Consider the following 68,103-nt stretch of genomic DNA (forward strand, 5'->3'; position numbering starts at 1 on the left):
AGTCAAATTCCAACTAGGTTGTGAAATTCATCTTTTTCTTTGTTTAGAACTGACCGTGTTACCTTAAAGTGGACGCCGCCCACAACCGGTCTACTAAAACAAAGACTTAGACTTTGTTAAGTTAACTTATACATTTAAACATGCATTAACATCCATTAAATGTAAAACATAACAACATTATGACAAAAATAATTTGTTTTATTCATCGGAAAATAAAATAAGAGTTTTACAGTATTCAATCACTCGAAACGTGATTTCTAGTATACAAACTCTAACATTGAGATGGACGCAAACTATGAGGAGGCAACAGCAGCCATCCTAAAGCTGGAGAACCTGAATTCCGATTTGAAGCACACTATCCAGATCAACCAGCACACGATTTCAGAGAATGAAGAACACATCAAGAATTTGAGGGCAGGGTGTTTGTGAGGGCCCAGGAAGAACTTGATTTAATTGCATTTGAGGTACAAAATTTCCATTTCAAATGTCTAATTGTGATCTCAAAAATGTCTAGTTGTGATCTCAAATGTCTAGTTGTGATCTCAAATGAGCATTTGTTTAATCAAGCAACGGCAATGAATTTGAATTGTGAAAGGGCAAAGAGAGAAGATAGAAATTAGGCTCGGTGCTTGGAGTCAGAGTCAGATTCTTGTATTTTTTCTAGTGTTGATATGTCATAGTCTATTTTCATTAATATTTTCAAACACAACTCCAAACACCATATTCCTCCCTTTTCTTCGGTGAATGCAAGGATTCAACTAATTCCATTAGAAACCAACTTAAAGAATGAACATGGAATGTGTTAGATCAAAAATATCGGTACGAACGAATTTCATACTGTTATCATATCGAAAGTTTTGTATGGATAATGTTACTACCGTTAATTTATCGTATTGGTATATCATACCGAATTTCGATATATCGAACTGTACAGTATACCAAACTTCGGTACAATGTACCATTAATGTGGAATGGTTAATGCAGCGTATCCATCCCCCATTAATCCTCATCGGCCTCCTTCTTCTTGTACTTCTCCTCCTTCTTTTGATGATACTTCTTGGTCAGCAACTCGTGGGATCTGATTGGTTCCAGACCATCCTTCCATGGGCACCGCTCCATGTACTTGCAAGGAAAGCCACTAAGTCTGTAGTTGCCGCAGTTCTTGCAGAAGTCACTCGGCCTATTGCTTGTGACACCGTGCACTTCCCTCCAGTGTCTGGTTATGGGAAGTCGGTTGTCCCTTCGGAATCTCGGACAATCTATGTGATTGCAAGGGAAATTCCCTTGCTTCACTTTTTTCTTCATCGGTTTCTCCTTTGCCGAAACCACCGAAAAGCCAGCATTTGGAGCACCTAGCAAACCTACAAAAAAACAAGAAGAACAGTTAGATTTCTAATTTTCGTAAACAAAATAAAGAAATAAGAGGCGTTTCTTCTACCCAGGCACAACATCTTAACTTGAGAAATAAAAAAAAATGCTACAACATTCATTTATACTACATCAAAAAGTAATTTCTTACTCAAAATATACCATGCAGATAAAAAAAAATAAGAAAAGGTATACGTTTTTTAAGGAAATTTGAGAGCGAGTTGGGGAAGAAGATACAGGTGAGAGGGGAGAGAGGGGAGAGAGGAGAGAGGTGAGGGGGAAGCACGCCGCATTTATATTATGCAGAAGCATGCGCCTGTATTTATGCATTTGGATAGTACTAGTATTTAATTAGTTGGGTAGAGGATCGCTGTGGAATGAATTCGACGCATTTGAATAGTACTAGTATTTAATTAGTTGGGTAGAGGATCGCTGTGGAATGGATTCGACCTAGTTTTAGGGAGCAAATTAATAAGGATTTTAGTATTTCAATTTTTTTATTTTTTTATTTTTTCTTTCTTTCATTATTCTTGCGATTTTCTTATCAATAAGGGTACTACTATCTTCTTATTTTTCTTATCAATAAAGGTGATTAAATATAACTCATTATTATTGTATAAGCTCATATATAAATTAGTTGGATTTGTTCGATTTGCAAGTTGTATCGTTGGATTAAATATAAAGTGTATTTGGTCTATAAGATTGAATATCATAACCCAATCCTAAAAGGATAATCATGTGATAATTAGTCACACTCAACCCACTTCAATTAAAATAATGTACCGTTAATCCTAAAGTTTTGTATGGATAATGTTACTACCGTTAATTTATCGTATTGGTATATCATACCGAATTTCGATATATCGAACTGTACAGTATACCAAACTTCGGTACAATGTACCACTATACCGTACCATTTTGTATACCTTTATACTGTGGTATATCGATTATCGGTATACATCATATTTTCGGTATACCATTGGCCTACTGCGGTATAAGAAAATTTATATCGTTACCGTATCGAAAACTTCTAGTACGATATCGTACCGTATTAAAAATTACGATATACCGAAAATTCAATATTTTTTAATACAATACGATCGATATACCTTTTTTTTATCCGTTTTACCCGCCCCTAATTAAAATACACTTACCAATAAGGGCCATGCTTTTATACACAATGATTGCATATAATTTCCTACAAATCAAATCACTTCTCTTAGTTATTTGTCGCGATAAATTAAAGGCCCACAAAATTTCCCACCAATATTACTATTACTATATCATATTATATCATAGCTAGCCGATAAAAAATCATTATTGGATTCAGAGCATTTTAATAATAATAGACAAAATAAGAAAGAAAAATTATACCACTTCTAAAAGTTTTGTGGCGGGAAGTTTGTGTATAAAAACTAAAAAGTTAAGATTTCATATCGTACAAAATACAAATATAATTAAATATAACGTGACATTCAACAAGAGAATAGAATATTTCATTCTAATCATATTATTGTAAGTATGCATGTCCCTCCCCTAAAATAATATCCATGTCCCCAACTTCATGCAATTATGACCTTGTACATATTTTATTAATTAACAATCAAATTGAATTAAATATGAATTGGGAGCTTTGCTTGGGATTCAATAGTTTTCGTTTAATGCGATTATGTTACACTCCCATTTATTGTAAATTTATCATGAAAAATGAGAGAGATAAAAAAAAATTCACTTTAATATTTTACGCCTCGTTCAAATAAATTTATAATCGAATGTATTATACCCTACTGGTTTTGAATTTGAACTGGGATTATATTTATAACAAATAAAATAATGAAGCTTCTTCCGTTTCAGAATATGAAATAAATAAAAAACTATTATGAGAAAATTGTAAAATAGTAATGGATTAGTGGATAACATGCAGTAGTATAGGACTATGACAGAACGTGTATGAGTCGTCACTTTAAAATTTATATTTACCTATAAATTATAAACCATCGTCATGAAAATATAATACTAATAAGAAAGTGTTTTGTTTATAATTTACTCGTGTTTTTAGGTGACAGAAGTCCAAGTTGTTAACATTATTAGGTGTGAGATATAAAAAAATGTCCTACATATTTCAACAATATATTACTATCAATTTAGTGCCATGCTTATCTTTATGATTTATTTAATTATTTTGTTACAATTTGATTTGATTTTGATTATTTGGATGTAACTGTGTTTTATGATACTTAATAGAACATTAATCACATTTAAACATTAACAATATCTTTTCTTGCCAAATTTTATTATCACGTGTTAAATGCAAGCATTTTATTATGGATTTTTGATTGATAAATGGTGATTACCCACCTAATCCAGTGTCGAATTTTTATTTTATTGCAATAAACTGTGGGTAATGTGATTCTTGCATTTCTAACTTCTAGGTATGTATAGTATTAATGGTAAGCACAATTATATAATTTTAAATCCAAGTTACAAATTAGTGCCTCAACAGTCAACACTCAAGCAAAGAATTAGTGGAGTACTCATTTTGCATTCCCTCTTAAAGGTCTATGTTATTATTTCCGTTTATCTTCTATTAAAAATCTTATTTAATTTCAATCATAAATATTAAGTAGATTCTAATTCTATATTCGATTAATTTATTTCACTCAAATTTTATAATTTTATTAGCGGAAGAGGGAATAATCCTAAAATCACGCCACAAATAAAATAAAATAAAGTGAAAAAAACATACATAGCCGCAAACTTCACATGTCATTCAACTGTCATTTTCACCTTTTTCTCTTTTCTCATCTTCTAAAATAAAACGAGATCCTGCCGTGTGAAAGTGAAACTACTCCACCCAACCTAATGCAGTATTTATTATTTTTATTTTTATATTATTATTCTTATATTTATTTTTAATTTTTATTTCTTATTTCATACACATGAACATGGGTACTGAAAATAGTTCATAAATATATCAAATGAATGTGAAATTATATTTACTACTATTGTACATAATCGAACTTTTTTAACTTTTTACATTGAAAATCGATTTATAAACATTAATTGATTTAAAATAAATTTCATACTAATCGATTTATAAATATTAATTAATTTAGTATTCGTATACTTTTTTTACTAAATATATATAATTAATTCAAATGAAGCTCAAAATCATATTACAATTTGATTATAAAATTTCTATATCACTTCTTTCTTATTGTATACAACATAATAAAACTAATTTTTAATTAAATTTACTTAAATTTAAATTTTGACAATATTATGTACATGTAAAATTTATGTGCATTTATCTTCTCTCCAATCTTAATTAGATAAGTAAAATTTCTTAAATAAATTTCATAAAAAAGCAAATAGTTAATCAGACAAAGTTGACTCCCTTAAAAATCACCGAATAAAGCAAGAATGTGGATAACTTTATCTTTAAAAGTCACGGAATAAAGTAAGAGTATAGATAACGTTGACTCCCACATCTTTAAAAATAACGGAATAAAGTAAAAGTATAGATAACGTTGAGTCTCACATCTTAAAATATAATGGAATAAAGCAAGATTATCGATATCGTTGACTCTCACTTTTTAAAAATCACAGAAAAAGTAGGTTTATCGATAACGTTGACTTTCACATCTTCATCGTTATCTTATTATCTCATCACTTAATACTGAAAAAAATTTAACCAATAGATTAGATACGTATATACTCCCTCCGTCCCACAATAAAAATCACATTTTACCATTTCGGTCCGTCCCGTAATAAGAGTCATATTTTTCTGTAGTCCTCATATTGCACTAACTTTTTTCAATTCACTATTCTTTATATTTCTTAAAACCAGTGCCACAATATGACTCCTATTGTGGGACGAAGGAAGTAAAATTTTTACTACTATTTCACAGTGCGTTACTAAATTTTAATATTCATAAATAATTTTCCAAATAATTAATATCTTGAGATTTGCTTTTCATGAAAAAGATAATAGGAGTAAATAAAATTGCCTATCTGGAAAAAGGTGAGTATTGAAATAGACATGTGAGGAAAGGTCGATCGCTTCATTGTGTGAGATTAAAGAAAACAAAAACTCAATTACCTTCCACTGCACGCCTCTACTGCTCCATTTCCATTTCCATTCCCATTTCTCTCACACACAAACACGCACTCGAATCAGATCATCAATCATGTCTTCGGATCGCGAATTGAGTCTGCCGATGATCAAGACGAGCAATTCGACCGATGAAATCGGCGGAAATGACGACGAATTTTGCAGGAGCGAAGATTGCCAGACGCCGAGATCTCCGCGGCACATGATCCCCGCCGTCCTCCGCTGCCCGCCGGCGCCGAAGAAGCGGCGCCAGGCCGCCGCATGCAAGAGGAAGCTCTGCGAGCTGGAATTCTTCGCCGGAGAGGAGATCGAGTCGCTTTTCAGAATTGTGGAGGTAAACAACAGCTGCGATGGCTATGGCTCCGCAAAGAGGAATTGTTTCATCTGAAATACTCCTATATTTTTCATTTTTTCGTTTTTTTTTTTTTTGTTTCTGTGTGTAAAATTGGTATATTCATGTATGTAGTTTTACACGAGTTTCATTTCTGAATTGTTTGGGGTTGATCAGATCTTATGATCTGAATTATACGAGTTCTCAATAAATTGATTTGTTTTTTTTTTTTTTTTTCTGATTTTGGTTGCGTTGCATCTAAATTTTCTTCTTCTTTTTTTATCTGAGGTGCTTACAGTAGTTAAATTAAAGCTGGAAATAACTTGAAATCATGACTTCATAGAAGATCACCAATAACTTGAATGCCAATTAATCTCTCAAACTAAAATCGATCATCTTAATTCTTTACATGTTTATTTGTAAAAAATTTTAGTCAAACAATCTCATACTAGAGAGATCGCCTCAAGTCATCAACCAACACAAATTAACAAAGGAAAAGAATTTCTGAAAAAGTGTGATATCAATGGAGACATTGAAAGTGTAGTTCGTGCAAAGTGCAAGTATGCGCGTACTCAACACCCTTGAGCATGGCTCTGCGGAACCATGAATATTGGGTACTCACATGAACGCGTGTATGAGCACGTTGACAAGTCAACGATCGACACTGTGTATTTTTTAAATTAAAAAAATTGGAATAACCCAACGACACATTTTGTTTTTTTATTTAATTTTAATTCTAAAATTTTAATATATAAATACCTTAAAATTTTAATATATAAATACCTTACTTTCCTTTAAATTAGCTTAATATATTCAATTATATTTATTTCTACATTCAGTTACATTTTTTTTTCAAGTAATACTAGTATCTTTTAAAATCTTATAGTAAGTATTTTTTAAAATTGTGTACTACTAGTATTGTGAAACTATAATTTTTTATTTATTTGGAACAATCTAATAAATTGATTAAATATGATATAAACAATTACTAAATAAACAACTATCTGTAGTATACTAGCAATTAGAAATATAATTGATGCAGTTGGAGAAGAAGCAATCGTGAGTCGTGACTTTAGAACCCTAATCTCTCAAAACTCCAAAATCTGCACCTTTTTCTAATTGTAAGTTTGTAACCAATAAGAATCACTTAAACATCTAATTTGAAATCAACTAAACTATATCGGAATATACTGCGAATGCAAACTGTAAATTTAAGTTCTACTAATAACAGATTTTGAACGCATCACAAAATATAAAAGAAGTTTTAGGAAAAGTTTGCACCTTGATTACTAATTTGTGTATATACATAGCGATTAAGCTAGTGTATGAGAGATTAACACAAACACCCAAGAAATGAAAATGTAGGAGAATATATAATTCGCCTTGAGAATCATGTGGAGAAAGAAAAGTTTGAGAATGATGAAGAAAAAGAAAAGAGAAAAACCGCTGAAGAAGAAAAAAAAAACGGTAGCTCTAATCCTAGGGAAAAAGAATACCTAGGTTATTGAGAGGAAAAAGAATCCAGGATTTTAAGTTAAATTTCCTTGATATTAGGAATGTGATTATTTTCCCTATTTTTTTTAAAATTCAAACCAAACATAGAAATTTAAAAACTAGGAATCATGTTACTTTCTTGATTTTTTATAATCCATCCAAACACAGGAATTTAACAATTAGGAATCAAATTACTTTCCCATTGCACAATCCGTGCCAAACAAACACGGCCTTATATTAAAGTCTTAATAACTCCAAACACGTTTAAAGTTAAAAATAAAAATAAAAAAAACTGAAGCAGCGCATTCCAGCCGCCGCCGCCCAGCACCGTCTCACGCCGCCATTCGCCGATTGACCTGCCTCCTCTCTCTATCTCATCACGCAGGTACCAAATCCCGATCACCTTTTCTTCTGGTTGCTCTCCGGTCAAACAGAATTGTGAAATTGCTGGATTTTTTCCAATTTGTATGCTTTTACTAGACAGATGAAATTGAGCAATGATTCTTCAACAATAAGCTGAATGCAATTGGAACGAATGCTATTGTTGTTCCCAGACACAGTTACTGTTTTTGTGCTCTTGTAATTTGCTAGGTTTTTATTTAACCTAACTTCGGTATTGACATGTGCAGCCCTGCAATACATGATTCGGAATTCAAGCTGAAATTTTTATTTTGATCCGCCCAAAAGTGAAAAAAACATTAGATGTTGATGTCAAGGCCCTTCAAAAAGTGCTGTTGAACCTAATTTATCCTATCTCTGTGAGCTGCTGAAGTATCCAGCTTGTTGAATGCTAATGTCTACTTCAATTAGTCAGGTACAACTATTTCATATCTTAAACTACCAGGATGGATGATCATCTACTGGTGCAACTCTTCCTAGTTGATTATATCTTAGTTTCTTACTGATGATATTGGCGATTTGTCATTGCAGACATGCATAAGCGAAGGCAGGGGCTATTATTTCCCTCCATGCCACATTTTGGATATTTCTGGTGTTTCGGTTTTAATTGATTGCCCTATGGACCTTTCATCTTTAACAATCTTTTCTCCTCTCCCAGTGGATTCTCATGATATAAACATTGATGAAGAGAAGAGGGGGAATGGTTTAATTTATGCTGAGCCGCGTTATAGAACTGTCACGAAGTTACTTTCTTGGAATATTTCATTCATTGATGTAGTTTTAATAACCAGTCCAATTGGAATGTTGGGCCTACCGTTTCTCACTCGGAAGAAAGGTTTTACAGCTAAGGTAAATGAGGTTATGTTTTAAGTGGGCCATTTCAATCATTTTCGCTTACCAACTGAAATGGTATGTATATGACATACGTATATTATATTTGGTGGTTCAGGTGTATGCAACTAAGGCTGCCTCTAGAATTGGGAAACTAATGATGGAAGATCTTGTCTATATGCATAAGGAATTTAGGCAGTCCTATGGACCCGAGTCTGATGAGCCTATCTGGATGAAGTGGGACAGACTTGAAATGCTACCCTTGGAGATGAAGAAGACAGTTTTTGGGTCAGATGAGACTGACTTTGGTTGTTGGATGCCTTTATACAGGTAATAGTGCAAACTATACCCGTTTGATGTATATTGTAGCTAGAGCAAGAGAAATTCATTCAACGGTTATCTTTAAATTATTTACTATTTCTAGAACTACTGGTGTTGGAAACTAAACTGTTATACGAGTACAAGTGATGTTTGATGGTCTAGAATGTGGCATGGAAGATACAGATAATTGGTGCTATAAATTTAAGTATCTATGCATCTGCTCAGATGATCATGACAAGTTTTAGTTGTACTTTTGATCCAACTAATAGTTAGTCTTTTAACTTTTTTAGATTGTATTGTGTTATTCCACCTAGTGCTGATATCCATCAACATCTTCAAGCATCAGGATTTTAAAAAAAATAACTAAAAATTAAAGAACCAGATAGGAAATTAATTATTTTCAATATAATGATATTCAAAATAGTAACACTCTCTCACACCCAGTGGCGGACCGACATAGGGGTTTGGGGGACCCATGGAACCCCCAACAATTTCAATTATTAGTATATATTTTATATTCATATGAATAATATAGTAACTCAGCACAGGTGGTAAGATCTCTCGCCTAGCGTCTTCTCAGCCTGTGTTCGAATCTCATGAAGCTTATTTGGGCGTTTTATCATTCTCAATTGTATTTTTACTATATTTGATGTTTTTTAATATTTCTTGAATCAGTTATACACAAAAAAATTCTATGTTTTTATGTACTTCATTGATTAATTTATTAAATATTGATCATTTCAATTTTTCTTTTAGCTAGTATATTTTTGTGATTTTTTTAAATTTTTCTACAACTATTATACACAACAATTTTCATGTTATTACTTAACTTATTTCAAAAATTTATTCATAATTAATAATATTAAATATATACATATATCTAGTTTCTATATCAGTTAGTTAAATCTATCTCATTATTCATTTCCTTCGCATCGTAATAATGTCGCAACTTTCGGCTACGGCGACAAAAAAATACCTTACAATTGTTACGGAATTGGACCCCCCAACTTCAAAATCCCGCGACCGCCATTGCTCACACCATTTAATTTTTTTTTCAATATGGAAATTAGAAGTCTGAAACATCTTGGGAACGTGTTTCCTGCATATTCTTTTTCTCCCCTTTATTTAATCATAATTTATCTCCCTATACCTACACATATTTTGATCCTTAATAAAACATGCTTCTCAGTGCAGCTGATGTGAAGGCTTGCATGCTGAAGGTCGAGTCTCTTAATTATGCTGAGGAAATTTGCTACAATGGCATACTGATTGTAAAACCATTAGCTTCTGGTTTGGAAATAGGCTCGTGCAATTGGAGAATAAATGGTCCTCGGGGAAGCATTGCATATATTTCAAGTTCTGTTTTCAGATCTGCTATAGCAAAGAATTTTGATTACGAGGCCCTTCAGGCTAGTGATGTGGTTGTATATTCAGATTTCTCTTCCCTCAATGCTCTAGAGCAAGTTGGCAATGATGAGGATTTCTCTGCCCTGGCTAACTACTTCTCAAATTCAAGGTGGCCATGCTTTCAATTCCTGTAGACTTTGCATTGTATCCTTATTAATCCTTTCTTTTACAATTGTTCCTATGGTTCCACCTACTTTCATGTGATTCATTCAGGAGGTTCCTATATATATGTGTCATATTTCTTACTGCAATAGTTAAACTGATTGAATCTTAAAAATTAATGCAGTAGTGCTGATGTTACTTCAGAGGCAAGATCTGCTCTCCTTAGCACTGATGACTATTTAGAGGAAATCGACAAGTTAGATTTCATATGCTCCTGTTCCATGGACTCTATCAAAGCTGGGGGTTCGATTCTAATTCCTACTGGGCGTCTTGGGATCATTTTGCAGCTGTTGGAGCGTTTCGAACTTCACTTGACTTCAGAAAATATGAAGGTACATTTATGACTGTGGTATATGTATATATCAATATACGAGATACTTTTTGAAGATGTAACACGTGAATAATTATTTGTGTTTTTTAGCTTAAAACGTGAGTTATTAACTTGATTCTAGTTTCAAAAGGTTATCATTTTCATGGCTTCTTTTTTGTTGTAAATTACTACTGCAATTCAATATTTGGTTGTGCCAGTTGCTAAATGCCAGTTGCTTATTAGATTTGTAATGCAGAGCTAATGGATTACAGATCTGGTTGATCTTTTTGTTAGTTACCTTTCATTGTTACTCCAATGATGTAGTTGAAAACCAAAGTTCTGTGATGCAGGTTCCCATTTTCGTCATTTCTTCTGTTGCAGAAGAGCTTATGAAATTTACAAGTATCATTCCAGAATGGTTAGGCGAGCAATGCGAAGATCGCGTATGTTAAATTTAAGATATCACCTATTTGTAACTTAGAGGCTTTCCTTGAAAGCAAGCTGATATAAAATCCTCTAGTGCAGTTCTACTCTGAAAAACCCTCCTTGTTCACTCATACGGAGATGCTGAAAGATGGAAGGCTTCACTTGTGTCCTGCCATTCATTCGGATGAACTATTGTAAGAAACTTGTATCCTTTGCACGGAATAATTCTTTCACTCTTAGCCCTCTATTCTTTTCGTGGAAACTTGCATAATTGCATCTAAGAACCATCCTTTGATGTAGTAATTTTCATTTCATATTACAGTATTTTATAAGTGATCCTTATTCTAATAAATCATCTACGCTTATTGGATTCTACAATTTCTCTAAAACGTTGGTTGGGAAATCATGATCATGTTAGAATATAGAGATTTCAAGGTCGGCTGATATATTTATTGCATTATTAGGCTCTTTTGTAAGTAGACTGATTACTGATATTCTGTGGGATAGAAAAATTTGGCAGGAACCTTGCATTGTATTTTGTCCGCACTGGAGTCTTCGACTTGGACCGGTCACCCACTTGCTCCGCCGATGGCGTGGGGATCAAAATTCACTACTTGTCATTGAGGTGCTGCCACGATAATTATCTCTCTTTCTGGCTCCTACGTTTTGCATTTCTTCTGCAAATTGAGCTCTTCGGACAATGACATTATAACATTATTTTATCATGCTTCACTCATCGTCCTTGTGTTTCTATTCCGTACAGGAAGGAGTCGATTCCAATTTGGTTCTCTTACCTTTCAAGCCCATCGCGATGAAAGTCCTCCAATGTTCCTTTCTTTCTGGAATGCAGTAAGTTGTGTTTCGCTTATCTTTTGAAGTGATCGTAGCTTATGTTGAGCTGGCCTAGTCTGCGTGGTGCTTTTTGTCGCAAATAGTGAATATATAGTTCGACTTGTGTTATTTGCATAACTAGACTAGTTAAGACCTCTCATTTTCTCCTATTTCTCAGGCTGCATAAATCTCTCCTTTTAATGAAGATATTACAACCTAAGCATGTTCTGGTGAGTATACTCCTCAAACATAAGCTTTATCTTGTCCTTTCATTTAAATAAGATAAATCTGATATCTACCTCTAAGCAGTTTCCCGAGCTATTCAGGCAGCGTGTTGACACTCTCAAGGCCTCATTTTCGTTGAGCTTCTATCAGGAAAATGAAATGCTGCACATCCCCTACACGGAGGATAACTCGCGTTTGCACATCGACATGGATTTGGCCAAAAAGCTCAAGTATACAAAATTGGAAGAACAGAATGTGGATATTTCAAGGCTGAAGGGAAAGCTGATGGTTGAAAATGGGCGATATAAGCTGTGTGTTGAGCACGAACACCCCTAGATGAGACCAGTGCAGCATTTTGGGAAAATCGAGTTAGATTCTTGTGTTGGAACTGCAGAAGACGGGTATGGATGAAACAGTAGAAGTGAAAGGTGATGGTGGATCTCACAATGCTTCTGTGATACGTGTGCTGAGTTCTAGCACGGCCATTGTGGAAATCACAAAAGCGCAGACATCGATCATTGCTGCAGACGAAGAGGTAGCTCGTTGATTTCTCAAGCTGCGCGTAGCAACTTGCACTGCCTCTAATCAAACACACATCGTCAGTAGTGTGTGTTTTTAACATTGAGTGAGAGATATTGAAACTTTGTAATGGTGTTTTGAGTATAATATATTCCAGTTTCTGGCTTTACAGTTAGTTTTTTTTTTTTAATGATGAATAATTCTGGTGCGGAACATTGGCTACAAGATTGACGCTTTGTTTAAATCATACTCCGATTATATTGCTTTCAATCGACTTAGATTATAAACTCTATAGAAGGACAACTAATGCATAGTATAACAAAAATGGATAATAATGATTTAAATCACAAAATTTGCACAAATTTTAGTCAATTTTTAAAATGGAATATATAAAACACGAACAACTGTGAATTGCATATGGTGATGCTCAAAACACATGCCATAATTGAGAAAAAAAAAAGAGCATGATGTACTTATTTTTCTACAATTGCTCTCGTTTTACGTAGACAAGAAGATGAAAGCATGGCAATATAGCTATTTTCCCCGTAAAAGAATTGATATTTTATTTATAAATGAATGAGGATCAAATTAATGGCGTTTTTAGCTCCGACTTTACAATGTAAAAATCTGCTCTTATAATCAGCAAAACGTGTGGCAATCAATTTTACAGATAAAGACTCAGAGAACGTAGCTCCAATGTATCGTTGCGCACGTCTTGTTGCATTCGTCTCGTTATCTGTTTACAGTATGGAGTAAGCTCTAACCACCTCAACGATGGGTGCTCGACACAACGGACATTTTCCTCCTCCCCGGACCAACTCGTTCGCACATTTAGAGCACGTGCACATGTGTCCACATCTGTGCAGATAGGAAGATGAAGGTTCAGTCAATGATACGAAAAAGGAAGAGGAAATGACATGGCTCGTTTCGAATACTTTACCTGTACAACAAGGAATCGATATGGCTATCGCAGCACACACAGCAGGTGCCTTTTCTAACATGGCACCATTTAGATCCATCATCTGATGTTTCAGTACTCACTGCAATCACAGATCCAGATCAGTAATTAAACTTGATTGCAACGCAACGATAGCAACACTAGTACTATCAAACATCGCATTCAGACCTTGTCCACCAGAGGATCGATTAAGAGCAGCTGAGACCTCTTGTCGTACTGCACGTTGAAGCTCCAGTTGCATGTCCATGCAAGCTTCTAACATCCTTTGCATGTGGTTCATACCTTGCTGAAGTTTTGCCACGTCTGTCCTCAGATCGTTAACCATCTCCCAATCCTGCTTACATCGGAAATATTAGTGTGAAACTAAAATAGCACAGCTTGATACTAAATAATTGTGCATTTGGGAGAGAGAGTAAACTAACAAGTTCAGCCCGATGGACATTGTGACGGGACCAACCAGAGCGGTGTAAATCCTGATGCCAAAGGGGTTGTGCTGGTGGCACGGGAGGAGTTGGTAATATTGGTGAAGGTCTACCAATAGCAACATGTTGGTCCTCATTCTGCTCATTGTTCAGTTGGTTTTGATCCGATCTCTGCAGATCCCAATCTATAGGAGCTCTGCCCTGCCTCTCTACATATGACTGAATCAATTGATCTAAGCTCGCACGAAAACCACTATGAAGAAGGTTCGAGACACTCCTCCTGAAAAAAAAAAGCATTTTATCTAATAAGACGAGAATTTAAAAAAAAACATAGAACACTGCTTGTATGACACAATGGTATACCTGCTCATGAGTTCCCTTAGCTCCATGCTATACTCACTGTCATCATCGGGTGGGGGGAACCGAGCGTCCCTTGATGTAACTGAACGAAGTAATCTTGGAGGGACTGCAGCACCTTCGGACCAATTATCTACAGCATCCCCAGAGCTAACACCACCCCAAGCCTCAGGAACTTCTTGCAAATGATTCTCCCCTTGATTTTCAGGGGCAGATGCTTCTGTGGGCCAGGCAGGTACTGCGGTCTCCTGCCAATTCGAATCTGTGTCTTCATTAGATCTTATATCAGCAGATTGTTGGTGGTTTTCTCTCTCAACTTCTGTAACATGTCTCTGCCAATCACTTATAAGATCAGAAGAAACTTGTTGGTTTTGGACAGCTATAGGGCCTTCCATATTCATGTCATGCTCAGGTAATAGTTGACTATCAGCTTCTTCATCATCATGTTGAAACTCCTGTGAAGCACTGGTTCCATTATTAGATGTGGTTTCAGGATGATTGCTGACTTGGTCACGCACGATATTCTCCAATCTGAAGCGGAACCCTTCCCTGAATGACATTAATTGTATTGCATAAACAACAAGAACAACATATAACTCACTCAATATCACAGCTCTAGAATGTAGAACAAAAGCATTTAAAAACTTATGTACAGAATTCTAGCCCTTTGCTTCAAAGGATTGACATTATTGAAAACAAAAGGAGCTAGAATAGCTAAACTTGAGACAAATTATCAAACATCAGTGTATTTTTGTGAGCTTGATTTATGTTTTCTAACACTCGGAAATATTGGTTTCGATTGACTACATTTCTCACCATTGGCTTCTGACAAGGAAGAGAAATAGCACTAGTAGCGCCGAATCAAAATTCAGAATTTAAGGTATAAGACCTTGAATATAAGTGAAAATATTCAAGATAAATCTTGAATTCAGTTACTCAATGGCTGGTTAAGAGAGTTACCTCAGGCCAGAGACTGTGTGTTGCTGTCTCAACTGATTTAGTTCACTTGATGCAACTGAAGGCAGTCTCTCTTCCTCAGATGGCCTTTGATTTCTTAAGAATCTACCTCTCAGCAATGACTGAAAGATCAATACTAGTGCACATTACTTTCTCATGCAAAATTTTCTCATTAAAACAAGAGCAAAGAAATAGCAGATCTAAAAGTGAAAATAGGAAGAAATAACTATAGAAAGCTCGACTTTAGAGTAACTGATATGAGGATTATGAGTTGGAACTCGGAAGCTGTTGACTTCAGTTTAAACTTATAGCAAATCAACGGAGATCAACGAATTTTCATTTCTAAAATTACCTGAATACGATTTCGATGTGCAAAATCAGAAACAGCACGATGCTCTAACAAACTCTGAAGTTCTCTTTGCCTGTCCCTTTCAGCTCTTACAAGCAAATCAAGCAGAGCCTCTCTTCCTCGCAACCTCAACCTCTCCCTTCGAACATGCTGAGGCTGACTTTCATCACGACTGGTGAAAGATCTTTCACGAACACGATCAACTTGAGATCCCGGTCTGCTATCTTGTTCTTCTCTGTGTCCCCTTCTAGACCCTCTTTGCTGACTTCTCATTTGCATCCTCTCCCTTGCGATTCTGACTCTTTCTCGCTCAGTTTCCCCCAGCCATTCAGCTCTGGGACTGTCAGCCCTCTGCGCATGATTCGAGGACGTGTCACCAATACCACTCTCCATCCACCCACGAACAATGTGGCTAACTCTCTCCCTCTCACCTTCTCCAAGATCAGGAGACTGCTCCAGCCTAGAGTCATCGTGGTCCCTATTCTCATTCTGTGGGCGCAATTGATCCTGAGACCAAGATTCAAAATCATTCTCTCTCTCAGTAGCGCCCCCCATGCTACTCTGGTTCTCAATCTCTCTGCTTTCTGGCCTAGGAGCCGAAATGTTTGTATTAGAATCAACATTTCTCTGTTGCCTTAATCTCGTCCTCACTCTCACTCTCTCCCGGGCACGACTACGCGCATGCTCCTCTTCCAGCTCACGCCACATCTGCAAAATAGACGAGGCACGAGTGCTGAGCCTCTCCACATCTCCCTGATGCCTCGAGGTTGGGGACTGGGACTCCCTCAAGAAAGAGGAATCAAGCATCGACACAGTGTGCAAGCCTGCAAGTGCCATCAACTCCGACTCACGATTCCTCCTCTCAATCGTGGTGATCATCTCTTGCGCCTGGCGGGCAGCCCACCGGCTCAAAATCCTCGACTGCCTCCTCCTCACCGCAGACGGCTCCCCCAAATCATCACCGTCAATATCGGACCTCCTCCTCCTTCTAACAAGTTGCTCCCCCTCGTCCTCCTCACCCTCGGTGGTAGTTGTTGTTCTAGGCGAGCTACAGGAGGCAAACGACATGCATTCGTCATAATGGCCGCACATAAAATCCCCCAAACCCCCCTCGAATCCAGAGTGAGCATCGCTCGCCGCGCTCTCAGGTTTCTGCTGCAATTGTTGCTGAATTCCAGCCATACCTCACCTCCTCTTCAAACACAGACTCAAAATTTCACCTTCAAACACACATGGCCTCAAATCGCCATACCACAATCATCATCAATAACACATAATCAGTCACAAAATGCTCCAATCCCTACACTCTGAAAACAATACCAATCGCGTAAAACAGCATTCTCTCCATCCTTGGAAATCATTCGATAGATACATAATATCACCTGATTATGATTGAATCAACACAAATTCTCATTCTATTGAAATAATTTCGAACAATTGCAAAGCAGACATATTATGATTATGATTATGATCAGTTCAGAAACAATATATGCAGTAGCTTGCATTGGCAATTGATTGGATAAACGGAACTCACCTCTGGAAACGTAGGCTGGTCGAATTGCAGTATGAATGTGGAAAAGGTAACAGAAAACCTAACTCAACAAGCTACATATATACATACACGTGATAGTGTGTGAGAGATATCAATGGCGGAGAGAGAAAGGAACTCTGTTTACTATAAAAATCATTGGAGCCAGAGAAAGAATTGCTGAAACCATGGATTTTGCGTTTACTAATAATAATATTAACTCCGATTTAGTATTTCTATGTTTTTTCTAATAAGATAAGGCAAGGATTAAATTAGTCATATGGCGATGAATTATCATGAGATATAACGTAATTTTAGCATTGTTGATACACATCAATAACACTCTCACATGATGAGATTTTGAGAAAAAGGCAATCTTTATCTAACAAAAATAAGAATTTATTAATAACTGAAAATTCCTAAAATGGTAGTATACCAATTTTACGCTTAACTCTATTAAGCAGGCGGGGAAATTAACACTTTCAATCGTTATTATGGTGGGAAATATGAAAATTATATGTAAAAATATAGAAATTGAATACAACACTTATTATCAAGAAAAAAGTATTTTATTCATTTTTGTGTTCGCACTTTAGTTCAATTTTGTACTCCATGATAAAATCAATACAGTCAAAAATTATTTGATAAACTAGATATACAATGATACAAGTAACATTTTTTAGACAGTATATTTTGCAAGAAACGGTTAAATAATACAAGTCCATCTAATAACTAGCAAGATTCTCTCATTTTAATTATTCATAGTTTTTTTCTCTAAAAACGACGTTTATATGGCTAAAACAATTGTAGCCTCATTCTTTGTTTTTATAGATTTTAATTAAAATTGAAGTAGGTAAGCATTATTTTCACAATTAATGCAACGTTTAGGTCATGTTTTTTCAATACCACGTATTCAATAGGTTGTGGTGTGGATTGAGATATGAGCTGTCGTTATATAAATAGGTCTTAATATTTGACAGGAGTCATGTAAATGTCAATAACTCATTGACATATAAACATGAGTATTTGACCGTTAATATTCGAATAGAAATCATAAGCATAGCATCGTTATAAATAGCCGGCTCGCGAATTCCAATTCAATCGGCAAGATATTTCTCATTTATCCAATGTCAAATTATTATTTCTCTTTTTAATAAAATTGGGTACACCTTTAGTATTATAATGATTTTTTATAAATATGTTTATTTGGTTTGGATGATCAATTTATAATAAGCCTCGTGTGATTATATGACCTTAAACTATATTGTACTTGTATTCTTTTTATGTAAAATTGAATGGTTAATCAGAATCATCGATTTCGAATCAAAATAAGACAGATCAGTTAAGAAAACACCATCGATTCTGAACCGGAATCAGAACTGTCAAAATTCTTGTAGGCCGATATTGGTTTCACGAAACGAGTGGGTCTAATTTTATGTGTGTGTGTGTGTGGGGAATGCATCTTGAAATTCACTTTGATGAAATGTTTCATCATGCATGTCCATTACAATCAAGACAAAAGCATTGGGATAAATAAAACATAAATTGTAGCCATGAAATCAATCAATTCTTTCATCTTCATGCATGCACGGATGCTTGTCTCCCTCCACACCACCACTAACACAATTTAATCCTCTCTCTTTCATGATAATTGCAAAAAATTTAGCAAAACTCCATTTCCAAGAATCCACAAATAAATCAATGTCACGACTATTCATACTAAATCTTAGTTGTTGGATTTACATGGAATATGGGTCTACTTTATTTGATATGAATATTTGAGTCAGAAAAGGATGGCTTCTTTTGGGAACAAGCCACATTGGGTTGAGCCCTTTGCATGGCTGGATTTATTCATTGATTTATACAAGTATTTAGAATCCTAAGTTATTGATAGTGTTTCACATTTCCCACTTGGCTGAAAAATGAGGTTGATACAACTCTTCATTGTTGTGTTTCTGGTATTTTTAGGCAAGTATTGTAGTAAATGTCATGTTCTGGTGGGTGGAATAACTTTTCTTTGCCCATGTATGTATGTTTATTGAGTAAATATATTTAAATCAAAACTATAATTATTTTTCTATTTGTATTGAACTCAACATATTTAAGTATCCTAGAAGATTTTTCATGGTTCTTTTTCATCCCCTATTTTGGTTTGGTTTGGTTTGAATTAATTAATTAGGGAAGCACAACTTTCAAATGATGGATTTGTGGAGTTAATAATATCTATAATTGAGTGTGCCTTTAAAGAGAAATCAATAGGGCGTTCCAATTTGCATAATAGATTCTCACATTGTTTTGTTATTTTATTGTATTTTAACTAAGGTGACTCTATGGTCCAGACTAACATATTTAACGAAAAAAAATACGAAATCATATCCAATTTCTGAAGAACTCTATTTGTGTATATATATTACTCCATATTGGTGCCTTCAATCGAGCTTGCCAATCAAAAAGGTCAGTTTTTTTTAGGGGAAATATCGATCAAGATGCAAACTCAACACAAGGACAATATGGCATTAAAAGAATCGAGAATGGAGACAGAAATTGGAATTTATCATTTTCACTTTTAGATCTCAAATTGCATGTGGCATTGTTGCGAACGTTGGAACATAACTTTATGCTTAACTAAAAAGCCGATTGCATGCTTCTTATCTTGGTCGGACGTTCCTATGAGTAGAGTTGACGAAAGCTTTGGATAACTTTGTTTTATTTCATCTCGTAGTCTATACGGAGTATTCGAAAGAAAATGATGTTCCAAATATTTAAAGAGCGCAATGAATGAAGAATATAGTGACAAGTGATGGGTCCAACCTAACATAATTTGTTGTGGGTGTTGCTATGTTTTGATGCTAGAGAGGTTTGGTTCACCATTTTGATGATCATTGATTTAGTGATTTCTCTTTATAAAAATTGAAATTAGAACTATCAAAGGTTTGGACTATTATGGTAGTACCTATAAGGTGTCAAACTATCAATAATATCAATCTAATGTTCGAACTAGTCTTAAATATCGATTTCATTGAAGGAACTCCGATGTAGCATTTCAAACAAATGAGAATTTATAAAAAATATAGAGTTATTACATTTCATATTTACATTTTTTTAGTAAATGGACCACGAGTTTAGCCTGAAATTAAAAAAAATGAATAGCCTTCATTAAAAATATCCCGAGCAAAGGGGGTTGGATTAATGGAAACTCAAAATTTGTGATTTAATATTTACGTTTACAACTAAAAAGAATTTAACAAAATTAATAATTAAAATAATAGTTATACTCTTAGAAATATTACTACTACTAGTCAACTATCTCAGTGAATGAGCGTCAAAACCACATTAATAACTATACAATATATACACATTATTCATTGTTATTGCGTTTCCTAAATTTCTTTATCGGAGATTACCGCCAAAATTTGAAATTTTCAACAACGACTCAATTCAAAACGCGCGCGTGTTTAATCCACACCGTCCATCTCAAAATCTCATCAACCGTCTACAATCATTATCCGCGTCAAGCACAATCCACCAATCACACCTCGCCCCTCTTCCGGTATATACCAATTCCTCAACCATTCACCGCAACAACAATTTCTCTCTTCACTCGCAAACAATCATCCAAATCCCCAATCCCCCTCTCCAAAATGGCACCAAAGGCAGAGAAGAAGCCCGCCGCCGAGAAGGCCCCCGCGGCAGAGAAGAAGCCGAAGGCAGGGAAGAAGCTGCCCAAGGACGCCGGCGCCGCGGACAAGAAGAAGAAGCGGAGCAAGAAGAACGTGGAGACGTACAAGATCTACATCTTCAAGGTGCTAAAGCAGGTCCACCCCGACATCGGGATCTCCAGCAAGGCCATGGGCATCATGAACAGCTTCATCAACGACATCTTCGAGAAGCTGGCGCAGGAGTCGTCGCGGCTGGCGCGCTACAACAAGAAGCCGACGATTACCTCGCGCGAGATCCAGACTGCGGTGAGGCTGGTGCTTCCCGGTGAGCTGGCGAAGCACGCCGTCTCGGAAGGGACGAAGGCGGTTACCAAATTCACTAGCTCTTGAATTGATTGATTTGTTAGGGTTTGCTTTTGTGCTTCTTAGATTTGGGATTGAATTGAGGTATTTTGTGTTTGTAAAGAACGCTGAATTTGGTTAATTGAAAAAAACTCAATTAGGGATTTAGGGTTTCAAATTATGTTTATTCTTAATTTACAAACTTTAACTTAATTTGGTTATTTATGTTTATTCTTAATTTTCAAACTTCAGCTTCTCATCTAACCGTCTACTACTTGTTTAGAATTCGTAGTACTTTTCTAATTTTACTGTAAATGAGAGCACAATTGATTAATAATGCAAACAAACAAGTTCGTAGATATTTTGCAAGCTTATTAGTATCATAATTTGGTATTATGTGTCTTAATAAAAATGTGATAGAATATTAGTAAAATTTGATACAAATTGAAGTTGAACGAAATTGTGTGATTTTCAAAGCACCATCATCACCTTTCAATTTATTGCCGTGTGTATCTGCGGTGACATGTTTCAATTATTTCGGTGTTTAAACAAAATCAGATACAGGGAACAAATTGGGGCTTTCCAATTGTAAAAAAACGATGTTAAAAATTATACAATAGTTCAACAAAGAAGAATAGAAAGCGTGCAGTGCCAAAGTGAAAGGAAATCTATATTTTCAATAGATATGAAGTGACAGTAAATTTCTGAAGAGACGCAATCAAAAAGAGATTTACAAGCAACTGTGCAATATTTTCTTTTATCTGACTACAAGATTGCTATGGAATAATAGAACAGTGGTGCACAAAACACTCCCCCCCTCCCTTCCCTCATACTTATGACCAAATTTATCGGCACAGAATTTAAGAAATAAATGTTGAGGAATTTCGTCACAGAATTTAAGAAATAAATGTTGAGGGTTCGTTTGTTTTCAATGTTGGCCCAACTTATGTTTAGATATAGTAAACTCAAACATCATGTTGTAGGTTAGAGTAAGCAATCAACTTTCGTCTGTTTGTTTGTACATATACGTATCACACGTTTCTTATTTTTATGTTTGTTATGAGGCATCCAAACACAAGATACAACCATGTATTCCCAAATTTATCCTCATTGCATTTTCATATTTCCGAGATTGTCATGATTCATTTAATTTTGGCGGTGAACCCAAATTTTCCAATCAACCCAAATTTTCCATCTACCCTAATTCCCGCCCCCCCATCTCAACGCCTCCTCCAAATATAGATTGCACTCTCTATACCAAACGGCGAAACTCAGAACGGTGGACGCTATCAACTGAGCCGACGACATTCGCCTGAAGTTCAATCCACCTGGTAATCTAAACTCGTATGTTTGTCGTAGATGGATTGTATATCTTTTCATAGTAATAAAGTCATTTTGCCATTTTAGTACATTTCATAGTAATAGAGTCATTTTCTTTTTAGTAAAAGTCAACACATTTTTCCACACTTACTTTACTCTCTCTTATTTTATTCTCTCTTCATCTCTCTACCTTTTTCATTTTCTACTTAACTCACCTAACACAATTTTTCTTAATCTCCGTACCGAAAAGAAACGTCTCCATTACTATGGAACGGGGGGAGTAAGCAAGAGGAAAAGGTAGAGAATAAAATATAAAGTGAATAAGGTAGAACGAATAAAGTAAGAAATATAAAAAAGTTATACTCCCTCCGTCCCAAAAAAGTTGAATCGTATTCCTTTTTAGTCCGTCCCAACAAAGTTGAGTCATTTCCTTTTTTAACATAAGACAAAACATCTAATCACTCTTTTTTTATTCCATCATTTACTTTACTCTCTTATTTTTCTTACTTTTTTCATCTCTCCTATTTATTTAATAGGAGTACTATAAATTCTTAACCTCCGTGCTCAAAAATTTTGTCTCAATTTTTACGGGACGGAAGGAGTACTACTATATATGGAAATAATTCAACTATAGGATAACTTTCCGAAATGAAAAAAATGACTCAAACTTTGAGGAAATGAAGGGAGTAAGAAATTGACGAGGAGGAGAATATGAGAAAAATTAAATTATACTCCCTCCGTCCTCGAATACTTGACACAGTTTGTCATTTCGGTCCGTCCCTGAATACTTGGCACAGTTCACTTTTTTTCATTTTTGGTAGTGGACTTCATATTCCACTAACTCATTCCTACTCACATTTATTATAAAACTAATACTTTAAAAGTATGACCCACATCCCACCAACTTTCTCAACACACTTTCCATTACATTTCTTAAAATTTGTGTCGGGTCAAACCGTGTCAAGTATTCGAGGACGGAGGGAGTAGAACGGATAACCGAAAGTCTAATGATGTTAAGGGAATGCTCAAATAAGTCGTTCATATTTCACGCGCGGCAGATCAAATCTCATGATACTCGTTATGTAGTAGTCCTCCAATATGTTTCTATATAAAAATACAAGTATAAAATAAATTAAAATAATTCTTTAGCTACGTCATTTTGTATAAAACGATGCCTTTCTTATTTTAAGGATATATTAAATGCCCAATAGGTATACAAAATAGTAAGTATTATATTTTGTGACAAATTATTACTCTCTCTCCGTCCCACTTTAGAAGTCCTGTTTTACTATTTTTAGACGTGTCACTTTAGGAGTTCCGATTGAAATATTCCATAAATAGTATTAGGCCTCACATTTCACTATCTTTTTTCACCAACTTTCTTTTACATTTTTTAATATCCGTGTCGAACTTAACCGGAACGCCTAAAGTGGAATGGAAGGAATACTACTATAGTCTAATTTAAATTGTGGAGTAGAACTATTGGTTATCTATTTCAACAAAACACAAAGTGTGTATATCAATTATTAATCATAATTTGTAGTACTACTACTATAAATTGGACAAAAGTCTAAAAACCAAACGCCGCTTAAAATTTATTTACTTCACATTGTGTTACCAAACTCATAATAATTTAAACGGTTAATATTTTAATACTTATAGCACCCTAATCTAAAATCAAGACCAAATCTCCATTCTTAGATTTTAAAATGAGTGGATGAAATTAAATCTTACGAATCTCAATAAATAGTAGACAAAATATCAACAAAAGGGTAATATCGTCATTATGTTATCATATGATAATTTTTGTGAATGTTTTTTTATATCAACATAGTGTATTACAAATATCAACAATAACAATGACATAAAAATATCTACACTAGTACAAGAAAATATCTACACATATTTATTGAGATTTTTACATGGTTTTATTGAGATTTATTGATCTATTTGTTGATAAAAATCTGGTTATCAATATTTACGAAAACTAAAATAAAAAATATCAAATTTCATCATCCGAGCGTTGTCGGAACATATGCAATTAAGATCTCGTTGGAATCCTTATAAAATTATCTTTAATTTGATATATTTTTTGGAAAAAATAATTTAAATCGAAAGAGTTACGTAATTTAAAGTTTTAAGATGATTTTAATAGGAGTGCATTGACATTAATACCTTCTAATTTTATTTATTAATTTTCTTAATTAAAAATATAATTTATGTAGCATTATTTCAACCACTAGATCTTCTAATCTAATGGCTAAATTTAATTTTAATTTGAAATTGTTAATTAGTTAGTAATTGTTCCCCCTAATTCAAACACTATAACCATTCATAGTGCTATGTAGAAAAAATATATGCCAATTTTCTCGTGTAATATTATCCGCAAGGGTAAGGAAAATGTTTTGGAGACATAATGTCTCCAAGCCATAATGCTTAAAATGGTAAGTATATATTATATCATATTTTTAATTAAATTTATATTTTGTATATGTACTTTATTACCCCTACATTAATTTGTTTACTAAATACACCTATTTAAGGATATAAATTTTGATTATGCATAGATGATGCATGCATTTAATAACATGTTGCAATCATCTAATTGTTTAAAACATGATTTGATAACTTTTTTTTATATATGCCCATTTTAATGCATTTACTTAAAGATATTTCTTTAAAATTTTAAATATTAATATTATTAGCTTTATATATTTAGTGTACATTTTGTCTACAAATAAAATAAGAATTAGCAGCAAACAAATAATTTCAGACTTCTTAATGAATTAGTCTTTATAAATGTGAATTTAAATAATTATTAACAAATAATTAGCGCTATAAAATATAAATAATTAGTTATCTAATATTTTTGAACCGTAAATACTTAGAGTTACTACAACATGTGACAAAAAATAATTACTTTGTAATTATAATACTATAATCTTCAATATTGATAAACTTATTCTTTTAATCATTTTTTATTCACAATAATCTTTAAAAAATAATAAATTTTTTAGCTCACTTTAATATAACACCCAGCACATTAAAATTTGATAATACTATATTATATATTAATACTACTAATTAAGTGAGTATATGGTTTTGATTTTAAGAATTTTCTAGTTCTAATTTTTTAATTTTTTATTTTGATTTTTTAAAATTCTTAAATCTTGGACCATTATAGTTAAACCTCGATAAAACCATATGTTCTTATATCATTTATTTCATATTTTAAATATATTAAAATATTTAACTATAACATGCAATAAATTAAATTTGATACATGGTGTACGAATGCTAATTGAGTCTAGTGTTTATGATTTTAAGTTTAATTCTTTATTTTACAAAATTATAATTTCTTTAATTTATAATTTTTGAAAGATTATGTTTAACAGTGATCAATAAATAATCGCATGTTCTTAACTTATATATTTAACATTTTAAAGCTACATATTTAATATTCCCTCACTCTTTTTTTTGCAAATATTAGAATTCCTAACTCTAAACAAATAATACTCCGCACTATCTTATAATATTAGCAGAGTTTATGATTCTTATTACTTTTAATTATTAATCAATTAGTAGTAGTTGACATGTGGTATATTAAAATAATCTAAAATGAGAAAAGTAGATTCATCCAATTATTTTTATATTAAATTAATAATTTCTTTGATTTTTAACATTTAAAACGATAGATTTGAATCTGAATAAAAATTAATTGTATTTTCTTAAGTCATTTATTTAATATTTTAAAACTAAATAGTTATATTAAAATATTAGACGCCCTAGCTTAATTAAATAAAAAATATGAAATTTAGTTAAAGCAAAGAAAAATAACAAAAAAATTGAAAAGATAATGAAAAAATAGTATATTATTTTATTATATAAACCAGTTTGAATAAGATAAATGTTTAATTTTTTACATATTTTTTCATATACTATTAAATGAATGATTTCATTGTTACTATATTGACAAAATGTTTCAGAAAATTTAAGGAAAAAAATAAGTTATGAAAGAATAGCACAACGTAAAATCTATTTGAAAAAGCATATGATGCTATTTAAGTAATCAAATTATTTTACAATTAAATATAATAATTTAGTTATGTAGTGTGTTAATTAATACTAGTAATCTAAATTACTGATTTTTTAATTAATTGTTTTAAAAATTTACACGACAAGAATGGTTTTGATTGAAAAAATTTTAAATTCATTACTCTAGTTGCATGATTAAGTTTATCTCCAATTAACATATATGCATTTAGATAAGAATAATTAATTTGGTTAAATTTTCCTTAATTAGGTATATATCTATTTAATACTTTAATGTTAGGGTAAATTAGTCACAATGTTATTATGGCTTGGAGACATTATGTCTCTAAATCACTACTCTAACTTGAAATACTTGCAATAACTAATTATCCACTTAATAAAAACTAACCATTTGATACAGATTCTGCCTATATTTGCGACTAAATTTATTTTCAGTTAAAGCCGCGTCTCAAATTCATTACTTAAACCCATTTTTGTCTCAAAAAACGAATCACATTCCCAGTATTCTGCAAACAAAGTGACTTCTAGCAAATTAAATAAGTAAAAACACAAATTTGTAACAGTAAGTTCACAATTAAACTTTACTAGAACCAATTTCAGAAAATCAACATCCATTCATAGCAAAAACACATAATTCGTTACAAATGCCCTAATTTCCCAAAGTCAAAATAAACCTAATTTACACAAACCCTAAATTCACCAGAAATTCAGCAATCAAGCGCTGGTGAATTTGGTAACCGCCTTCGTCCCCTCAGAAACAGCGTGCTTGGCCAGCTCCCCAGGCAGCACCAGCCTCACCGCGGTCTGGATCTCCCGTGAAGTAATCGTCGGCTTCTTGTTGTAGCGCGCCAGCCGCGACGACTCCTGCGCCAGCTTCTCGAAGATATCGTTGATGAAGCTGTTCATGATGCCCATCGCCTTGCTGGAGATCCCAATGTCGGGGTGCACCTGCTTCAGCACCTTGAAGATGTAGATCTTGTACGTCTCCACGCTCTTCTTGTTCCTCTTCTTCTTCTTGTCGCCGGCGGCAGCGTCCTTGGGGAGCTTCTTCCCGGCCTTCGGCTTCTTCTCTGCCGGAGCCTTCTCGGCCGCGGGGGCCTTCTCGGCGGCGGGCTTCTTCTCCGCTGGCTTCTTCTCGGCCTTCGGCGCCATTTTTAGAGAGAGAGAGAGAGAGAGAGAGTGGATTGGAATTAAAAGTGAATTTGCGTGAATGTGAAGACGGTGAGAGTTTGCTAACAGTAGGGTTTTGTTATATAGGAAAAGAGGGGCGATATTTGATTCGTGGATTGTGATTGACGCGGATCGTGGTTATGAGCCGTCCAGATGGATCTAAAAATTTGACGGCCCAGATTAGGTGGTGAATCATTGACTACGCGGATTCTATTCAATGGCGCCAAAGTGGCATGACAAAATGAATTTTGAATTCTATTCCACTGCTGCACTTACTTTAAAGATCCCTCTTAAATTTTACCATCAAAACTATATTTGATAGTAGTAATTGATTAAGATTATGGACAATAACACCGATGATCGAGTTTAGAATATTGTAAAATTGATTTATAACTTATAAAATGAAAACGATATTGTCCTTTTAAACTTGTGGATTACTTGCGCCTACTCCACGAGTAGATTTCTCTAATTCAACCTTAGGGCATCCACAGCGGTTCACAAAACCGTCTCTATCTCGTCTCGAAGAGACGAGACGGATAAGAGACGCCGCTGTGGGATGCATCCCGTCCCCATCCCGTCTCTATCTCGTCCCACGTCTCTTAGTGAAGGGGCTCCCGGCGAGACGAGACGCCACGCACTTGGGCGACGTGGCGAGCTCCGGTTCGTGCGTGACGCCCACTCGCCGTCCCGCGAGTGGCGTCGTTTATATCCGTTAAAATTGATTTTTTTTTTTTAAAATCAGAAAAAATTCAAAAAAATAAAAAATATATATATAAAAAATTTCAAAAATTATACTAGTTGTTTATAGCCGTTTTTTACAAATTTTTAATTTTTTTTAAATTTTTTTAAGCCCCAAATCACTTCTATAAATACCAAATCATTCCCACAAATTATCCACCATAAAAAACTCTCTATTCTCACTCAAACACACTACATTCTTCATCTCAAAACATTTTTCTTCTCCCAAATTTAATCAATTCATGGATCCATTTGAGCTAATGCGTCAACTAATGGAACAATCGCTAGAAGAAGATCGACGTATGGAGGAGGAGGAAGCCGCGGCGCGTTAAATTGTAATTTTATTTTATTTAATGAAGTGTGTTTTTTATTAATTGGATTTGTTGAAAATAAAAATGAAAAATGAAATTGAATGAATAGTTAAGAGATGAGATGGTTAAGAGATGAGATGGATGTGGGTGCTATCTCTTAGTTAAGAGATGGAGAAGTACAATGGGGCCCATGAATAGTGAAGAGATGAGACGGTTAAGAGACGGATAAGAGACACTGTGGTTGCCCTTAGATCTCCTTAACTTGATTTCCAAATGTTACTATAATGACTCTTGGACAAAAAGTTATCCGTGTATAACGAAAAATTGAGAGGAAAAAACAATAGAGATAGGCCAAAATTTTTAATAGAAAAACTTTGAATTTGTGGTGCAATTAAGCTCATAATTAATTATTCCCTTCGTCCCAGATAATTTGGGACACTTTGACCCGGCACGGGTTTTAAGAAATCTAATGGAAAGTGAGTTGAAAAAGTTGGTGGAATGTAAGTCCTACTTTTAAAATACTCCCTCCGTCCCACATTTGGAGTCTCGGATTTTAAGAAAGAGTTTAAGTGTGTAAATAAATGAAGTGAGATGGTAGAGTATATAATAAATGAAGTGAGATGATGGAGTTGGTTGAAGTTGGGTCCCTTTTGACTTTTGATTTTTGTTTTGATTTATTTTAATGTAGATAATGGCATTTTTATGTAATTTTGATGAAGAATGGGGTAAAATTGTATGACCAAATATGAAAAATTCTAAAAGTGACTTTTAAACTGGGACGAACTTTTATGGCAAAAAGTGACTCTTAATCTGGGACGGAGGGATATTAGTTTTATAATAAAATATGAGTAGGAATGAGTTAGTGGAATATGGGGTCCACTATAAAAAATGGTAAAAGTGAAATGAGACAAATTATATGGGACGGCCCGATATAGAATATTGGGTCGAATTATCTGGGACGGAGGGAGTACTTCATAGTCCATTCTACTTTGATTAGAAAAACTCGAATAAACCTAGGATCTCTAGTAATCTAGTTAGTACATCCAAATTGCAATTATGATAATTTGTTCTGATCGATGTGGATATGATACTCATTCTTAACTTTAGTTTTACTAAAGACAAATTACTCGATCTCCTTATCATTCGGTACCATTATTTTCTCACCCTTTTCTTTGCATCAAAATCTACAAAGACTATACCATTGCTGGTCTTCGGGACACTCATTTTCAACACCCCATGTCTCCTGATGGGCTGTTACATTGTAGCTTACGATGGTTTCTTATTCTCGAGCCATTTTGTCGATGTTATCCTTTTCTCTCAACAATCATTTGCAAACTGGTAATTTATGCAAGGGCGAAGCAGCATGTATTTTAGATTTTATTCCTATTTATTACTCCATGTTTATGCATAAAGAGGAGATAATGCAAGTGATTATGATTAGAGATGTCAAGTGGGACAGGCCGGCCCGGGCCCGGCCCGAGCCCGCCGAGGCCCGCCTATATTGAGGCTCAGTCCCGCCCAGGCCCATGTCTGAGGCGGGCTGGGCTGGGCCTGGCTTTTTTAAATTTTGCTTAGCCCGACCCAACCCAGGCCCACTTGCCATGTGGGCCCGGGCTGGGCTGGGCTGGGCTTTATTTCAATTTTGTGTTTATGTATTTTTAAAATATCGTAAATGTATTATATGCAAAAATAAAACATATAACTTGCATTTATATCTCATTAACTAAACCTAAATTTAAATAATGTGTTTAAGTTCATCTTATTGACTTTGTATTACCAATATTTTTCATATTCTTTATTCTATTTAAAAGAAATTGTATAACTAAAGGAATAACCAATATTGTTAGTTTTGTTAGTAGACAATGACACATGAGTTGATGTTGCATTTTATAATTACAAGTATATGAACCTAACAAATTTAAAAATATTTATAATTATTCATCAAATATCAAGGTTTGAATACGTAATATTCTTAAAGTTAAACTTCAAAACCATCTTTTTTACCTCTTAGATAAAAAATATATATAAGAAAAAAAGTTGATATAGCCAAAATTGAATATCGCAATCATGAGTTAGTAGGAAACTTTTGTTGATATTAAACTATTACTGTTTGAATCCATTCGAAGACACCAAAAAAATTGGCATAATAGACAAAATTAACATGTCTCATGCACAAGATGACATGCATAAATAGGGAAATATACTATTATTAGTAATTAATCATCTAATTACATTAAAAACACTAATTATAGAAGGTGGGCCTCTGATGGGCCTAGGCCTGGGTTTACAAAACGGCCCAGTTGGAGCCCATCTCAACTAATGAGCCCAACCCAGTCCCGCTTCGTTTTCACTGGTGGGCCGACCCATACCGTGCATGGGCCGAGCTGGGCAGAGCTAGCGCGGCCCAGTTGACAACTCTAATTATGATTGAGGTCCTCAGCCTTTAATGCATGTGTTCGAATCTTGTTGCTTGTTCAACATTGAAACTACTTTATTAGCAGCAACCCCTTTTTTCCTTTTTATTAATGAAAATAATTTACCTTTAAATCATTTATTTGTAGTTTACATTAAATACGATATTCAGTTGCCGACCAAAATTGTTATTAATAACAGTTATGACAACCCTATTGTCGGCTATTTCGACGTTGACATTGTTTTTAACGGAAATAATTGTACATATCTTCCACTTCTATTACTATCCTCTAATTATTTCTCTCTCATTGTTCATCTATCTCGCATCTTATACGATCAATATCACAATTGCTTCCAGCGATGCAAGTATCGAAAAATACCTCACAATTATTAACATTAGTTTGGGCTCGAGTGTCAACTGGTTTTGTCATTCATTTTTATGGGATTGTGATTTTGATCAGTCCGAGCATACCTCATGAAACTTGTCACATGTTGCACTAATCTTTTGCAATGTGGTAAATGTGTTTGTATAACAATGAGTTGTTTCACACTTTTGACAAACAAGTATATAATCTACATCAAGTAGTTGAGACGTAATACATCGAATCTTCACTTAATCTCAACAAACGATACTTCATATTATCAAGTTTTCGGTTTATACCAAAATTACAAATTAGACTATGGGTGAGCAAAATATCCAAAATCCGAAAATCCGATCATTACCAAGCTAAGCCAAAATTTTGAATTTAGTTCGGACATTTCGAATTTCATTTCAGACAAGATCAGATTTTATATAAATTTTGGATGTTCTGATCAGATTGAATATTTTAAAATCGAAAGTAATTCAAAATAAGTATATTTATATCAAATATCAATAATAAAAATATATTGTTATCATAAACCTAACAAGTATAAAACTTTTATGTTGAACAATTCTTATGCTATTTGGTAGTACTAGATTTTTCAATTTTATTAGATTTTCAAATTTTTGGATGTTTCGTATAATTTTTTGAATATTTTATACAATTTCCTAAATTTTGGATCAGATTAGATTTCATAGTTGGTATTTTGAATTTTCAGATTCGGATTTTAGACAATCCAGATAAGCGATGAATAATTATCAATCTTTTATAACAAAGGGAAAAAAACTTGCAATCCATTGACTAATATCGAAAGAAGGAAAAGAAATGTTTGGATTAGTTTAAGTGATTCAAAGCCCATGAAATGGAGGCCCAGGAATTATAAACAGGCTTAGTTACAATAAATGGCCCAAATTGCAAATCTGAATTAACTAAGGCCATTTGCAATTAAAAAAAATCACAACACGTTTATTCAACTCTCGCTTCTCTCTCTCTAGATTTCGATACCTCTGACCATAAACTCTGCATTCTCTCTCTCTACATATACATAACTATACTCGATTGCATCCTGTTGTTCAGGCATTCATGGCAATGGAAGGTGATAAAGCTGCATACGTCGAGGTATCGACCGAGGTTCAGCAGAATCAATCGTCGCCGCGCAAATCATCGCCTCCTCCGCCAGGTTTCTCCTTCCTCTACGTGTTATATGTATTAATTTCATTTTCCACATGCACATTTGCGGTGATGATTTGATTTTCGTTCGTTTTCGGAAGATCTGTTTGATGCGGATCTGTTTTATTGGGTGAAATTTTGGATTAGTTGTGGAATTTATGTTCCCTTCAGCTCGTTTGTTGTTTAGTAGCTGGAATTGCGGTGAGATGAGGTTTGATGTCATTATTGTGGATTAAATCGGTTGTAATTTGTCGGTTTGAAACCATTGGAGCTGACATTGGTAGTGTTTTGATTTTGTTTGTGATTATTGATTTTGTTCGTGTGCGACGTTGGATGTTGAGATTGGATTATGATTTGTTGCTATTTCGTGGAGCTGAATTGCGAGACAGCCTTATCTGCGACAGTCTTTATTTTGGAGATTTTTTGCAAAGTTTTGTGGTCTCAATCAATTGAGCTGGGATATGTCGTATTAGCAGGAATAAAATATCCTGCTTCTTTAAAATTGGGATGTCTCAATAATGTCTTGTTTCTGAAAATGGCAATGTTGCTTTAAAAAGCTTCTTACTTGAAATGATGATGTCTCCAATTCTCCAAACACTAATTTCGTGAGAAATACTGTAGTATAAAGCCTCTAAAAATATTGCAATCTCAATGTTCGTCTGATTAGTATGGATCGAAGGAAGTTATTCATTTAAAGCTTCAAAATTTTTACTGGATGACTGTGTCCCAATTATTTTGATGTATAAACAGTCATATTTACTGTTCTGAGGTGTTTCCTTATCATTTTGATGTATGAATTCACAAACATAATTTATTCTTCTTTATTTGTTTTTTGGTAATGGACAGATAGCGAAGAGAAGACCACTCATGTTAGGTTCCTTTTATCAAACGCTGAAGCTGGTTCTGTAATTGGAAAAGGTGGTTCAACAATCAATGATATTCAGTCACAATCTGGAGCACGCATCCAGTTGTCGCGCAACTATGAGTACTTTCCTGGCACATCTGATAGGGTTGTCATGGTATCTGGAAGAGTTGACGACATATTAAAAGCACTTGATCTCATTATGTCTAAACTACTGGATGAGGTGAGAACAGTTTTTAAATGTTTTTGGAGAGGACCATTTGGATAGATGACTTTTGACTAAGTGGATATATTTTCTTCTTCGATTAGTTTTATGTGGAAGATGGTGGCCAGGTTGATCCTGAGTCCAAAATTAGACTGGTTGTGCCCAATAGCTCTTGTGGTGGAATAATTGGAAAAGGTGGAGCCATTATAAGGTCAGCATATAGTTTAATTTCCTTGTTAAGCCATACATTTCCAGATTTATGTTTTAGTAAGTATGTAAATAAAAAGATGCAAATGCATGTGAGATCATTTATGTGTTCCTTTGGATGCATGTCTAAAATTGTAAATTTATAATCTTTTCCTGCTCACAGAAGAATCTTGTACACATTTAATCTTGAAAGCGTTTCACTACTAGGTTATTATGCCACAAGAGAAGTGACTATTCCAGTTCTATCTGTCACTGTACTTTAAGTGAACAGAATTACCTATCATAGCTCACTTGGTATTTTATCTTTTAGACTTAGCCGCAAGACTTTCTCAATTTTACCTGTATTTGACTAGAAATTTCAATTATTGAGATCCTACTAAAATGTGTAATACTTGCTATTTGAGTTGTCTTTGGAGGTCTTTGGATAAGCTGTTATGCAATTAGAGAGACATGAGTAGCTTATGAGGTAGATGTAATATATGTTTGGATTGAAAGTTTGAAACTAACTAATTGTTGAAACAGGTCACTGATTGAAGACTCCAGAGCTAGCATTAAAATATCTCCCCAGGACAACTTTTACCCTGGCTTGCATGATAGATTAGTGACTGTGGGTGGTGCCCCAGAAGAACAAATGCGAGCTATTGATCTTATCCTACAGAAATTGGTAGAGGATCAACATTACCTGCAGTCTGCCAATGCTCCATTTCCATATGCTGGTATTATTCTCTTAAACATATACTTGTTGACTTTTGTTTTCCATTGCAATGATATCTGTACATATAGTCTTCTATAGTCTGTACTGTTAATGTAAGCAAAATCCTACAGCTGTGAGACCCTGATTCATGTTTCTTGATGAATTATAACAATACACCTTTCTACTTGTTGGCACTAATGACAAATGTCATATACTTATCTTAAAGGGATATATTTTGGCTAATATTGTCTCATGATGCTACATAATTTTCTCCAGAAAAAAATGTAAAAACAATGAATCTGGAGCATTCCTTCGAATGAATGAAGAACTTCATTAGTTAATCAATGCAGTTTCCTTTTTAGCTATGTCATCTCACTCACTTAATTTTTAATAGTTTGAGTATTATACAAATATTGCCCTTGTCTACAATGTGAAACCCAATAGTTCCATAAGTTAATGATCTTCAGTATCTAAGCCTTTCATTGGGGGGAAAACTAAATTTTTGACTTATTATAAGATGCTCTCTTTTGCATTGTTTTGGATTATTTTGAGTATACATGCTGCTGGGCTGCAGCTGGATAACATTAGAGGTCACTCGTTTTGATGGTAAAAATGAGGGTGTTAGGTTGAGAATTCTTGAAGTTGGAGTATCACTGTTTGGGGGAATTATGTAATCATAAAAATCAATTTTTGTTTTAAAATTGTGAGAGAGCATTGCTTGTGGATGTCAAATCATTTCATGAATGTCCCTGCGAAGTATTAGCAATAATGAACGTTTTTTTAAAACATGGTTGACATTTTTGTATTGTAGATGGAATCTTGTGCGTAAAGTAGGGTAGTAGAATTACAAAAATTGTTTATAAGCAAACAAGCTCTTGATGCATGCTTGCTGAAAATGCTTCAGAAAACTGTATGTATGTCAGGTTTTGTTTTGGAACAAAGAAATGAGAAGAAAACAAAGACAATAGAGTAGTACTAACAACCATTGCCAAGGTTTTGAGCTTCTAGCATGACGAGCATATGTTGCAAATGTCCTGAAAATACCTTCATGGGATGTGCCTATTTGTTTATTCGATAGTTATTTGAAATCTAACAAAATGCATATGTTTGGATTATGTGTATCATTGCTTGTAACCTTCATTTCAGCGGTGGCATATAATGGGATGAACTATGGACCAAATGGTGCTGGAGGGAAGTATCAGAATAATAGGCTTCCGAACAAGGTTCGTGATCATATTTAATCATTTTGCTCAATCTCTTATTTTGTGTAATCTACTTTGTGCTGAATAGTTTCATTGTATGTATAGCATATGTGTAAGTTATGCCATGTCCAGGTCATTATGAGTGTTTACGAACAGTAAGTGTGTTTGTGCAGACTCAGGAGGACAGAAGCAGTTCCGTAACTATTGGCATTCCAGACGAACACATCGGAATTGTCGTTGGCCGTGGTGGAAGGAATATTATGGAGTTGAGCCAGGTATGTAAAAGGTCTCAAAATTCAATTTGGCTCGTTCTTTGTACTTACGTGTATTTTCTACTGCAGCTTAGTGGAGCCAGGATAAAGATATCGGAGAGAGGCGATTTCATGTCCGGGACATCTGATAGGTATGCTAACATACTCTTTCTCTAATATACTCAGCTTATCAAAACACAACCCCTACTCACTTTACTCTTCTTGCAGGAAAGTTACCATCACCGGGTCTCAAAGAGCTATTCACATGGCTGAGTCTATGATATCCCGGAAAGTTGCTTCTGTTACTGAGCAATAATGTGAGCACTGCTCGTTTTCACGTCTGATCATGTTAAAGATACCTCGTTCTGGATCGTGTGGTATTTATTTTAGCGTTATCGAAAAAATAGAAACTTGTTCGTTTGTTACGGTTTAGTAAAGGAAGTTGATAAACGGGAGGGGATAATTACACATTTTGCTTCAGAGAGCTTCACACTATCTAAGTTGTTGGCATGAACTTCTTATTTTAGAAGAGGAAGGCAAATAGTAAAATATTTATTGAGGAAATTACCAAATCTGGTTTGCTCTGTCTTTATACAGTTGTAATCTGTTATGGATAAACTTCATTACATTTTCTGATTTCTGAACTATGGAATCTGTGATAAAAGTTTTGACTTGTTCTTGTTTGTAGTTTTTCTTCCTTAATTCCTTCTTTTAAACTTAATCTGTTGTTTTATTTGATCGTATCTCGTTTTGTCTGATTTGATTTTGGTTGTATTCAGTATTTTGGATAATGAATGTGTTCAATCCATATGACACGTGTTATAGTAATATCATATTCCAAAATCCTGCCAATATAGCTCATTTCCATTTTTTGCACATATTCGGAAAATACATGTGTTTTTTGAAAAATGTAAACTTGTATAATTTGACCTTTATTAATTGCGACACACATTTTTTTCACAAAAACTAAAGTTATTTTAGTAAAAAAGGGGATTGTATTTTGGAATATCCGAAAAAGGAGTACGTAATTAAGGACAAGTACTCAAGTTAATTTGTTGATCTCGGTACTAATAACTTCTAATTATTATACTATGCTTTAACTACATAACCATAACTAATCAAATTTTATGTACATTTCTCTTTTATTATATGAGTAAACTGTTTCTTCCAACCATTCAAAATGAGTGATTTTTTCTTGGACACGAAATTTATGTAGTGTTATAAAGAAGAGATGACGACATTTTCATTTTTGGAAATTTGTCCCTTTTAAGTGGGATATCCAAAAAAAACAGGTTACTTTGAGTGGAACGAAGAGAATATAATTTTAATATCTGAATTGAGGAATTTCAATAGAAAGTTGAAGAAAAAAGTCTCAGTCTCAACAGATCAGACTCTATTATACAGACTTCCAGCGCTATTGAGTTCAAAGATGTTAGTATTTCACAACTTTAGTCCATGAATAACTTCAATAACAATAATCACAGCATGATAGAAGCCAATCACACTGCTCCAAGACTTGAAATTAATCTATTCTTCCTAAACATCTGTTTCGACAGAAGCAAGCAAATCTCCCAGACATCCGATGAGCGTGCGGATTAGATCGTTGCTTACCCGATGGTATTAGCGTGTTAGCGCGATTAGAGATTCCCTCGTTTTACTTTGCACATACACAGCCCCCAATCTTGTAGCTGATGGAGAGCACTAGGATCCAAAAGAACATGAAGTAGAACCAGCCCCTGGATTGCATAATCGCCACTGTCTTCCCGGGAAGCAGGCTTATGCTCGACTCCAGACGGGCGGAACCATCCTCCCCTCGTGAATATCCAAATGAGAGTATGATGTTGAGGTTTGCAGGCTTGCTTAGTAACTTGTCTACTCCATTGCCATCCGTTGACAGGTTTCTTATCTGGAACATGCCGGCAGTGACATGAGCTGATGTAGAAGGCTGCGATAAAGTATTGAGACGACGCATGACATCTTTTGAAGGAAACTCGGCAGCATAGGCTGGTGGAGCAGGGATGCTTCCCAGCATCTGGCTGGCCTTGTTAAAGAATGGATATTGGAAATCTGCAGCATATGAGAGACCGGGTTAGATGGATACGCAAGGCAAGTTAATCGTGGAAATAATAGCATGAATACCAGGGCTTGGCGGTAAATATCAGAGCCTTCAAAAGAAGAGCATCTTGTTGTACCTGATTTGTACGTCGAGGAGTCAAGCGTATCAGATGATGGTGCAGCGTCGCCATTGTTGTTGTTGAGAGGTTGTCCGCTGGGTAAAGTAGATTTCTCTCCAACTTCGGGTTCCTGTCATGATAGAATGAGTTAGAGCAATCTGTTTGGAAAGAGCAAAGAACTCAATGTATCTTGGGATTAGTATTACCTCAAAAGGAAACAATGGCTCGCCAGGAATAAGGTCCTCGCTTCCCAGCATAGCAAAGGAATCATATGCAAAGTCTTGTGAATTGTCAACATTGGCATCATATAATGTAAAGAACTCCTCAAGCATGTCGTCATGAGAAGTATTAGCTTCAACGGGATGTGATAGATCACTAGCTTCAATGAAGCCCACATTGCCATATGGCAGGTCATCAGGATTCTCTTGGAATGGTTCATCAAGTAAGAAATCCAACTCATCAGAATTCCCCGATTTGCTGGATTCGCCAATGAATTCATGTTTGACAGCTCTTACATCCATGTCAAATGGAGCAGGTATATCATAATGCTCGAGTTCACCATACTGATCACCAGCGGTCAATAAGAGCTTTGGGCTATCATCTACGGACTCTGCAGTTCCCTCAACAAAGCTGCCATCTGCAGGCTGACAATTCGATTGAAGAGGGGAATCGGCAGATGGAATATCTGATCCAAGGATCTGGCACCAAAAAGTTTTAGTTAGGTATGTATGACCCTGAAAATAATACTGTAGAGTAATTATAAAACGTAGACAGATCATCCAAATTCTTTCAACAAAAAGAAGAGCACCGACTGTAATGATTGTTTTCTATAGAGTCCCAGATCCTATACCAACATTCTGGTCAGAACTAAGAAGGCAATGCCAGTTCAAGAAATAGAAGTCTCAGCCATTGGGTCCCATGCTTTTATTGACATGTTTACCATCAGGTAGAAACTGAGGCAATCAACTTGACAAAATATCAGTGATGTATACAAACCTGCTCAAGATCATCACCATCCAAATAAGCATCATCCCCAAAGTCAACCACCTCTCCAGCCTCTGCTTTTAGAATCAATTCCGAGTCATCATCCAGCCATTCCTCTTCCACAAATGGTGCCCCGTATTGTTCACCGTTCTTTGGCCCGGATCCACTCTTCTGGAAGACACGACAGAGCACAAATGCATCCTTTTCCACCAAAGTACATACAGTCAGCAAATAAAAGATTACCAGTTCTAGGATCATGGCAAATGATTACAATGTTCGCACCAGGTAAATCATCTACCATATATAAATATATATACACAGGCATGTGTGTGAACCTATATTATGCATAGTGGTTGGAAAATGGATAATGAACCTGATAGAATACAACTGACGCGTGTAGCATGGATTACACACCGCCAGTTCATATATCAGGTTCTTTTCTTCCAAAGTCCAAACCTACCCCGATTTTTTAAATATTTTTTCATTCATATTGATCATATACTAACTCTACCAGTGAAAGTTTTAAGCCATAAAAATGTGAGATCATACCTGATGAATCCCAGCTCTCTCCAGCTCCAAGTCAGTGAGTCTATACTCATGCATAACCCAGTTGGTTCTCTCTCCCTTTGGAGCACGCCCAATGTGATATACAAGAGTCTTCTTCATCCCAACAATCTGCCCTCTGTGGTAGACAGCCCTGTCCTTTCCAGTAGTCTTCCAATACCCTTTTTCAGTGGCTCTGTTCGTCCTTGCTCCGTTACCATATTTCTTATCCAACATACTAAAGAAATACCATTCCAGATCCCTAGTCTTCAGCTTCGAGAAGCCTGCAACCACCAAAGATTACTACTTTATTGCTTGAAACCATACACAAACAAATTGGCCAACCCCACTAGTGTCCACAGTAAATCATAAATCCATGTAAAGCAATAGTCTTGAATATGAACATAAAGATGACTATCACAGGAACCTCACCAAAGGACATGCAATTACAGCTGAAATTCAACCAATACACATAAAATTAGAATCAACACGATCCACGATTCAGATCAAAATGCAATTAGTCCAAAAATACTCATCAACTAGAAATCAATCCTATCAAACACAGAAATCATCAAAAACCTAAATCAAATAATCATCCTTCAATTCCAAAACCAGCTGAAGAAAATTAAACAAAAGAGTAAATAAAATAATGAACTACACAACAACTAAAGTCAGGAAAATCGGAGAAGTGCTTACTAGGAAGATCCCAAGGCTCAGCCTTGTAGATATCGATATCGGAGATGGCATGGAATCGGAAACCTCTGCCGCAGACTTTCCGGCGGAGATAGTAGCGCACCAATTCCTCGTCCGTGGGGTGGAATCGGAAGCCCGGCGCGAGCATATTGGGAGAGCTCTTCTTCTTCCCGGCGATGGCGATTTCCATTTAGGGTTGAGAATTTGGGTTGAATTCGAAATGAAGGAAGCGTGAGCTTTCTATAAAAGAGTCTATGCTTGTAGGAGAAGTAGCTAATTTCTAATTAATTTTATTATTCAAATAAATATGGATGATCCGAATTTCATTCGGGTTACGGTGACGGGCTGCGCCACGGCTTTTTGAAATTTCAACTGAACAACGTGGCGTGGGCACCGCTTTAGATTCTTCCGGCTCCGGGTCGCGCCCGAATACCCGTGTTCAATGTGATTTTTTTTTAATATTAACTCGGTTTAATTGGTTGTAAGATGTAACAATAGTAATTTTATTATATATAGAAATATAAACACATCTAAATTCGAAAGACGTTTTATGTGAGCACTGCGAATTAATTATACTTGATTGCAAACGCTATTTATAGTAAAATTGAGTATTAAATAAAGTTTGCAGTCTTCAAACTACTTCGGCAGTCTTAAATAATTTAAAAGGAAACTTTGGTTTTATCCAATGTGAAAATTATGAAGAAAAAAGTAACAATTCGATGATTAATCATATTTCTACAAGTGGGTTTTCGGATAATGTGACAAATTTAATAAACACAAGTGAGAATAATAAATATAGAAATCAATCCGGGTCGGTGATTCGGGTTATTGTTCGATTCGGGTCTGCGGCCGAAAAAGATAATTTGAGGGCGGTAGTATCGATGAGTTGTTATATTTCCAAGGAAATTCTTTTGGTTCCAGAATAAGTGGTGCTTGAGTTTGTTGTGCTTTTGGCTATATATGTGGTGCATAGGTGTGGGTTTAAGAAACTTTACAACAGAGCAAACCACGTCATCGCAATCGTCAATATACGGCGTTTTGGCTTGTGTGGTTTGACTAACGCCAAGTAATAGGATATTTCATATCACTAGTCTAAAACAATATTGATATTTAAAAGCGAGTGGGTGGAATATTCTAGATCCTTATTTCATATTCATATTTAATGGCTCATGCACGTTTGTTATATATAACGTGAAAATAGTTGTTTTTTTTGGATATTCATAATTTAATTGTATGAAATTTACATACACTTCGCTATGATATATTTTCATATGAGTATTATATTATGAAATAAATTAAAATCTAACATCTCAAGAAGTAGTGGATAGGAGTCTTAGATTTCGAACAAGTTTAAATTCCAATGACAAAAATTAGAAAGATTTCGTATTAATCTGCAAATGTTTGAAAGTGAGCTCGTAATTGAAAAATCAGTGGAATATATCTTGCTTCATTGAATAAGAATACAAACTCATTATCTATATCCTAATAGAGATTTAACTAAAACAATATTAAATCAATAAGGCCCACATCACAATATATCTTAGTTAATGATCATAAATCACACGAATGCGTTTGGTTGCATCTAATTTCATCTAACATATCTTAGGTGGTCCGAACAGTATATCCTTCCAGTTTGTCATGCTTCGAATACATGCCACGTTCATGTTGGCACACATACATTCTCACACTCCGTGGCTTCGAGCTCATGACCATATGTCGATGCATGGAATTGGACATGCATGGCTCATGATCATTTTGTCATCAGTCCTCTTCTCATTGCCTTGAGTAAAGCTGCTTAATCCTTATTTAATAAAAATAATCCCAATTTAAAAGAAATTGCATTAAATTGGACCAACCCAATCGGAGCCAATTGTATTCTAATCGGCAAATTGATGGCCCAAATTTTCAAATTGGCCCATTGCGGCGGCCCGTAGCTTAAATTGAAAATTGGCATGTTTATTTCTCTCCTTACCTTATTTCCCTTTACGTCCATCTTCAATTGCTCAAAATTAAATTATCTCAAAATTGCTTGATTGAATTAGCCCAATATTATCGAGATTTATCTCGTTATATAAGACTCAAACTTATCTAATTCATACCTAATACATCACTCATGACCACACCTTAGCATCCGAACCGAGTCGAATATTGTGATTTTGTATTTGTATTTGAATAATAAAACGCAAAAACCTAACACAAGAGAAGCGGAGGCCGGAGGCGAACAACCATAGTTATTCTAAACATAATATTTTATTGAAACGAAGTAGGTTCGACAAAAGACCATAGAATTTTCGACAAATGCACAGTTCGTCCGCACCAAACTACAGAACCAAATCTCTCTCTACCGAAGCAATGGAGATGGAATCCGGCCCCGAAAATTACATATAGATACCATGTTCATCGTCCTCCTAGGCACGTCTCCGTAAGTCCTCGTTTTCCTTGGTCACTAGCTCCACCTGCGATTGAAGAATGTTGATCATTGCTTGGGCTCTCATCACCTCAATCTTCAACGTCTCCCGCTCCATGGAGACGTTCAGGATCTCGTTCTCTAAGTTGCTGATAAATTTCAGGTACCCGGGAGGCACCGACTTCTCTAGGTTGGAGGAGTCGAATGCCAGCGTGCTCACGGGCGGGTTTTCTATCGGTTCCATTAGAGGAAACTCCAGTAGTCCGGAAGAAAAATTTGTCGTCATCATCATTGTACAAGGATCCTGGCTGGTCGTGGTTGAATCTTCGGATCCATTTGCGTGGCCTGAGTTGGGATCCTCGTCGGGCTTCCCCCTTTTGCTTTGAGATAAAGAGAGCAACTCGGGGTCTTCAGATCTCTCCCTCTTGCACATAAACTGAAGAGATTGTGTCCCTGTCGGGTTATCCGCCTGGGGAGGAGCCATCGTGAGAGGCGGAGTCTCCTGTTAACAGATCCAAGCCACATCACAACTCAAACTGGAAAATTTACATAGTAGTAGTAAAATAAGCAAGAAGAGTGCGTATAGCCTAACCCACGAACAATCAAGATCTAGGACGAAATAATACAAGAGATATACGCTAGCGAAAGCCAGTTAACTGCATTGAGCAAGATTAGATAACAAGGCTCATCTCAAATCATGCTTGAAAGACACGATTTTTATGCATTTAATAGTGATAATAAACAAGAAGGCTAATCAAGGGCTAGAACGCATACATTACAAGAATTCTAAGCTAGCGAAAACCAGTTAACTGCATTGAGCATGCTTAGATAACAAGGCTCGTCTCATAGTATCTCCCATGCATGAAAGGCGCAATTCTTAAGCATTTTCTACCGGTTTATAAGTGGAAAAAGAAGGAATGAGCGCGATTCCGTTATACAAAGAAGGAGATCAGTTTTGTGACTTGTAAATTACTTCAAATTTGCAACGACACAAATGCCATAAGCTAAATAATTGCATTTTCTGCAGTTACAAAAAGATGGAGCATACGACGAAACCAATCACGGTGATGCAAATCCTAAATAGGAAGCATACAAGTAAACATCTCGAAAAGAAACAAACCTGATCGAGATCAGGGCACTCGACTCGTGCTTCATCACCATTGGCCACATCATCTTCAGTGTCTCCTCCAGGCACCACCACCACTGCATCCTCGTCCCATTCCTCTTCGACAAAAGGGGCATACCTGTCCCCATTCGGGGGTCCCAGGCCGCTCTTTTGGAAGATCCTACACAGCACATACGCATCCTTTCCTCACAAAGCAACAAACTTCTCTTAACATTCCACACCTTTGCAGCTTGAGAGATTCATCAGCTTAAATCACAATCACTTGCATACCTGTATGACCCCATCCCGTTCCAGCTCTGAGTCGCAGAGCCTATACTCATGCATCACCCAATTGGTCCGCTTGCCATCAGGCGCTCGCCCGCTATGGAACACCAACGTCTTCTTCATCCCTATGGTCAGATTCTTGTGGCGCACGGCTCTATCCTTTCCAGTCGCTTTCCAGTAGCCTTTACCTGTGGCACGGTTCAGGCGAGACCCATTCCCGTACTTCCTGTCCACGGGGCTGAAGAAGTACCACTCGAGATCTCTCGTCTTCAGAGACGAGTAATCTTATCCAAACCAAACAACCACATCAAATCAGTTAGCAGTTTAGGATCACCAATTCAATAAACATCCACAATCAAGTTTTGAAATGAACAGATCAACAACTAGCTTTTCCCAAACATCATCAAATTCAATATTTTTATAATCAACTTTTTGAGATTTCTTGCACTTCACTTCACATACTAAAAGCAATATTTCGTCATCTCCTACCAATTCATCAGTAAATTCACACACTACACACAGTATCAGCAAAATCAAAACTGAGATTAACACATCCAGCAACAATAATTGATCCAAATAAGCAATATTTCATCTTCTATCAAATATTCAAATCATCAGTAAATTCACACACTACACAGTATCAGCAAAATCAAAACACAGATTAACACATAAATCGATCCAATTAACGAAATTTAGCTGCGCCAACACAACGCTACACGAAAAGATACCAAACGAATCAAAAAATCAGAAGCAAAAAATAGAAAAATTGATTGAATCTAGAGCATACCAGCGAGCTCCCAGGGCTCAGATTTGTAGACATCGATCTCAATTACAGCTTGGAACCGAAACGGCTTCCCGCAAGCCTTCCTCCTGAGGTAGTACCTGACGAGCTCCTCATCGGTGGGGTGGAACCTGAACCCCGGCGCCAGAGAAGTCGGCGGCGGCGCTCCGGCCGCCACTGCGCCAACAACCGCGGCCTCCTGTCCCATTTCCCGCAGAAGCAAATGAAATAATCAAGTGGTAATCAATTTCGCATGAGCCCCAAAAAGAAGATGGAGAGGTGAAAAGTGGGTGAGGAGGAGGATTAGAAGGCAAGAAAAGGGGGCAAGTGAAGGAGATGGATAGGGGAATTTATGGAATTGGGGTTTGGTTATTGCCCATGGATTAAGAAATGGAGGTGTGGGGAAAGGAGAGAGAGGGAGAGTGGATGCTTGCTTGACACGGAAATCGAAGATTTATCCATGGAAAAGAGGGGTGGAACGCTATAAAGTAATCTTGTTTGCTTCTTCATTGTTTTATTTTATTTTATTTTTGGGTGTAAATTAATATTGCTTGCTCTGTGGAAGAAGCCTCTCTTGATATTTTGGCTATATATACGCTTTGGATTCCATTTCATTTTTTTAAGATTCCTATTTTTTTAGAGAAAAAACAAGTATTTTTCATATTGCTTGAGTAGATTGGAGTACAATATGATGGGCGGGTTTGGCCCGAATGTGGCAATGACTCAGAGTTTTCGGCCCGGTCATTTTCTGACCCGACCGGGTGAGGTATTCAAGCACTGATAAGCCCGGCCAGACCCGACCCACCCGTTTTGCCATATATGACATACTTTATCAAAGATTGTGCTTGCTTTAGAATGCGTGGATAAACAAAAAAAGATTCAAATTACTGTTATTTGAGTATAATTTTATTTTTAGTTGAACACTGGCCTTAGTTCAATGTTGTTATTCGACCACACATATGAAGCTACCGAAGCTTAAATATGGCAGCAATCATGCATTGGCTTCTATTGTTTCGTGTCTAAGTTGGCTGAAAAATTTCATACACTAGTGAATTTGTTGGAACCGGAGGAAATTAAAAAAAAATGCTATGGAGGAAAAAAAAAAGAGTGAAATGGGGACTAAGGGTATGTACAAATAAAAGAGTTTTGGATTTAATAAAATGAAAGCAACGCCACGAGACTGTCATTGACCCACGAATAGCGTACTTAACATGCTGCAACAACTTGTAATCATTGTGATGCATTGAGTACGTAATTGCGACCGTCCTTGTATATAAAATTTAAAAATAATTGATCACACTCAACTACAACGAAGATAGAGATTTTTTATTAAATATTTCACAATATATTCGTTCATGAATATCCGATGATATTATTAAAATTAACATCTCCTTTTTGCAATTGAAAATTTTGACTTTTCATAGTTCATAGTAACTATTCATAAACCATGTCTAAATCAAAACCCACATGATTACTTGTGTATCAATTAACCCAAATAAATAACACACCACTATGAAAAGATGAGTCTCAAGTCTCAATATTCATAAATCAAAACCACTTACATTTAAACATGACAAAATACATATAAAAAATAATTAGCACTTGGAACTCGAAAGCAAGAAACCAAGTTTGACACTCCTCTTCTAAAAATGTTACTTGCAGCTATAAAAGTTGATTTGAAAGCAATACTTTTCTGACTTTTTCTTGCAAAACAAACAAAACTTTATCATTTTATAGGAGTACATGTGAAATTAATTCTCCACTTTGCTTAAGCTATCTGTAACACTAGTCTATAAAGGGAAATGAAAATTTTACATTGTGTAACACAAAATATTCAATATTGTTGTTAAATTAAATTTTATGTAACTGTTGGAAAAAGTAACGTGGGCCAATCGACTAGTTTATGTTTTATTCAATCATATCACCTTTAATTATTACACTCCTATATTGTAATGCGTATTTTTTAATATAGCATTATATAAAGAAATCAACGTAAAATGTTTATCTGAATACAATAAAATGTTTCAGGCTTTCAGTTTTGGATTTATTTTTGTCACGTTTTATTTAAGTTGATGCATGGAAACGTTGATGGTCGTTAAATTTATGTAAATTCTAGTAGGAGTAATTGTTAATTATGCATCAAATCATACACAATTAAATGAATATTTAAATATTTGAAAATAAACTCAGCTCGAGTGACTCCCACACGCGTGAACCACCAGTCAAATTTTCTGTCGTGGAAGAGGTGTACGGCCACCAAACTATGAGAGTCTGAAAAATTTAATTCCAATATAAAAAATGACAAATTAACAAAAAAATTAATAAATTTGCTCAATTTCACAACTTTTATAAATAATTAATTACTCCATATTGTAACTTTGACATTTTTTCAATTATCATATTATTTTGATTTGTGGAAAAATTATGTAAGATATGAAACTCAGAATATTTAGTCTAATCTTATAATACTCTTTTATGGAGTACTAAAATCAAGTAACTGTTGTGAGTGATATGCAAATTTATGAAAAAAATTTATAGATTTCGGCTTCTACGCTATACACAATTATTTTCCAAAAATACGAATAAAAAATGAGAAAGTTTAAAAAATGTGTTATTCCCAATTATTTGTTACAGTATTAGTATTAAATGACTACTAACTTATTACTAGAATATCAAATTTTATTCTGAATTTGATGGATATCAATTTTTATTTCTGAATTTGATGGGTTGCTTTTCCTTATAGGAGAGGTAACAGAAGCTCGGTGCACTTGCAATTGATAGTGAAGATGAAAAAAAGTTGAAATGTACATTTTGTTGGTTTTATTAACACGTCACATCTATTTTTAGAATCATAGGTTTTTCTTGTTAACTTATGCAAGATTTTAATAAGGATTGAAAACAATTTATTTATTATTTTTTCTTTTGTGACAGAGAATACTCTTTGTCCGCTATTATAAACCCTAGTTTGATCGAACACGAATTTTAAGATATATAGTAGAAAATGGATAAAAAATATTAGTAAGGGTGGATCCTACTTTTATATACTATTAATTTTATAATGAATAATGAGAGAAATAAAATTAATGGAATGTCTATTATAGTAAATAAAATATTTGTTGTTGGACGTATAAAAATTATAAAATGAAATGATTTTGGTGGACGGAGAAAGGATATATTTTTTTTAAAAAAAGAATGGTATGGAGTTAATTTAGTCAATCAAATGAAGGTAACAATTTTAGCGGGCCAAGGCCACATATCATTTTGGGCCAGCTGAATAATTACTTAGGTATTCCCTCCCTGAAAGCCCAACTTAACGTAGCCATTCATCCTATTCAATAATCAATAAATTAGTATTATAAAATCTTAATCTTTTCGCAAGTGTACCAAAATGTTGACGACCATTATGCCACATTAATCCATTCTTAGAGCTAACATTTTCAATCAACTCACAATGATACCGTAAATATTTTTTTTATTTCTCTATTTTTGAAGTAAATGGACTGATGCACGTATAGTCGAATAATAGGATATATTCCTATTTGTTAATAACATAGCTAGTAATTTTGCCTATACAATTGCTATAAACTTCAAACATAAAAAGATAATGACATTTCGCTATGGAATATTTATATAGGTCTTTATTTAATACTTTATCTTTATCCAATACAAACTTCACCCAAATTGTCTTCTTTGAAGAAATATTCTACTACTATTTGATTAAAAATAAATCCGATTCTGTCCATGGTGAAAATCATAATAAAGGCGGATTTGTTTGGACTAAGTAACATTTTTAATCCTAGTAAATCAGCCATTTCCTCAAATACACAAAACATTTTCCCAAATACAATTTTTAAAAACTTCAAGCATTAAAGGATAAAATGGCATTTCGCTATGGAATATTTATAGGTCTTAGTTGTTGGTTTCTGGATTACAAAAGATAAAAAGCCGGGCGTAATACAATCCAAAAGGAATACAAGAGAAATAACTGAGACTGAATTACAAGGAGATCGAAACTATAAACCGTAGGAAAAAAGAAATAGCCGAGTCGAGGAGGCCTCTTTCCGCAAGACGAGATACGCCCCGGTAGTGCTCTTCGGATTGACGTTTCGTCCCCAAAGATAAAACGGCTGCGTCTCTGGTGAAGCAGCACCGCTATCAGAGCTCCGGCGAACTGGATGGAGGAGAGGGCAGAGCTTCGACTGAAGAACATTGCAGAGGGAGGAGAGAGTGTATGATGCAGAGTGTAGATTCTAGTTTTTTGTGTCAAGAATGCTAAAATGACTAGCCTATTTATAGGCCCAAGTACCAAGCCCAAAGAAATGGAGGAGAGGGCAGAGCTTCGACAGAAGAACAATGCAGAGAGAGGAGAGAGTGTATGATGCAGAGTGTAGATTTTAGTTTTTTGTGTCAAGAATGCTAAATGACTAGCCTATTTATAGGCCCAAGTACCAAGCCCAAAGAATAGCCCAAAGACCACCCAAAGACCAATTGCCAAGATCCAAGGGCACGAGGCTTGAGGCGGGCGGCGCGCGCATGTGGGCTCTTACAGACCATCTTAGTCCACTATAATTATTACATGTAATAATCCTTCTTATTAAATACTACTAGTTTAATAAGGTTGTAACTTCCAATGTGGGATAATTAACTTTTTAATTATTCTCTAAGCTTCTCTCATAGCTCATTAAGTTTGCAAGTTTGCACAACTTTAATCCATTATTTCTCACTCACCGGGAATCGGATTTGAGAAAATGAATATACCACGGTCATCTACTCCGAACGTAGACCGACACTATACCATTTAATTTCACAAAATTAAATGCCTCGTTGAAATTTATAATTGGTCAAAGTCCATTGACCTGGATAGATTCCAACATTAGTTAGGTCGAATCCACAAAAGTTGTGTATTTTTTTTTCAAATATCAATTTTATATTGGTTGCATTCCAGCCAAAGTGTGCTTGTCGTTTCATAATTATTAGTTGGTTTAGTCAGAATCATGATGATTTATTTTTGTACTTAATCTATATGAAATAATAGAAAATATAATTAACATATGAATAAATACTAATTAATCACGTATTTAGCTTCTTTAGTTAATGCCTTGAACTGAAAATGCATTTAACACAAATAGGTCCCAATCCTGTTTTATGTATTGGCTAATTATATACACCATACATATTATCTAGTTTTTTCTCATATTATGGCATATTCTTGATTGGTCAAAAATATAATATTTGATCCAAAAGTCCCATGCCATTCACAAAAGTCAAAGCTGAAAAACATATTATGGCATTTTCTTAATATTGTACTATTAATTTGTTGAAATAATAATGCTTATGTATTAGATTATATCATTACCCGATACCCATTAATTATACATTAACATTTAAAAGTGGACTAAATAATAGTCCAAATTCCAATTTTATATATTTCTCATGAAATTCTATTTGATCCCGGAAATCTTATGTAGTCAACAATAATTTAGTCGATCTCAATTGAACAGTCAACACACAAATATATGTAAATCCAAGAAAACATTTTATCAATTTTAATTTGGTGAGTTATAAAAAATTTATACTTCCTCGACACTATAAAAACGGTGCATGGAGTGTTTATTAAAAGCTGAATACACAATACTACCAAAACAAGAATCATGTTTACTAATCGCAACCATGGGTTTTTCTCTATTTTAATCACTTCGTTAATCTTGAATTACTCATGCTTTTGCGTCGCAACAAAATCAATCAATACTACATCACGTAACTCCTTCTCCGAAGCTATTGCCACGTGGTATGGGGCCCCCACCGGAGCGGGAAGCGGTAATATGTCCAATGTGTTTTCAACACCGTTTCATTCGAGCTATCCATCCCTTCTACTTTTATAATCTGTCCCAATTGAAGTGATTCATTTATTATTTATTACTACATTTTTCCCATATTTTTTTTCTCTTTCATAAGATGGGGGAGCTTGTGGTTTGGCACGTGACATACAAAGCCATCCTTACCACGGTTTCGTTTCTGCTGGATATAACAAGTTATATAAATCAGGAGCAGGCTGTGGGACTTGTTATGAGGTAATGTATTTTCCTTGCTAACTATTATAATATCCTTAAAAAAAGAATCTATCCAAGAAGATTATTCTAACAAGAGAGATACTATTTGATCTATAAACTTGTACTAGCTAGTCTATATCTGATAAAATGGGATTGATCAATTTTATGTCCATAGTTGCATACGTTTAAAAAGTAGTTAAATGACATGAAATTTATGTATATATATTTTGTTAGGTGAAATGCAGATATAACAAAGCTTGTTCACAACGGGCAATTAAAGTAACAATTACAGATGAATGTCCCGGTTCATGCAACGACGATGGCATTCACTTCGACTTAAGTGGAAAAGCCTTTGGAGCTTTGGCATATTCTGGCCAAGAAGACAACTTGAGAAATGCAGGAAAGATCATGGTTCAATATAGGAGGTACTATATAAGCATCATAAGCAATTTCATTACACACCAATTAGTAATTTTAAGTTAGAATTTAATAAACTTCTATTATATGTCACCGATTGTGAGAAATGATTGACCCAATAACATCTGTATATCTTTAGCCGAAACAGAATAATCGACCCAACAATATATATGGACTTTAAATTTGACCCAATTTTTTGAAGGACTAGTTTAATCGACAAGAAAAAGTCCAAAAACTCCAAAATGCACCATGGGATGACTAGAAAATAGGGGGGGTTGGACATACCTGATCAGGGAAAAGTCCAACTCCACTAGAATTTGATTTGTCTCTAATTTTTCAGTGAAAGATATCGTACTAGCTCTCACAAAATCTAACATTACGATCTTCATTTGTTTTGTGATCAGGGTAAAATGCAATTACAAATCAAATATAAAATTTAGAATCGACTCCGGATCAAATCCTTACTATCTAGCCTTTGTGGTGGGGAATTTGAATGGATATGGTGATGTTGCTCGTGTTGAGTTGAAACCTTCAAACTCGGATTGGGTGCCAATGCAGAGATCTTGGGGAGTTACGTGGAAAGCTGATTTGAAGGATTCACAAAAAGGTCCTTTCTCAATAAGGATTATTGGATCAATAAACAGAGCTTCAGTTATAGCATATAATGTCATTCCTTATAATTGGAAGGCTGGACAATATTATTATTCCAGTGTTAATTTTTGAGTTATTTCCATTGGTTTTTATTTGAGGAATGGATACTATTAACATATTATAATTATAAGTAGTTATTTAGTACATTGGTTTTTATTTGCGAGAAACCAATTTTGTCGTTGGAATTTTACTCTTTAAGTCATAACCTCACATGTTAGAGGATAGCTATTATTTTGTTCTGAAAATTAAGTTGATACAGTTGCTAAAGGTTAGAAATAAAATTGAGAAATTACTATTAAAGTTAAAGTTGGAATAAAGATGATTTAAAAAGGGATAGATTCAATTATATACCCAAAAAGCCAACCATATTTTGACTCCAAATAAAATTTTCTATTAATACTATCTTCATTATGTAAAAAATTATTTAGTCTGTTACCATATACTATAATAAAATTTTACCCTAACAAAATACTTGTAATTCAGAAACACATTCGAGAAGGCAAATGCATCAATATAGTTAACCATTTCTCAAGTTCACACCCAGCGTTATTAATTCACACATTAAAATCAGTGAACAAACTCACAGTTTTGGTTCTTTAATTTTTTAATTTTATAAAGTCTAATAAATAAAATTTATGTTGATCTAAAGCTAATTTAACTCATTAGTATTTCAATTAAACTAGAATTTTGGCTACTTAAGTCAAATATTTAGTTCACTACTTGCATATGTTTTGCATTGTTTTTGGCTATTGAGTTTTTGGTTAACTCTGCTTAAATTAATTTCAGTCATATTATTAACGTAATTTTTTTAAAAAAACAAAGAATTGAAAGTGAAATCTTACCCCTGAAGTATGTGGATTTTGGAAGGGATTTAGAAGAATGATTGCAATAAATTAGAATTATATAACTCTATAAACCCCATTTTCTAGCATTTAATATACTCCTATGTATGGATAAAATATCATTTACAACCTCCAAATCCTTTCCTAGATAAAAAAATATCTTCATGAACTGATGATAATTACAGACGGATTTAGTTTATGAGTGATAGTGTATATTTATGTATAGTGTATATTTACACAAATTTGAGAAAATTATAGTATAAAGTTAACATGAAATCAACCCTATAAATACGAGTACTAGCTAGGTAAAACACATATGAATTACTTCAAGCAATTGATTGTTTAGGTCACCATGTCCATTTCTAACAACTATAGTCGTTTCACTAGTATCTTATTATTGATTTTGTTTGTCTCAAATGATTTATGCCTTTGCATTCCTTCGAAATTATTGAATGCTACACTCAATGAAGATGGTTTCTCACCGGCGGTGGCGACTTGGTACGGCAGCCCCACTGGAGCAGGAAGTGGTAATAATTTTATTTTAGTCTAAATTTATTTTATTTGATATGGAATATATATGTAAATTAATTTGATTTAATTTTGTAGGTGGAGCTTGTGGTTTGGAAAATGATGTGAATGATGCTCCTTACTATGGCATGATTTCAGCCGGAAATGGCAATTTATTCCGATCCGGTGCTGGTTGTGGGACTTGTTTTCTGGTAATTATGATTTATTTTTCCTATATATAGAGAGAGAGAATGACAAATAAATTATTTTATAATATTGCTGATTTAATTATAGGTGAAATGCACAAATAATCCAGCTTGTTCAGGATCTCCAATTCATGTGACAATTACAGACGAATGCCCTGGCCTTTGTAATAATGACAATATTCACTTTGACTTAAGTGGAAAAGCTTTTGGTTATTTAGCAAAAACTGGCCATGAAGATGAGTTGAGAAACGCAGGAAGGATCGACATTCAATATACTAGGTAGAGAAGACCATTTAAATTATAGAAAATTGTTTGTCGGTGCAGTTTAGGGCTTTATTTTAGTTTGTGTTTGTCTTATGTGATTTCTTCCATTTAGCTTTATTTTATGCTCCTTATTTGATCAAAATTGTTAGAAACCCCTTTTACATTTGGGTTTCGGTTGGTTTATATTTGTCTTTCCTCTCATTAAATGTGATTTTATGCTTATTTTATCTATCTTAGGGCCTTGGTTAGTTTGTGTTTGCTTTTGCGTGAGTTCTTTTTAGTTTTTAATTTATGTTTATTTTATTAAATAGTTAGAGATCACCTTTATAGTTTAGGGCTTTGGCTTAGTTTGTGTTTGTCTTCGTGCTATTTTGTTATTTGTGATTTTATGCTTATTTTATCTAAATAATTAGATAGTGCTTTCATGGTTATGCAGTGTGCAATGCTATTACGATTTTAAAATAGCAGTGAAGATTGACTCGGGGTCTAACCCTTACTACTTAGCCATGGCTGTGGAGAATGTGAATGGGGATGGTGAGATCGATCGAATCGACATAACGGCTCAAGGATGGAAATCATGGGCACCTATGCAACGTAATTGGGGCGAGACCTGGAAATTTGATGTGCCATCCGGAACCACTGGACCATTTTCAATTAGGTTTACCGATCGCAGTTCAAGATCAGTTGTGGCTTATAACGTCATACCAAGCAATTGGGTTCCAGGAAAAAAATATTATTCAAATACTAATTTCCCTTGATCAATTCGATCTCTAGTTTTGAATTTTAGATTTTTAATTTTAGATAGTTAGGGTTATGTCAAATCAATTATATGATGATTTGTATTGTTTGGAAGTCTTATTTTGGACTTATTTAACATAATATAAATGCAAGTTGTCTTTTTCCAGGAGTGGTTAGTCGTTCACTTAAATGACATAGTATTAAATAATTCTACTTATCAATAACAACCTACATGCATAATTAGCATTTAGATTTTTAGCAAACCCACAGAATGAACAAAATAAAGATTACATTTTTATTGCGACCCACAATTTTGAAAACGCGCCCACTTTCAACATTCTATTTTTATTGAAATTTTGATTTATTAATCTTCATTCAAAAGTTTTACTTTCAAATTAATATTACCGACGTAATAATTACATTCATGCTTTTTACTGATTGATTTTTTTTTTTATCTTTTCTATTTTTTTTATAATTTAAATTTTGGTTGAATTAATTTGCATTCATGCTTTATAGGAATTTAATCCTTATAAAAATTGATAAACATATAGATCACTTACGAATATAAATATTCTTAAAAACCAGCTCAAGATAATAAAACCTAAAAACTCTAATTATTATATAACGTGATATTTTGGCCTCAAAATTCTAGTTTCCGATTTGATTGTTTTACAACTTTTTGGTTGATGATGTTATCAATACTGTGAGACTCAATGGACCATATTTGATTTAATGGTGTCTTGGGCTTTCTTGTTTTAGGTCCAATGACTTATTAATTCGAGGCCCATGTGTTTGGCCCGGTTGGTGGATGCCTTACTTACTAGAGCCGCTGGATTGCTGCCACGTTGCAACTCCAAGCGGATCGCCTCTCTACACCGTTGAATGTCTTGTGTGTTTGTTGTGTGAGAGTTAATTAGAGTGTCTCTCTAGTTTCCACTCTAATTCGACAATATACATTCTCTCTCTCCAGCTCTCTCTTTCTCTCTCTGGCGATTCTAGGGTTTCTTCCTTCCTTCGTCATTGATCTTCTCTTCGGTGAAATCACTAGCAGAGGCAACCTCTTCGGTTCCCTTGCAAAGTCCAGTGCTAGGTTTGACTTCACTGTCGAATCTGCTAAGCTGGAGGCAATTTCATTGTGTTCTTGTGAGGATCTGTGAGTTCGTGAGTTCTAGAGGTGTTATCTCGGTGTAAAGGAGGCTGTGCGTGTTGAGACGACAACGTTGGTAGCAATCAGTGAGGTCTTGGTAGATCTCTGATTCAGACGGTTTCACTACACTCATTTGGATAAATCAGTGTGATTGAGGAGGTCCTTGGCCCGGAGCATAGTCACATTGTGACTTGAGCCATATCCGCAAATCTCTGATTTCTTTGTCTCTTCTAAGATCGATTTAGACTCTTCGGAGTCTTGTGCTATTATACTAACCGGTCTATCTTAGTGTGCAGATTTCCTATTGGTGATAGCTTGAAGTCCAGATTGGTTGAAGATCTTGGATTAGCTAGGGTTCCAATTAGGGTTTGCAATCTGTAATAGATAGATAGATAGTGTTAGAGATTGTTTGTAATCTTGTTCTTGATTGCTTGTACTTGGCTTGTAACTTCTGAGATTAGACATCTCAGAGCTCAATCAATAAAAGAAGTCCCGGTAATTAGTGAATCCCGAGTGATCTGATCCTTACAAATACTTTGTAATAATTAAACAATTCTTCAATTTGTTAAATAGTTGACGCCATATATATAATTTTCCATTTCCTATACCGACAACAAGCTTCTCATTATGATTTAAGCCTTATAAAAAGGATAAACACATGGATCACTTAAGAATATATATACTAGATTTGTGTTAAAATGACAACTCCTGTTAAAATGACAACGTGACAACGCTTATACAGCAATATTATTAACGCTACACAGCAATATTCAATACGATAGACAACAATCTATAGATTGCTGTATAGTGTGTCGGATATTGCTGTTCAAGAAAAATTGCTGTTTAAAGAACAGCAGATTGCTGCCCGTCTTTTTCCAGAATTTTTTTTTTGCTACGTGGCAGCTTATTATTCGTCCACGTGTACAAATGATTGGCTAGAAATGGTGATATGGTGTTATTTTAAGGGGTGGTGGCACCCTAACATGCCCCTATATATACTATTCTTAAAAGTTAGCTCCAGATAATAAAAATAAAAACACCAATTATTATATAAAATGATATTTTGACCACAAAATACAAGTTTCCGATAATTTGATTATGTTATCAAAAATTTTTAATACAAAAGTTTTAAAAGTTATTCAATGAGATTGTAATATCTAATCATTGTAATATAACCCTTGGTTAAGAATGGGTTGTATGCTTTAATTACACGAGATTGTTCTATTTGTTAAATAGTTGATCGCTATATATATAATTTTCCATTCCCTATACCGACAACAAGCTACTTATTATGATTTATGTTCATTGATTTTCCTTTTGTCAATCCTCATTTATGATATCAAGATTTGATTAGTTTCATCAACCGAATATATTAATAGGGTTACTAGTCTAGTCTTTCTCCCATCACTATAAAATGTAATTATGCATGAGCTTTAATCTTATTTCAAAATAAACATACAATACACTCCAATTAACATGAAAGATTACACAATTACCATCCTATTTCTTTTCATAATTTCTTCCCATAACTTTCAAGTAACTATAGCATGCATTATTACGGTCAAATATTTCTCAGCTCATATATCCAATAAGCTAAAGTTGCAATGTTTATCCAAAGATGATGATTTAGGAAATCATACCTTTAGTTTGCCAGGATTTAGGAAATCATACCCTTAATTCGCAAGTTCAATTTTCGTATATAATTTCCATTAGAGTTTATTTTGATCCCTTTTTTTTGGGTTTCTTGACACAATTTTAATGATTGCATTTTTTTTATCTTTCTACTTTTCAAAAAATATAATTGAAATTTGACTAAATAATCTTCATTTTCAAAGGTTTTACTTCCAAATTAATGTTGCCGGTGTAAGAATTATATTCATGTTTTTTACTGATTGAATTTTTTTTTATCTTTTCTATTTTTTGTTGTATATAGTTTAAATAATTTGCATTCAAAAGTTTTTCTTCCACATAATTTTATTAGTTTATAAGAATCCTTAACTTTTATCACGAATTTATTCCCTATAAAAATTGATAAACACATAGATCATTTAAGAATATAAATATTCTTAAGAATCGTCTCAGGTAATAAAAAATAAAAACCCCAATTTTTATATAACGTGACATTTTTGGCCTCAAAATTCCAGTTTCCGATTCGATTATGTTTTACAACGTTTTCATTGACGATGTTATCAAATATTATTTAATAAACAATTCTTCATAAGATTATAATTTCTAATCACTTATTCTTGGTGAAGAATGGGTTGCATGGTTTAATTACACGAGACTGTTCTATTTGTTGCATAGTTAATCGCCATATAAATTTTCCATTTTCTAAACCGACAACGAGTTATAATGATTTATGTTCATAGATTTTTCTTTTGCCAATCCTCATTTACAATAATCAAGATATAATTAATTTCGTCAACCGAATATATTAATAGGGTTACAAATCTAGTCTTTCTCCATCACTATAAAAAGGGTTCATGGAGTATATTTGGATAAACACACATTCAATATAACAAGACAACAATCATGTTAACTAATCGCAGCTATAATCTTTTCTCTATTTTAATTAATTTGTTAGTCTTGAATCACTCGTGCTTTAGCATAGAATTAAATAATGTTAAAGCAAAGGGTCCCTTCCACAACGGTGCTGCCACGTGGTATGGCCCGCCCGACGGAGCCGGAAGTGGTAATCGAACATTTTAACTACGACTCAAGTGATCAATTTCTTTTCGGCATGGGATTTATTGCCTTTTAAATTGAGCAATTGAATTTTAATAAGAAATGTTGGGATAAGATTGTTATATCGTTATATATATTTAACTTAATTATTACTATTTCATAAGATGGGGGAGCTTGTGGCTTTGGACCTGATGTAAACCATGCTCCCTACTATGGTTACATTTCTGCTGGAAATAACAACTTATTTAAATTCGGAGCTGGCTGCGGAACTTGTTATGAGGTAATGCATCCGTCCACCAAAAATAGAGCTGTTGGACAAAAATAAAACCTAACTCTAGCTATTTTTATGTCCACAGTTACATACATTAAAAAAAATAATTAGATGACATGCAATAACCTTATTAATATGTATTGGCAGGTGAAGTGCATAGATAACCCTGCTTGTTCAAAAAAGGCAATTAAAGTAACAATTACAGACGAGTGTGCCGGTTGCCATGACGCTGCCATGCACTTCGATTTAAGTGGAAGAGCTTTTGGAGCTTTGGCAAATCCTGGCCAAGAAAACAACTTGAGGAATGCCGGCAAGATCAGTCTTCAGTATAGAAGGTATGCTTCAATTAATGAGACTAATTAATAACATAACAATCTCCACTAATTTGTTGTTGTGATTAGGGTAAAATGCAACTACAAATCAAACATAAAATTCAAAATTGATCCGGGGTCAAATCCTTACTATCTAGCCTTTGTGGTGGAGAATTTGAATGGATATGGTGAAATTTCTCGTATTGATCTGCAACCTTCAAACTCGGATTGGGTGCCAATGCAAAGATCTTGGGGAGTTACATGGAAATCCGATTTGAGAAATGCACAAAAAGGTCCTTTCTCAGTTAGGATCACTGGACCGGGAAACAATGAATCGATTACCGCATACAACGCCATTGCTAATGACTGGCAAACTGGAAAATTCTATTTCTCCGAGAGTAATCTTTGATCATACTACTATAAATTATTCAAAATGAGTACTTATGTATACATTGCTTTTTATTCGAGGGGTGAAAAACCCTTTTATTATCAAATGTAATGAATAAATAAATTATTTTCCGTGTTAACTCCATTAATTCATCTATGTGATTATATTATTTTCTTCTTTTGGCCAAATCGTGAACCATGATCATATGATATTTAGTGATTTTTATCAAATTTATCACAACCTCTACGTACAATTAATCAATTCTTATCGCAAGTTTTAGCCATTGTTGTGTCAATTATATACATATCCCAATTTTTTCATTGAAATTTTACTCCAACCATTACAAGCCATGTTGGAGAATAACCTACCAACTGCCAAAGGTTGGAAACAAATTAAACTGATAATTTTATATAGCAAGATAGTAAGGGTTAGACCCCGAGTCAATCTTTACTGCTATTTTAAAGTCGTAGTGGCATTCCACACTGCATAACCGCAAAACAGTCTCTAATTATTTAGATAAAATAAGCATAAACTATGGTTGTGGAGAATGTGAACGGAGATGGTGAGATTGATCGAATTGACATATCGGCTCAAGGATGGAAATCATGGGCGCCTATGCAACGTAATTGGGGCGAGACTTGGAAATTTGATGTGCCATCTCCCTTTTCAATTAGTTTTACCAATCGCAGTTCAAGATCAGTTGTGGCTTATAACCTGATACCGTGGAATTGAGCTCCGGGGAAAAAATATTATTCAAATACAAATTTCCCTTGATGAATTCGATCTCAGCTTGCTTTTTGTTTTAGATAGATAGGGTTATGTAGGAAGTCAATTAGCTCAATAATATGAGCTGGTATTCCAATTCGAATTGATGATGATTTTTATTGTTTTACATCCTTATTTTGGTAGTATCAATATAAATGCAAGTTGATTCAGAAAAAAAAGATATGTATTTGTCCCAAATTGTAAGTTTTTAGCCTTTTTCCACCAGCATTGGTAAGTCGTTCACTTGAATGAAATATTAAATGATTCTACAAATCAACGTCATTTCGAAAATAACCTTATTACAATAAATCAGTAAATTTGAAAACGAGAATGCATGCATAATTAGAACGCCCACAGCATGAACAAAATCAAGATTGCATTTTTAATTGCGACCACACACGAGCCCACATTCAAGTAAAGATTTAGAGCACACAATGAAATTAACTCAATGATCATTCATAGTTGAATGATTGCATCATGAAATTAAGAACTAATAATTTAAAGAATTGTTTAGTAGTATAACAATTCGATTTGTAATTTTGATCACCATAGCTTTTCAACTTAGAATAAACGGGGAATTAGCCACGGTAAAACCAATTCAAAAGATATTTTTGTTTGTAGGGGAGAAAGTTTAATTTTGACAAAATGGAAAAAGAATTATTTCATTCTTGTTAGTGTGGAAAAATAAATTATGCGACTATATAATGTAATGTATGTTAATCTACAGAATCAATTACGTAGATATAGTAAATCATTTCCTGAATGTGTAAATATTGAATTGAAAAAATTAATCTTTCTTACATGATCATAGACTGATAGAAGGATAACTATGTTATACTATTAAATTAATTTATAATTACAAATATGCATTAAATGTAAAATATCTAAAATTTCCAATTAGGTATATACCACATTTTATGTAAATTTATCAGTACTCTAAATTAAAATCATGTAACTCTATCAGCCCCCATTTTCAGGCATTTTATATTACTATATTTGGAAAAAATGTCAACTTCCAAACTAAGAAAATATCTTCATGGACTGATGATGATTACTTACGGAAATAATTATAAAGGAGTATTATACATGTTTGACAAAATTATATACTAAAATTATCACAAAATCGACCCTATAAATAAGAGTATAGCTAAGTAAGACACATACTACTAAATTACTCCAACGACTAAATTAATTAGGTCACCATGTCCATTTCTAACAACTACAGTGGTTTCATTAGTATTTTATTATTGATTTTGTTTGTCTCTAATAAGTTATGCCTTTGCATGCCTTCGAAATTATTGAATGCTACACTCTACGGAGGTGGTTTCTCACCGGCGGTGGCGACTTGGTACGGCAGCCCCACCGGATCAGGAAGTGGTAATAATATAAATTTAGTATATAAATTTTTTAATTTGAAATTAACAATGTTGGTTAATTTTTATTATTTTTTATAGGTGGAGCTTGTGGTTTGGGCAATGATGTGATATATGCTCCTTACAACGGCATGATTGCTGCCGGAAATGGGAATTTATTCCGATCAGGAGGTGGTTGTGGGACTTGTTTTATGGTAATTGTGATTTTTTTTAAAAACTATATGTACATAGATTGAAAAAATCTTTAGTTTTTCTGATATTATTGATCATTATAGGTGAAATGCACAAATAATCCAGCTTGTTCGGGATTTCCAATTCATGTGACAATTACAGACGAATGCCCTGGCCTTTGCAATAATGACCGTATTCACTTTGACTTAAGTGGAAAAGCTTTTGGTTATTTAGCAAAAGCTGGGCGTGAAGAAGAGCTGAGAAAAGCAGGAAGGATTGATATTCAATATACTAGGCAAATCCTCTCACCCTAAAAACTTTTTACTACTGTAGTTTCGGTTTTTCCATTTACTTTGCGTTCATCTTCGTTTGATTTCTTCCTTTAGTTTTAGTTTTTATTTTTTGCTTATTTAATCTAAATTGTTAGAGATCACTTTTGTAGTTTAGGACAGTAATTGTGATTTTATGCTTATTTTGTCTTGTTCGATAGAGATTGACTTTTTTTACGATTTGCAGTGTGCAATGCCATTACAACTCTAAAATAGCAGTGAAGATTGACTCGGGATCTAACCGTTACTACGTAGCCATGTCTGTCGAGAATGTGAACGGAGATGGTGAGATCAATCGAATTGACATATTGGCTCAAGGATGGAAATCGTGGGCATCTATGCAACGTAAATGGGGCGAGACTTGGAAATTTGATGTGCCATCTGGAGCCACTGGACCTTTTTCAATTAAGTTTACCGATCGCACTTCAAGAGTAGCTGTGGCTTATAACCTCATACCAAGAAATTGGGCTCCAGGACAAAAATATTATTCAAATACCAATTTCCCTTGATCAATTCGATCTTTAGATAAGTTACGCTTATGTAGGAAGTGAATTAGCTCAATAATATGCGCTGCTCTTCCAATTCAATTATATAAATGCACGTTGATCCACTTAGCCTTTTTTCTGCAGAGATTCTACAAATTAAACAATAAAATGAAAAGGAAATGCATAATTAGAATACCCACAAAATGAACCAAATCAAGATTACATTTTTAATTGCGACCCACTATCAAGATTCGAACTTTATTTACCCAAAATCAAAACCCTTGAAAAAAAATGCCGCGCAAAATGATAATTGACTCGACAGTCGATTCGAAGTGGGTGCCCACAGTCAAATGTACAATAATCTCAATGAAAACGATATATTTGTACCATGTGGATTGGAAGGGGAATCCTCCGATCCACAAACAATAGATCTATTGTTGTTCGGCACGAGTTTTAATGTAGAATTGGTAAAGTAAGAGAGATGAGGAGAAAAAGTAGGTAAAGTAAGAGAGATAAGGAGAAAAAGTGAGTAAAGTATGAGAAAGGGAAGAAAAAGTGGGAAAAGTATGAGAGATAAACTTTCCATTTTTAGAAAGTAATCTATTTTTTGTGGACGTCCCAAAATGGCAAAAGTGATCTATTTTTTTTGGATGGAGGGAGTATATGAATAATGGGTTCAAGAAAGGGTAGCTTTGGGGTCAACTATGATTACTCTTTTAAGGCTCTGTTGATTGGGGATTCTGCTGTAGGAAAGAGCAGTCTTTTGCTCAGTTTCATCTCCACCTGCCATCAGTTTCCTCATGAGCTCTCTCCTACTATTGGTATGTTGTGTGTGTGAGATTCACTATTGGGCTAATTGTGTTTTTGTTGTGAATCAGATAATTCTAGTTTTTTTATGATAAAGTTTGGTTCTTGAATTCTTGTGACGTGTATTGACATGATAGTGTTAGGGGTGATGTTTAGATGTTTAGAATATTTTGTGATTTATACTTGGAATTTCCTGTCAGAATTTGTGCCTTTTGAAGTTTATTGTGTGGTCTTAAAATTTGATCATTTAGGGGCAGATTGTTTTGAAGTTTCCAGCAAATGGTTTGAAGGTTATTGTTGAAGCTGGATGTGTTAGTGTTGTATGGTTTGATGGCCTCAAACTTGATCATTTAAGGTGGTAGAGGAATCGTGTTTGATGTTGGTAGATTGTTTTGGGTTCTCTGTTTATGTTTGTTGGATTTTTCAGGAGTGGATTTCAACATAAAACTGCTTGAAAAAGGCTAAAACTAACAATTTGGGATACATGAATAATTTCACTGCTTCTCCTTATTAATGAGGTCTATCATACTTTTAAAAGCCTTATTGTTAGAGAAATTATGTTTTTGCTAAATTTTGATTGGAATTAGTACAATCAGAAGAAGATGATAGTTGTCACTTTTATCTAATAAGGATTGCTTCTCTTTGATCAAGATAATAAGAATGAATAAGAAATTGGGATTCATTAGGTTTATGTTGGTGAGAATATGGTTGTGGTTGAAGTGTCTTTTCCAAAAGGTTCCTGCTATTTAGTTGAAGGTTGTGTTCCTTATTTATGACAGTTAATTTCATATCATGTGAGATCGAATTTTGTCAGAGATAAAATGGAAACTCCAATGTTGATGGGGATCGTTATGACAGTTCTACGAAGAATTTGTAGAAAACGTGTCGGCTGAAAGAAATTGTGATTGAGAAGCCTGATTGTCGAATCTTTTCATCACATATGCCTTTGTTTGGTACACTAAAAAATGGGACATCAAATTACATTACTCTTGTAGTCATAGATTTCTTTGCAACACAATGAAGTTCATTGCCTTTTATCTACTCATTCTCTTATTCTTTGTAAATGGAATATAGCAAATTGTGTTGATCTGTCAGTTGCATTTGGTTTTTGTCTTGGCTTTAAGAACTGAAATATATATATGGTGCTTATGCTTTGCACTTGAGTGGTGTCAGTATATGCTGTCTTTTACTATCATATTGACACTCATAATGATTTTGGCTTGTCAGTTAATAAGAACACTGGCAAATATGATTTTGAGAAAAAGTTTTACATAAAATTCAATAGCAAATGCAATAGAAAAAAATAGTGATCAAGTGACCTATAAGCTATCTATTTTATATTGTATATTTATAGGGTTTCAGAGCCAATAAAAACTACTCCAAGAAAGAAACGTTTGGGGCAAAAATTTAGGACTATAATTCCAAAAACTTATAACTCCAAAAGCCGTTGAAAATTGGCTCAAGGAAGAAGAGAACGGAGCAATAAATATTGTCCATATTAAATTTGTTGTACATTAATGTTAGAAGAAACAGCTGTCAACATTTATCACGTGTTGATATAACAATTTTTTATGAAAGGAGTTTTGTACATTTAGTTTATTAGTAAATAAAAGAATTTAAGTATTTTAAATATATTTAACAGCTGCATTTCAGGATACAGAACCATGTACTCCCTATGTCTCATAAAAGTTGACTCACTTCATTCCGTGGACCCGTTTTAAAAAGATCGTAATAAATAGTTAAAGTGGATAAGTAGTAAAGTAAATTTGAAATTAATGTAGAGAAGACTCTTATCTACGTTATTCTCGATTTTAATTTTAATATTTATCCATTCTAACTATTTATTACGATTTTTTCAAAATGAGTGAGTGCACAAAATGAAGTGACTCAACTTGCATGGGACATAGGAAGTACTATATTTTAGAATGTCAAAGTTTTCTTATCTTTTTATTAAATTAATATAGTAGTACTACATTAATTATATTATAAATCATAATCCCCTGTTATATTTAAATTGTGTATTATATTGTTGATACATACTGTATATTTGTAGGCTTTAATTATAGCCCATCAAAACTGTCAAAAACGTATATATGGTGCAAACATTTAGTGCTATAAATATTCAAAATATAGATTCAATATAGCATAACAAAAATCATGTTCACTAATAGCAGCTATAATCTTTTCTCTATTTTAATTAGTTTGTTAATTTTCAATCACTCGTGCTTTTGCATCGAATTAATCAATGTTACTGCAGCCAGCAACTCATTCTACAACGGTGTTGCCACGTGGTATGGGCCCCCAGACGGAGCCGGAAGTGGTAATCCAACGTCTTACTAGTTCCATGTTCATTGAGTCATTTTTTAATTTTAAAAAATTCTCAATTGATTGAGTTATTTTTATTTTTGATAATAAATAATAATTTTTTTTATTTTATCCTTTCTCCATCTATATAATAGTAGTAGTACTTTATTGTCTTCTACGTAGTACCATTTTATTTTTCCTCTCCACATTAAAAATATTAAGCATCTTTTTCTTAATTTTTGTGTCCAAAAAACCTAGCTATTGCTCACAGAAATAAGAAAAATGTTATAATGTTATTTATTAAATTATAATAATATGTTTTTTTAACTATTTTATAAGATGGGGGAGCTTGTGGCTTGGGATATGATATAGAAAATGATCCCTATTATGGTTTCATTTCTGCTGGAAATAACAACTTATTTAAATCCGGAGCTGGCTGCGGAGCTTGTTACGAGGTAATGTACCCTGGTCACGAAAAATAGAGGTGTTACGCAAAAAATAAAATCTAAGTCTAGCTATTTTTATGTCCAAAGTTACATACATTAAAAAAAAAAAATTAGAAGGCATGCAATGACCTTATTAATATGTATTTGTAGGTGAAGTGCGTGTATAACAATGCTTGTTCAAAAAAGGCAATTAGAGTAACAATTACAGACGAGTGTCCCGGTTCATGCAATGACGATGACATTCACTTCGATTTAAGTGGAAAAGCTTTTGGGGCTTTGGCATATCCTGGCCAAGAATACAACTTGAGGAATGCCGGCAGGATCAGTCTTCAGTATAGAAGGTACGCTTTAATTAATGAGACGAAATGTAGCTCCCGTGAAATCTAACAATCTCCGTTTTTGCTGTTGTGATCAGGGTAAAATGCAACTACAAGTCAAACGTAAAATTCAAAATTGTTCCAGGGTCAAATCCTTACTATCTAGCCTTTGTGGTGGAGGCTTTGAATGGATATGGTGATATTGCTAGTGTTGAACTGCAACCTTCAAACTCAAATTGGGTGTCAATGCAAAGATCTTTCGGAGCCACATGGAAAGCTGATTTGAAATATGCACAAAAAGGTCCTTTCTCTGTAAGAATCACTGGACCTGAAAGCAGAGCATCGATTACCGCGTACAATGTCATCCCTTACGATTGGAAAATTGGACAATTCTATTACTCCAATGTTAATTTTTGATCATACCACTATTATATATTCAAAATAAGTACTTATTTACATTGCCTAGTACTCGAGGTGTGCAAAAATGTCAATCCCTTCTCATTATTGAATGTAATGAATTAATAAAATATTTTCTTTGAGAACTCCGTTCCTCTATGTGATTAGATATTTTTCTTCTTTTGGCCGAATCGTGAACCATGATCATATGATATTTAGTGATTTTATGAAATTTATACAACTTTTTTTTTAATTGATCACAACCTCTCTATGCGTACAATTTATCAATATTTATTGCAAGTTTTAGCCATTGTTGTGTAAAATAAGAGAAAGGTAAAAAATTGGATAAAGTAGGAGAAAGAAAAAAAAAAAGAAAAAGTAAGAGGGGGGAGAAAAGGTGGATGTATGAGAGAATATTTTCTTTTTTGAAATGAGACTATTTTTCGTGGACATTCTAAAATGATAAAATTGAACTATTTTTCATGGACGGAATGAGTACTATGTATGGATAAAACATCATTCACAACTTCCAAATCCATTCCTAGATAAAAAAAAATAAGTATATAAAATATCATTCACAACATCCAAATCCTTTCCTAGATAAAAAAATATCTTCATAAACTGATGAATAATGATAATTATTGACGGATTTAATTTTTAAGAGTGATATAATGTATAGTGTATATTCATACAATTTGACAAAATTATAGTAGTAGTAAATTAACTAGAAATTGACCCTATCAATACAAGTACTAGCTTAATTACTCAAAGCACTTGATTATATAGTGAGATTGAACAAATAAATTATTTTATGATATAGTTGATTTAATTACGTGTGAAATGCACACATAACCCAACTTGTTCAGGATCTCCAATTTGTGTGACAATTATGATGAATGCCCCTGCCTTTGTAATAAACGCCATATTCATTTTGGAAAAGCTTTTGGTTATTTAGCAACACTTGACTGTGAAGATGAGTTGAGAAATTAAGGGC

At 34.2% G+C, this 68,103-nt stretch overlaps 13 protein-coding genes and 1 long non-coding RNA gene across 16 annotated transcripts; 9 read left to right on the forward strand and 5 right to left on the reverse strand.

Annotated features, from left to right (window-relative positions):
* Positions 1-672: 672 nt before the first annotated feature.
* LOC125217149 (uncharacterized) lies at positions 673-1,703 on the reverse strand. 2 transcript variants are annotated; one of them, XR_007175579.2, is made up of 2 exons: positions 1,564-1,703; positions 673-1,361 (listed from the first exon to the last, which is right to left on the reverse strand). It is a non-coding gene; the product is annotated as an uncharacterized LOC125217149 (long non-coding RNA). The 2 variants fall into 2 exon arrangements; XR_016136196.1 differs by having other exon boundaries at positions 1,520-1,703.
* Positions 1,704-5,558: 3,855 nt separating this feature from the next.
* LOC125210108 (uncharacterized) lies at positions 5,559-5,870 on the forward strand. The gene has a single exon (XM_048109687.1). It carries the CDS (start codon positions 5,559-5,561, stop codon positions 5,868-5,870), a length of 312 nt encoding a protein of 103 aa, XP_047965644.1.
* Positions 5,871-7,543: 1,673 nt separating this feature from the next.
* LOC125216369 (integrator complex subunit) lies at positions 7,544-12,907 on the forward strand. Its single transcript, XM_048118059.2, has 12 exons — positions 7,544-7,692; positions 7,937-8,121; positions 8,238-8,555; positions 8,656-8,867; positions 10,048-10,374; positions 10,552-10,759; positions 11,088-11,180; positions 11,263-11,357; positions 11,671-11,788; positions 11,927-12,012; positions 12,173-12,224; positions 12,304-12,907. Exons 2-12 carry the CDS (start codon positions 8,095-8,097, stop codon positions 12,553-12,555), a joined length of 1,788 nt encoding a protein of 595 aa, XP_047974016.1. The 5' UTR covers positions 7,544-7,692; positions 7,937-8,094; the 3' UTR covers positions 12,556-12,907.
* A 368-nt stretch (positions 12,908-13,275) lies between these two features.
* Positions 13,276-17,666, reverse strand: LOC125210151 (uncharacterized). 2 transcript variants are annotated; one of them, XM_048109723.2, is made up of 8 exons: positions 17,316-17,666; positions 15,785-17,088; positions 15,436-15,554; positions 14,482-15,024; positions 14,119-14,398; positions 13,865-14,030; positions 13,679-13,778; positions 13,276-13,596 (listed from the first exon to the last, which is right to left on the reverse strand). In XM_048109723.2, the coding sequence occupies exons 2-8, from the start codon at positions 16,961-16,963 to the stop codon at positions 13,479-13,481; spliced, it is 2,505 nt and encodes an 834-aa protein (XP_047965680.1). In that variant the 5' UTR covers positions 16,964-17,088; positions 17,316-17,666; the 3' UTR covers positions 13,276-13,478. The 2 variants fall into 2 exon arrangements, with proteins under 2 accessions (XP_047965680.1, XP_047965679.1); XM_048109722.2 differs by having other exon boundaries at positions 15,785-17,163.
* Positions 17,667-20,885: 3,219 nt separating this feature from the next.
* LOC125212062 (histone H2B.5-like) lies at positions 20,886-21,491 on the forward strand. Its single transcript, XM_048112100.2, has one exon. It carries the CDS (start codon positions 20,951-20,953, stop codon positions 21,356-21,358), a length of 408 nt encoding a protein of 135 aa, XP_047968057.1. The 5' UTR covers positions 20,886-20,950; the 3' UTR covers positions 21,359-21,491.
* Positions 21,492-27,277: 5,786 nt separating this feature from the next.
* LOC125210998 (histone H2B.3) lies at positions 27,278-27,914 on the reverse strand. The gene has a single exon (XM_048110668.2). The coding sequence runs from the start codon at positions 27,833-27,835 to the stop codon at positions 27,398-27,400; it is 438 nt and encodes a 145-aa protein (XP_047966625.1). The 5' UTR covers positions 27,836-27,914; the 3' UTR covers positions 27,278-27,397.
* A 4,713-nt stretch (positions 27,915-32,627) lies between these two features.
* LOC125210832 (protein BTR1-like) lies at positions 32,628-36,954 on the forward strand. Its single transcript, XM_048110433.2, has 8 exons — positions 32,628-32,856; positions 33,693-33,931; positions 34,018-34,124; positions 34,643-34,836; positions 35,961-36,037; positions 36,190-36,291; positions 36,358-36,419; positions 36,496-36,954. The coding sequence occupies exons 1-8, from the start codon at positions 32,760-32,762 to the stop codon at positions 36,581-36,583; spliced, it is 966 nt and encodes a 321-aa protein (XP_047966390.1). The 5' UTR covers positions 32,628-32,759; the 3' UTR covers positions 36,584-36,954.
* Positions 36,955-37,589: 635 nt separating this feature from the next.
* Positions 37,590-40,919, reverse strand: LOC125214646 (NAC domain-containing protein 78-like). The gene is made up of 6 exons (XM_048115758.2): positions 40,665-40,919; positions 39,975-40,252; positions 39,438-39,626; positions 38,648-39,139; positions 38,460-38,571; positions 37,590-38,334 (listed from the first exon to the last, which is right to left on the reverse strand). Exons 1-6 carry the CDS (start codon positions 40,849-40,851, stop codon positions 37,922-37,924), a joined length of 1,671 nt encoding a protein of 556 aa, XP_047971715.1. The 5' UTR covers positions 40,852-40,919; the 3' UTR covers positions 37,590-37,921.
* A 1,973-nt stretch (positions 40,920-42,892) lies between these two features.
* LOC125214589 (NAC domain containing protein 50-like) lies at positions 42,893-45,727 on the reverse strand. Its single transcript, XM_048115679.2, has 4 exons — positions 45,246-45,727; positions 44,465-44,742; positions 44,189-44,374; positions 42,893-43,570 (listed from the first exon to the last, which is right to left on the reverse strand). Exons 1-4 carry the CDS (start codon positions 45,445-45,447, stop codon positions 43,070-43,072), a joined length of 1,167 nt encoding a protein of 388 aa, XP_047971636.1. The 5' UTR covers positions 45,448-45,727; the 3' UTR covers positions 42,893-43,069.
* Positions 45,728-50,890: 5,163 nt separating this feature from the next.
* On the forward strand, positions 50,891-52,429 carry LOC125210109 (expansin-B6-like). The gene is made up of 4 exons (XM_048109688.2): positions 50,891-51,056; positions 51,195-51,310; positions 51,524-51,714; positions 52,111-52,429. Exons 1-4 carry the CDS (start codon positions 50,891-50,893, stop codon positions 52,427-52,429), a joined length of 792 nt encoding a protein of 263 aa, XP_047965645.2.
* A 1,122-nt stretch (positions 52,430-53,551) lies between these two features.
* LOC125210110 (expansin-B4-like) lies at positions 53,552-54,934 on the forward strand. Its single transcript, XM_048109689.1, has 4 exons — positions 53,552-53,726; positions 53,806-53,918; positions 54,001-54,191; positions 54,613-54,934. The coding sequence occupies exons 1-4, from the start codon at positions 53,552-53,554 to the stop codon at positions 54,932-54,934; spliced, it is 801 nt and encodes a 266-aa protein (XP_047965646.1).
* Positions 54,935-55,060: 126 nt separating this feature from the next.
* LOC125210111 (expansin-B6-like) lies at positions 55,061-59,737 on the forward strand. Its single transcript, XM_048109690.2, has 7 exons — positions 55,061-55,086; positions 55,885-56,067; positions 56,358-56,438; positions 58,668-58,753; positions 58,911-59,026; positions 59,165-59,352; positions 59,419-59,737. Exons 1-7 carry the CDS (start codon positions 55,061-55,063, stop codon positions 59,735-59,737), a joined length of 999 nt encoding a protein of 332 aa, XP_047965647.2.
* Positions 59,738-61,764: 2,027 nt separating this feature from the next.
* Positions 61,765-62,863, forward strand: LOC125210112 (putative expansin-B14). The gene is made up of 4 exons (XM_089066644.1): positions 61,765-61,858; positions 61,936-62,048; positions 62,130-62,320; positions 62,542-62,863. The coding sequence occupies exons 1-4, from the start codon at positions 61,765-61,767 to the stop codon at positions 62,861-62,863; spliced, it is 720 nt and encodes a 239-aa protein (XP_088922770.1).
* Positions 62,864-63,509: 646 nt separating this feature from the next.
* Positions 63,510-67,201, forward strand: LOC125210114 (expansin-B6-like). The gene is made up of 4 exons (XM_048109692.2): positions 63,510-63,660; positions 66,290-66,405; positions 66,547-66,737; positions 66,812-67,201. Exons 1-4 carry the CDS (start codon positions 63,510-63,512, stop codon positions 67,128-67,130), a joined length of 777 nt encoding a protein of 258 aa, XP_047965649.2. The 3' UTR covers positions 67,131-67,201.
* Positions 67,202-68,103: the final 902 nt, after the last annotated feature.

The sequence above is a fragment of the Salvia hispanica genome, chromosome 3 (genome assembly GCF_029641045.1).
Source record: "Salvia hispanica isolate PSC_SH4W2 chromosome 3, Shi_PSC_v1, whole genome shotgun sequence".
NCBI lineage: Eukaryota > Viridiplantae > Streptophyta > Magnoliopsida > Lamiales > Lamiaceae > Salvia > Salvia hispanica.

What these genes read in the sequence shown, in the direction of transcription:
- LOC125214589 (XM_048115679.2), bottom strand. Translation starts at nt 45,447, where the DNA reads ATGGGACAGGAGGCCGCGGTTGTTGGCGCAGTGGCGGCCGGAGCGCCG. An exon ending in AACGGGATGGGGTCATACAG is followed by an intron (nt 44,375 to 44,464) that starts GTATGCAAGTGA and finishes TTGTGAGGAAAG; the next exon opens with GATGCGTATGTGCTGTGTAG. An exon ending in AGTGCCCTGATCTCGATCAG is followed by an intron (nt 43,571 to 44,188) that starts GTTTGTTTCTTT and finishes ATCTGTTAACAG; the next exon opens with GAGACTCCGCCTCTCACGAT.
- LOC125210109 (XM_048109688.2), top strand. Translation starts at nt 50,891, where the DNA reads ATGTTTACTAATCGCAACCATGGGTTTTTCTCTATTTTAATCACTTCG. An exon ending in GCTGTGGGACTTGTTATGAG is followed by an intron (nt 51,311 to 51,523) that starts GTAATGTATTTT and finishes ATATTTTGTTAG; the next exon opens with GTGAAATGCAGATATAACAA. An exon ending in ATCATGGTTCAATATAGGAG is followed by an intron (nt 51,715 to 52,110) that starts GTACTATATAAG and finishes TTTTGTGATCAG; the next exon opens with GGTAAAATGCAATTACAAAT.
- LOC125210112 (XM_089066644.1), top strand. Translation starts at nt 61,765, where the DNA reads ATGCCTTCGAAATTATTGAATGCTACACTCTACGGAGGTGGTTTCTCA. An exon ending in CCCCACCGGATCAGGAAGTG is followed by an intron (nt 61,859 to 61,935) that starts GTAATAATATAA and finishes TATTTTTTATAG; the next exon opens with GTGGAGCTTGTGGTTTGGGC. An exon ending in ATTGATATTCAATATACTAG is followed by an intron (nt 62,321 to 62,541) that starts GCAAATCCTCTC and finishes TACGATTTGCAG; the next exon opens with TGTGCAATGCCATTACAACT.
- LOC125210151 (XM_048109723.2), bottom strand. Translation starts at nt 16,963, where the DNA reads ATGGCTGGAATTCAGCAACAATTGCAGCAGAAACCTGAGAGCGCGGCG. An exon ending in CACACAGTCTCTGGCCTGAG is followed by an intron (nt 15,025 to 15,435) that starts GTAACTCTCTTA and finishes AATGTCATTCAG; the next exon opens with GGAAGGGTTCCGCTTCAGAT. An exon ending in ATGTCCATCGGGCTGAACTT is followed by an intron (nt 14,031 to 14,118) that starts GTTAGTTTACTC and finishes CGATGTAAGCAG; the next exon opens with GATTGGGAGATGGTTAACGA.
- LOC125210111 (XM_048109690.2), top strand. Translation starts at nt 55,061, where the DNA reads ATGCAAGTTGTCTTTTTCCAGGAGTG. An exon ending in CCAATTAGGGTTTGCAATCT is followed by an intron (nt 56,439 to 58,667) that starts GTAATAGATAGA and finishes CTCGTGCTTTAG; the next exon opens with CATAGAATTAAATAATGTTA. An exon ending in GCCCGACGGAGCCGGAAGTG is followed by an intron (nt 58,754 to 58,910) that starts GTAATCGAACAT and finishes CTATTTCATAAG; the next exon opens with ATGGGGGAGCTTGTGGCTTT.
- LOC125210108 (XM_048109687.1), top strand. Translation starts at nt 5,559, where the DNA reads ATGTCTTCGGATCGCGAATTGAGTCTGCCGATGATCAAGACGAGCAAT.
- LOC125210832 (XM_048110433.2), top strand. Translation starts at nt 32,760, where the DNA reads ATGGCAATGGAAGGTGATAAAGCTGCATACGTCGAGGTATCGACCGAG. An exon ending in TGTCTAAACTACTGGATGAG is followed by an intron (nt 33,932 to 34,017) that starts GTGAGAACAGTT and finishes TTCTTCGATTAG; the next exon opens with TTTTATGTGGAAGATGGTGG. An exon ending in ATGTCCGGGACATCTGATAG is followed by an intron (nt 36,420 to 36,495) that starts GTATGCTAACAT and finishes CTCTTCTTGCAG; the next exon opens with GAAAGTTACCATCACCGGGT.
- LOC125216369 (XM_048118059.2), top strand. Translation starts at nt 8,095, where the DNA reads ATGCTAATGTCTACTTCAATTAGTCAG. An exon ending in AGAAAGGTTTTACAGCTAAG is followed by an intron (nt 8,556 to 8,655) that starts GTAAATGAGGTT and finishes TTGGTGGTTCAG; the next exon opens with GTGTATGCAACTAAGGCTGC. An exon ending in AACTACTTCTCAAATTCAAG is followed by an intron (nt 10,375 to 10,551) that starts GTGGCCATGCTT and finishes AAATTAATGCAG; the next exon opens with TAGTGCTGATGTTACTTCAG.
- LOC125210998 (XM_048110668.2), bottom strand. Translation starts at nt 27,835, where the DNA reads ATGGCGCCGAAGGCCGAGAAGAAGCCAGCGGAGAAGAAGCCCGCCGCC.
- LOC125210114 (XM_048109692.2), top strand. Translation starts at nt 63,510, where the DNA reads ATGGGTTCAAGAAAGGGTAGCTTTGGGGTCAACTATGATTACTCTTTT. An exon ending in GCTGCGGAGCTTGTTACGAG is followed by an intron (nt 66,406 to 66,546) that starts GTAATGTACCCT and finishes ATGTATTTGTAG; the next exon opens with GTGAAGTGCGTGTATAACAA. An exon ending in ATCAGTCTTCAGTATAGAAG is followed by an intron (nt 66,738 to 66,811) that starts GTACGCTTTAAT and finishes TGTTGTGATCAG; the next exon opens with GGTAAAATGCAACTACAAGT.
- LOC125214646 (XM_048115758.2), bottom strand. Translation starts at nt 40,851, where the DNA reads ATGGAAATCGCCATCGCCGGGAAGAAGAAGAGCTCTCCCAATATGCTC. An exon ending in TGAGCCTTGGGATCTTCCTA is followed by an intron (nt 40,253 to 40,664) that starts GTAAGCACTTCT and finishes TGGTGGTTGCAG; the next exon opens with GCTTCTCGAAGCTGAAGACT. An exon ending in ATGGTGATGATCTTGAGCAG is followed by an intron (nt 39,140 to 39,437) that starts GTTTGTATACAT and finishes TTTTGGTGCCAG; the next exon opens with ATCCTTGGATCAGATATTCC.
- LOC125212062 (XM_048112100.2), top strand. Translation starts at nt 20,951, where the DNA reads ATGGCACCAAAGGCAGAGAAGAAGCCCGCCGCCGAGAAGGCCCCCGCG.
- LOC125210110 (XM_048109689.1), top strand. Translation starts at nt 53,552, where the DNA reads ATGTCCATTTCTAACAACTATAGTCGTTTCACTAGTATCTTATTATTG. An exon ending in CCCCACTGGAGCAGGAAGTG is followed by an intron (nt 53,727 to 53,805) that starts GTAATAATTTTA and finishes TTAATTTTGTAG; the next exon opens with GTGGAGCTTGTGGTTTGGAA. An exon ending in GTTGTGGGACTTGTTTTCTG is followed by an intron (nt 53,919 to 54,000) that starts GTAATTATGATT and finishes ATTTAATTATAG; the next exon opens with GTGAAATGCACAAATAATCC.